At 37.5% G+C, this 72,089-nt stretch overlaps 2 pseudogenes; one reads left to right on the top strand and one right to left on the bottom strand.

Moving 5' to 3' along the window:
- Positions 1 to 46,955: 46,955 nt before the first annotated feature.
- LOC118974868 (40S ribosomal protein S11-like) lies at positions 46,956 to 54,867 on the top strand (annotated as a pseudogene).
- An 8,175-nt stretch (positions 54,868 to 63,042) lies between these two features.
- LOC118974884 (rRNA-processing protein FCF1 homolog) lies at positions 63,043 to 63,710 on the bottom strand (annotated as a pseudogene).
- Between the last annotated feature and the right edge of the window lie 8,379 nt (positions 63,711 to 72,089).

The following is a 72,089-nucleotide window of genomic DNA, read 5'->3' as shown; positions in this document are numbered from 1 at the left end:
AATTTTTTCATGAAATTCAAACTTCAGTGTCCACAAATAAAGCTTTCTTGGAACACACAAAAAAATATCATTCAATTTAGAATAGCGCATATTCCATTCAAGTACTGAAAAAAAGATTAAAAGTAGAAGGATATGGATAACTTTACTTTTTAAAAATTAGTGTTACTCAGTGGAGCCTTTTTCTCTAAGTGGAGTTTCCTGTAGAGTTTTGCCCCATATGGGAAGCCACTCAGCATCAACTGACACCAGGACACCAGATTCAGCACGCATGGAGCAGAAATCCATGTCTTTAACTTGATAGCTCCATGTCAGGAAATAGTTTTGCCTTTTATATTTTTGTTTTTATTCCACTGAAGGCCCATTTAAAAGAATTACAATACCAGTCCTAGCATAGGAATAGGACCAGACAGCCAGTCTTGAACATTCATGAGTGTGTGACATAAGAGTATTTTAAAACACACCATCACTTTTTTGACAAAGTTTTATGCTTTCCTTAAGGAGTTTTATAAAATATTTTTAGCCCTGGCTGGTGTGGCACACTTGATTGGAGCATTTTCCATAACCAAAAGATTGCATGTTCAGTTTCTGGTCAGGGCACATACCTAGTTGTGGGTTCGATCCCTGGTCTGGGTGTCATGTCTATGGGAGGCAACCGATTGATGCTTCTCTCTCACATTCTCTCTTTTCCCTCTCTTCTTTTCTCTCTAAAAGCAGGGAAAAAGTGTCCTCAGGTAAGAAGAAAAGTTTTTTTCTATATTTTTTAGTACTTTATCCCTAGGACAAAGTAGCTCTTTATTCACAGGATCATCCAAATATTTATTTGTCCATGGAAAAGTATTAAGCACAGTTTGAAAGCAAATGAAATTTAAGAACGCAAGCATTGAACATTCATTCTAGAAAATATTTTTAATAAAAGAAAAATGCCTAGAATAATTAGCAACATATAAATAATGCCAACTAATTGCCATATATCTATATAAGTAATTGTAAAATATTAATGTATTTATTTAATAAATATTTTGTTTTTCATCACTATTTGATTTAATAAATATATTGCTACACTTAATGATAGATATAGAAAAGGCATTAGTACAATTCAGCTTACAAATCATCAGTTATATGAAGGTTTATGTAAAATATTTGAACTAAAAATTTTAAACAATTTACATTTAATAGTTCGCTCCCATTGTCCCCAATCCAACCATTCATATAATTAAATAATAAATACAAAATATGTATTATTACACATTATTATACCCTACTTCTCCCACTTATACTGTATCAATTGTCATCTTAAGCAAATTATTTATCCTAATGCCTTACTTTCATCAACTGTGTAGTGAGATGCTAACAGTTATCTAATGGCATTGTGACGAGGTTAAGATGAGTTAGTAATACATATAATGCACTTGAAAAAATCCCAGCATGTTGTAATCACACAAAATATTGGTGCTTGTATTATCATTGTAATTATTAGTAATAGTAATCATAAAGGATATTGCTTTTTAAGGAATCATATCTATATTGATCAAAAATATATGAGATTGAATTTATTCTCATAGTCTAGTTCTGTTGGTGAGATTACAGAAATCTAGAGCCAATGATCATGCAAAGGCAAAAAAGTGGTTTGGGTTCACTTAGTTTAATTAGGTTATGCATTTCCAGAAGAGGTGTTTATAAACCAAATCACATATTATCTATTCTAAATTCATGTCACTGGTACCCTCTTTGCTTTACCTGTTTGCCTTTTCTTTGATAGCTCAGAAAACTAGTCTTTTTATTCATCTCTTAACTATGTACTCTAAAGCACACATCCTACACACTTAACTCACCAAGCATCACCGAGAAGGATGCTCTGGGAATTCTATGAGGCCTGCATCTTCCCTAGATCATTTATTTATTCATTCAAAGAATGGACACATGCAGATTAAGTCACGCTTGCTGTAATTTAATTTGTTAGTATATTTAATACATCTTATTAGAAAGATATATTTTGTTACAGAGTATGTTTGTAATAAACCATGTAACTGGTGCATTTGTTTTGCTTTGCTTTTGGTCTTAAATATAAATACTAGTATTATATTTTAGTAAAAATAATTACTACAATTAAGTGCTACTTTGCAAAAATTCCTGAATTCTATATATTTTGTAATATCATACCCATCTTACAAATGAGAAAATGTGATTTAGAAAAGCATGTGTTTCACCAAAATCCACCTGAAAATAAAAGAGAGAGCAAGGAATTTAAGTCATGTCAGAATGTATCTAAGTCCCCAAAACTGTCCTCACTAAGTAAAGAATAAAATATTTTTGGAAGGAAATAGATATATATTCTATGAAAGAAAAAATGACAAAAAACATATTTAAATATACTCTATAGTGACAAATGCTACATTTAAAATCTATTTTTAGACATAAAATGTTCCTGTATGGAAATATAATATTTAAAGTATTTTTATTGCAAATTTACTTTTAGGCTTCTTAAAAATTTAATCTTTATTGTATTTTTCCATCAACATTTGATCCCCTTACACCCACCTCTCTCCAGAAATCCCCACACTGTTGTCTATATCCATGAGTTTTTTTTTTCCTTTTTGCTCAATCCCTCCACCCTCTAACCTCTCCCTAACCCACTAGATGTCCTTGTTCTCCATCTATGAGCCTGTCCCCACTTACCTGGCTAGTTCAGTTTGTTCATTAGATTCTACATGAGTGAGATCTTATGGTGTTTTTCTGAGAAAAATAAGTACATATGAAGTTATGATATATGTCTGTATAATTTCTTTTAAGATGGAAATTTCAGAGATTTTCAAAGACTCCAAATATTATTTTTAACTATATGTAACATTAAAACTATTCAGCATCTGGAAAAAAAGGAAAATGAAAAAAGAAAGAAAGAAAAAGAAAGAAAGAAAAAGAAAGAAAGAAAGAAGGAAGGAAGGAAGGAAGGAAGGAAGGAAGGAAGGAAGGAAGGAAGGAAGGAAGGAAGGAAGGAAGGAAAGAAGGAAGGAAAGAAGGAAAGAGAGAGAGAAAGACGAAAAGAAAAAGGAAGAGAAAGAGAAAGAGAGAGAGAGAAATAAATAAATAGATAAATTAGTACATAAATGGTAAGTACATCTGTCATTGAGTTGTTTTTCAAGGTTTTTTTTTTAAAAAGCTGAATCACAACTGGAGAAAAACTTATAAAACATTAGCATTAATATTAAACTTCCTTCTTTAACTATTTTTGATATATTAGTCTATATGTTAAAATAAATTGTTACAGTGAAAAAAATTATGGAAAAATACTGGTAAATAGTTAGATATATTTGGGTCAAGTAGAGGGATGATTTTTATGCCTTATTTATCCAGTGGTATCCCCATAACTTTACTTTGGTTCTCCAATAGCAAATAATTGTGAATGGACTTAATACAGTTCCAGAATTTTAGTTGGTCACATCTAAACATTGGATCTACCTAATAAATAAATAAATGTTTTTGGAAAACATCACAAAAAAAGTATCTAATATGTGTTTGAAAGATGGAAAAAATTTAGTCTATCCCAATATTGTATCTCCATTATGTTTCTCCCTAGTATTTTATTGCTGCTGAAACAAATTGTCACATACTTTGTGATTGAAAATTACGAAAACTTATTAAATTACAGCTCTGTAGGTAGGAAATTCAACACAGTAGTCACTGGGCTGAAACCAAGGTGTTGACAGAGCTGCATTCCATTCCACATAAGCCTCTGGGAAGAGAATCTGTTTCCTTGCATTTTCCAACTTCCAGAGGCTGAACACATTCCTTGGCTAGAGCCACTTTCCCTCACCTTCGGCAACTCTGCACCTCTAGCAACACTCTTCCATAGATGCATTACTGTCTGATTCTCTTCTGCTGCCTCCCTCTTCCACTGATAAGGACCCCTGTGATTATTGTGGGTCTGCTAGGATAATCCACAGTAGTCTCTCTATTTTATGGTCGAAAGATTAACAATCTTAAATCCATCTACAATCTTTATTCTTCTTTGCCATGTAACCTCACATTGTCCACAGTTTCAAGGTTTTGGGTCATGGTCATCTTTGGAGGCAGCTATGGACCTGACTACCAAACAGCCCCTCCCATTGTTTTTACCATACTCCTTTTAAAATCACTGGCTACACTATTTTAGCAATATATTCACATCTTCAGTAAACTGTTGTGAAGAGGACACGATTCACTGACTTGCCAAATAAAGATTCTCAAATCACAATCATCTCGTAGGCTCCATTGTGAAGACTGACATGATTAAAACTTGCTTTCTGAGCCAGAATCCTGGGTAGGAGTAGCTACGTGACATAGTTCCAGTTAATGAGTCTGCTGTGGGCGTCTAAAAATGTTTCCCTTTGCTTTTAAAAGGGTGAGACCTAGCTGTTCTCATGCATTACTGTTCTTTCTACCCTGGTTGCAGATATGATTCCTAGAAATGAAACAGGCACGTGCCGTATATGAGGAAAAGGCAAAGAGAATCACAGATACAGCAACTCTGAGTGGATGACCCACCAAACTAAGGCCTAAAGCTGCTCACCTCAAGATTTTTTCTCATGTGAGAAAAATCAGCATGTATTTGTGTGTCTGTTAACAATGTGTTATTCTGTTATTAGCAGCCAAGTCGAGTATTGTGCAATTATTAAACAAAAGTACTCATAATAAGTTTATTCTGAATCTGAAAGCAACATTTCAAGACTTTTTCTGAAAAAATAACAACCCAAATGTTATTAATTACATCTGATTGTTTTTGTTGTTTACAAGAAAATCATTTTTGGACCACATTCTACTGTCTGTAGAATTTCATGAAAGTAAACAGAGAAAGAATAAAAAAAGACATTAACAATTTGTTCTCTTTTAAATATTCAAGGTATGTTTTAGTTATCAACTGAAATGCCTGTCACGTGAAATTCGCCCTTCCTTCTTTGCCTTGTAAAATTGATCAGACACTTCAAGTATATTCTTGCTCTATCAGTTGGCAGGAAGCTTTGTCAATAGCTGGTGCCGCAGAGGCTTTGCAGGAGAAACGCTTGTCCTCCCCGGTTCAGGTGAGCTCACTTGGCAGGCTCATGCAACACAGTTGGCTCCAGCACCAAGTAACCGCAGTGTGGACGGAGTCTCAGTTTCTGGTATCCAGCTCTTGGAGCACGCACAGCTTCTCCATCACCAGACTCCTGCAGTGCATGCACGGCATCTAGCAATTTCAGCAGCCAGCAGCTTCCCCCAGAGGCCCTTCTAGGCAATTCCATAGCAGAATGTTTCCATGAGATACCTTCCTGTGAACAGCTTTCTTTTGCACCCTAGATAATGGATTTCCAACAAGTTCCAGAGGGAGAATCACCTGCAAGTTCCACCAGTGCTTCATCTCAGCGACTTCTCTGCCATTCTGTGAGAAGTGCATCTTCTCTCCAACAAGGTATAGCTTTTAGCCCTGAATCAGAGGATGGTGAGGGCTTTCCAGGGATTCTCTCTCTTAATCCAGAAGTCCTGGCTGACCTTTATATCTGTTATTCTTATCATCTTTAGAGTTTGTTTGCATTTTCCAAAGCCTATCCGTCATCAATCTAACCCCTACTATAGTTGATAACTCTGTTATTGGACTTCCTCTACTCAAATTACTATGTGGTTCTCACTCCTGTTCAGACCCTGGCTGACTCATGTTCTTTGAAGTATAGTTTGTAAAGTTAAATGACATTTAAGAAGTAATTGCATAATTTTTCTTAAAACAGCTCCTTTTAAAAATGGTTCTCAGAATCTGTCACGAGATGTACTTCAAGAAAATGGGTTCCATAGTCTCATAGCTTAAGGAATTCTCTTTCGATTAGAGAGTCATCGGGCTTGTGAGCATGTTAAATTATCCCAAAGATTCTGTGGTAAATTTAATCTATTTAATTTTATTTACCCTACCATTTCTTGAATTTACCTGAGCTTAAAACTGTTTATTTAAACAAAAACAACTGTAGCAACTTGTTTGGGGTGAGAAACAAATCATGCAAAATGTTTTCTTAAAATATCCGTGTAATATGCTACACTATTCTGTCAACAATGGCATCAACAACCAGGCTTTGAAGAGCAGGGAGGATGTATCTTGCTGGATTTTTGTGCCATTTCTTGGACTCTTCTTTTGCAAATATAAAAATTGAACTCTAGGAAGGGGTTCTCAGTTTTTCATAAAGCATTTTACGCTTATGCTGCATAAAACCTGGCATAATTTTAAAATACATCCTTAAATTGTGAATAGCTAGGGGAAAAGAGAGTTTTCAGTTCATGTTGTATCATTCTAATTTTCACTATGTGTGATATTGGTCACTTTATTTGATATGAAACTTACTTTTGATCAAAAATAAATTTCTAACTGAGGTCTGGCTAACCTATTTCTCATCCAAAGGGGATTTAAATAGAAAAGTTTCTCTCTAATAATCTCTGTGGGTAGCCACTTTTGAGTGAGCCCAGCTGAAAAAAAATCAACAATAACTGATGTAGTGAGGGAAAGTGATATGTGTAATGGCGATATGATCATGATTTGCTTAGACTAAAACTGCAAAGATTGTCATTCTCTTCCAAAGCTATAACAAGATGTTTTTATTGAGAAAATGGATATTACATTGATTTTTTCTGTGTCTTCGCGTGTAATAGCAATTATTATAAGACTCCTATTGATATTTTTACATGGCATTTAAAAATATTATTAACATTTTATAAAGTTCATAAGAGCAACATTAGACCTTACATTTCTTTTGTAACTGTACATCAGCATATTAGTAACATATAGTGATTTTCCAATAAATGATTAAGTTAGATTAGCATAATAAATATTAAACATTTACAATCATATGTTTGAAATTTAATAAACTTTTCCTTATGGTGAAGTTCTTTGTGTGAATCATTCCACTCTAGTAGCTTGTGGACACGCATGTCTTCTTAACCGTGCTGTAGGTATACGCCGGAAGGTTTTCCTGCCTCACGCAGCTTCCCTTTAGCAGCTCATCACCCAGCCATCCTCTAGCTGCCACGAGCACCGAAGCTAATGGCTTATAACTAAGACTTTCTCAGCAGAATTCCCCCTGGCCAAAGGAAACCCACTTTCCTGGAGACACCTGGGCATGTATGCCACCCACTCCCCATTTACCGACTTATGAAAAGATGGAAAATCATGTCCCTTACCCTCCAAATAGTATAACTCTATGGTGTGATTTATTCTTCAGGAATATTCCCATTCCCTCTGTGTATCAGCCCACTAGTGTACATCCTCACTCTGATTTTTCCCATCCTCTGCCCTGCTTTCTTCATTTGCTTACAGGATTTTCCTGAAGGGCACCCACTCAATAAGTCACATACATCTGAATGTCTGCCTCGATAACTACTTCTATGGAAGTGATCTAAGGAGAAAGGCAACTCCAGGATGGGATTCTGGAGTCGAACATACAGTGACCAGCTGAAACTAAGTCCCCATCTTGGATACCAAGTAGAAAATTGATAGTCCCTCTGGCATTCTGTGAAAGTATAATTTTTAAGGCTTTCATTTGGAAAGGACTGCACTGGAATTAAATATTTGGCATATTCTCTCTGCTCCTTAATAAATATGGCTATTATAGTCATGATTTTCATTGAGAAATTAGATAGCTATTGGTGAGAAACACTGGTACTTGGAAAAGAGAAAATGAAAGACTCTGGGTGATCAAACATCAATTTCAATAATTCAAATAAAAATGAGAAAGTAGAGGCTTCCTTAGCAACATTTGGGAAAAAACAATAATTTTTCATAATGGGAAAGCTGATCATGTTGAAAATTAGGCATAGGAGTTTATTTAAAGAATAGAAAAATATAGGAGAAAGTCAATTACTTATCATGGCAAATCTGCTGCATGAAGCTAGGGGCCGAATTATGAAAGATATGGGATCCTTAAACATTAAGTAGATGAACTGGAAAAATTTGAGAGCCCAGATGCCCCCAAAATGTTTAGACCTAAAAAGTAACACATAGCTTGTTTTAAAGGATGACATACTCCTCTTTTTCTAAGACTAAGTGAAACCCTCAAATGTGGCAGGTGCTGCTATGCAATGTTGGTCTTCTTCAAGGTCTGCTCCTACAATGCCTTCTGCTCAACAGATCGGGTTATAACATAACCAGCTGGAGTGCTAGGAGTGCTAAGAGAGAAAAGTTTATGCAACAATAGAGCTGCCGTACCTGCCTTGCATGTAGCAGTAGGAACTGGGAGAATACAATTGGGAGTAAATCCTGAAGGAGCTGAATCAAGGGAGGCAGAATATCAAGGTGAGAAAGAGTGAGGTTGTCAATATAGCTAAATTCTCTCATGACACAAAATGTAAAGCTTGATTTAGGCCCCAGCAGCCAATTCTTATATGTTGCTGAGATGGCATTTGGATGCTTAGAAACAAGTTGCCCGCATTAAGTAAAGAAGATGCCAGAACTGTCATAGTAGGTTGTGGACAAAGGTGGTCATGCCTGGAGTGGGCATGCTAGAATGGGACTATTATGAAAGATCGCAAACTGAACCAGCTCTCTGTTGCTCAGTCGGCCTATCACTTGTCACTTAAAGATAAAAAGAAACACATTGAAAGCAGGCAACAGCACTGATAAAATGTTTAGTCACGAGTCTCCTTTTGGACTAGGATTGGTGTTACAAGATGCTATTATTGAACTGAATCTCTGAATAGCAGAGGTCAAGTGCGAGGAAGGTAGATATGAGTGCCACGACAGGATAGCAAGTTCAGAATTGTAGCCTGTGCTACATGACTTTGCCTGACTATATATGAACATCCATGTGAAGATGACTAAAAGAATAGAGTGGTTTAGGAGCAAGAGACATAAGCAGCAAACTATACACACACACACACACACACACATATAAAATACTGTACATATACACATATATATTTTATATATTCCACATATAATATATATTCATTTGATATATAATATATATTCTCATTCTAAAGATATATGTATTCCATATATAATATTCCATATATAATAAATAGTCATTACATGTGTTATATATGTGTGTGTATATATTCATTCTGTAGAAAGTCAAGATATTTATGATAGCTTTAAAAACCAATAACAACAATAAAATGTAAATCAAGACAGATATATTAGATCTAAAAAACAGTAACAACAGCCCTGGCTGATGTGGCTCAGTAGATTGAGTGCAGGCCTGCAAACCAAAGGTCACAAGTTCAATTTCCAGTCAGGGCACATGCCTGGGTTGCGGACCAGGTCCCCAGTGGATGGTGCACAAGAAGCAAACACACATTGATGTTTCTCTTCCTCCCTTTCTCCCTTCCTTCCCCTCTCTCTAAAAAATAAATAAAGTCTTTAAAAAGTATATAAAACAGTAACAATAAAATTGTTTACAGTCTCTATTAGTAACAACTTAAAAAATGATAAAGTTTGAAAACCAAGAAATAATTGGTATATCAATAAGCAAGTGCAAAAGCTATTATTATGTCAGCTAAAGTTGAATTTAATTATAATCAGAAATAATTCAAAATATGCAATTTCCTAATAAAGTATATAATAGATATTTATTTGTATGTATCAAATAATATAGAAACCAATAAATCAAATAAAAATTACTAAAAACTTTCACAACCATACAATTTTACTGAGGCAATTCTAAATTGGAAAATTTAGAGAAAATTGAATAAAATTATATGACAATTGAATAATATAATAAAATTATTGAATATATCTATCTAGCATGTTATTAAGTAAATAAATAATGTGTATTATTTTTCATATAAACATGAAATAATTATAATTGATTATTTATAACATAATAATTTACATATTTAAAACAATTGTTAGGCAGTTCTATGCTATCTGATAATGAGCCAATAAAATTAAAAATACATCATAAAAAGTGTTTAACAACTGAGGAATGATGAAATTCATACCTATATAATCCTTGTGTTGGAAAACAATATTTTGAGTCTCAGAAATACTGAATCCAAAAGTAAGTGTATGGACTTAATGACTTTGATAATAGAAAATTAATGGAAGAAAAGAAAGAAAGGAAATTTTTACTCAGCCTACCAACAATTTGGGAAGTGAGTATAAAATAAAGGAAAGAATATGATCAAAATGAAAATTAAGAAATAGAGAATAAAAGGAATAAAATATAGAAAAATTAAAGTGTCTAAAGAAGTTCTTTCTAAATAGCAACAAGGCCAGTTCTGTCCAACAGAACTTTATATGATGACAGAAACATTACGTATTTCTGCTGTCTACCAGAGTCGTCCCGACTAGCATGTGACACCTGAACTGTGGTCAGTGGAACTTAGGAGCAGAAATTTCCAAATTTATTTTATTTTAATTAATATAAATGGATATAAATTTGTGACCGGCTGATACATTATTAGACAGCAAAAATATAGTTGGCTAATTTTTTATAAGGGTAATTCAAGAAAAATAAGGTAAAATTGTAAACATTTATATATATAATTTTTACAAACAAAATTAATGTACAAATCATAGATTTGGGGAGAAAATATATTTGATGTAAAGACAGAATATAGTACAGAGTATATCTGTACTATACAAGGAAGTTTAAAAATTGGTCATAAATGGATAAAAAAACCATAGCGTAGAAAAAAAACATGTGAAGAAACAATTTTCAAAGAATAAATACATATGGCCAGTTGTGGTTGGCAAATGTCTAAGATGGCCCCCATAATTCCATGATATTCATCCCTCCCCTTGGGTCTTGGTAGAATTGTGACTTTTTTCTATATGGTAGAATATGGCTAAGTTATAGAAAATTTTCATCTGTAAGTAAGGTTCTTAAATAGCTGACTTTGAGTTCATGAAATGAAAGATTATCTTGGCCAGACCTGGCCTAATCATATAACCTAAAAAAGTGTAGGCCTTTCCTGAAGTTAGAGACTTGAAGCTATAGAGTCTGACTCTCTCCATTTCTGGTTTTGGGAAAAGAAAGGGGAAAAAAGCCACCGTGAATTATATAGTCATGAAATGAATTCTACCAACGACCAGGGGATATTTAAAACAGATCCTTCATTAGGCCTGAAGAAGAGATGGCAGCCCAGCCAGAACCTCGATTTCAGCCTTATGAGACCCTAAGTAGAGAATTCTTCTAAACCATGCCTGAACTTCTGACCTACAGAATCTATAAGATGGGTATTGTTTTCAGCTGCAAAGTTAGTGGTAATTCCTTATGCTACAGTAGAAAACTAATACATGAACAGACAAAAAGACACTCAAGTAGTGAGGAAACTAGAAATTGAAAAATGTGGGTTCTTCCTATTGTGATGATTTTAGAACATGACTAAAAATTATTTGAAATTTCTCCCAACCAAAGGTGAAGTCCAATTCTCCATGGATGTAAACTGGCCTTAGTGACTGACTTCTAACGAATATAATGAGGTGGAAGTGATGCTAAATGACTCTCTTGGAGTGCTGAGTTTTCTCTCCTGGAATGTTTGCCCTTGGAACTCAGCCACCATACTCTGAGGAAGCCAAACAGCCCTTGGAAAAGCTACATATATGTATTCTGGCCCCTGCCCCAGTTGCAATCTCAGCCAACAACCACCAACAACTTGACAGCTTGTAAGTGAGCATGGTTTTGGATGACTCCAGCCCATGGCTTTTGAACAAGCCCAGATGAAGCAGAATGAGGCAAAGATGAGCAATCCTTATCATGTCCTACCCACACTATGTATTTCCCAGAAAACTGTCATTACTTTAAGCTTCTAACTTTTGTGGTGGAAAGATAACAGAATATCTCTGTATTCATTTGACAGGCAATTTTTTCAAAGAACAGTAACGTCTACTAGTGGCTGAGTTGTGGAGAAAAGCAAACAGTGAAGCAATAAGCGGAACTGTTTGTAAATGAATCTGGGGGCTCACTCTGATTAATGGTAAGACAATGGCTTCATCCAAACTCTGCTTCCCACAGAACTAATAGCTACCTCCAACCACTGGCAAAAGAAATTTCAAATAGTTTCAAGTTCTCCAGATGCTGGGCAGCTGGTTTTCCCAAACAAGTGTAAACATCTCATAAAAAAATCTCTCTTGCCTATCAAGAACTAGAACATTTATTCCTCCACTGACCAAGCTATAACAGTGAATTGAATCCTGCTCTTGGAACAATTAGATAGCTGTTCTATCCCTGGCAGGAGTCTCTGGCAATGACAATAAGGATCAAGGATCTGTGCTTTCTCTTCTGTTTTAAAAGTTTTCCAAAATGGTTTCCAATATTACAGAAAATGTCCTGAAGTCTATAGCGAGACTGGGTGCAGACACAAAGGGGCCTACCTTGTATGGGGATAGGTAATAACAATAAAAGGTCACATCTTGCACAATATTTACTCAAATATTGCTCATGATTGTTCAGTGTGGCGTGTTCAATAGTCGATAGAACAAAAACAAACACAATGAAAAAATTAAAAGAGATTAAAATAATTTGAATATCTACTAGTGGAGAAATAGTTAAATACATCATTGCGTACTAACAGCATGGAAAATAAGATCTTCTGTATATATATCTGTGTGCATAAATTATATATATGTGGATATATATGATTTTGATAAAAGTGCAAACTATGAAGGGTTCCATATTAGGTTATTCATATGGACAAGGTAGGTGCAGAGAAAAAGAATATGAAAGCTGATTATTTCTTGAAAACTAAAAAGACATGGGAGTCAGTGCATACCAACCTAAGAAGGTATCGGGTCCTGTAGTGTGGCCAGGGTTTATTTTCTCAAAGATATACGTCAAATCATGGGATATTTCATTCTTTCCTTAGCTACTTTACTATTGAACAGATCATAATAAAAATATTCACATTTCCCTATTCTACCTTTTTCATTCCTGACAAATACTTTCCAATTTTGGTGCTCAAAACAATCAGTATGCCAAAAGACTGAGAAAGGGCATATTTTCTTCAAAGTCTGAGAGTCTGCGTTATTCCATACCTGACACTACCCCAAAAAGACAGTATGTCAAACAGGTGTCCAATTACCTCACAGTTTCAAGCCCAGTGGAAAGCTCCTGGAAAGACAAAGAAATATATTTTAACAGAATCTTTGCCTCTTCCTTTGCATCCAAAGTTCAAGTAGAGTAAGTAAATCTAGTTTCCATGGCCAATAAGACAAGAGAAAGAATAGGAGAGTAGCTGGGTGGCGGAAGGCAAGGCCCTGAAGCCCGCTGCCGGATCCCCAGCTCTGCTCGACCATTTATTAGCTCTGTAAACTAGGACTTTTTCTGTGGAACAGAGAATAGTACCCATTTCATATAGTACCGTAATGAGTTCTATCTCATTAAAGGTGTTCTTAGCAATGAACCTGGTATGCTGTAAGAGCTCATTAGATGCCAGCTGATATTAATTATCATTCTCATCAATTGAGCTATCTAGTTCTAAAGGCATAGAATAACAAGTTCTTATTTTCTAAATTGCTAAGGTGTTTTACTCCACCAACAATGACACAGTAGCAAACCCTGTAAGTGTCCTACCATATCCCCTGGGCTTTACCACATTCAAGTACTCCAGCATCCCCCTCATGGCTTTTTCCAGAGACTTTAAGAACTCAGAAACTAATAAACCCTCACCTCTTCCTCCTCCCAGCCCAGGGACAGCTCTCAACCAATGACTGGACAAGGGTCAGTGTCTAAATACCCTGCCCCTCTGCAAAGTTATTCTGATATGTGTGTTTTACACTTTTACCAGAGTTTCTCTGCTTTTCTTAAGGTTTAGTCACATGTGGTTTATTGGCAGCCATCTTTTCTCCATCTCATCGGGGATTTATCTAAGAAGATAAAAAATATGAACAGTGAAAGGACAACAAACTCACAACTATCAACAACCAAACCTAAAACAAACAAACTAAGCAAACAACTAGAACAAGAACAGACTCACAGAAATGGAGATCACATGGAGGGTTATCAGCGAGGCATGGGGGAGGGAGAGAATGGGGAAAAGGTACAAGGAATGAATAGCATAAATGGCAAATAGAAAATAGATGGGGCAGGGGTGGTTAAGAATAGTGTAGGAAATGGAGAAGCCAAAGAACTTATATGTACAACCCATGAACATAAACTAAGGGTGGGGGTGGGGTAGATTATGGGTACAAGGGGGTATACAGGGTGGAGGGGAATAAAGGGGGGAGGAATGGGACAACTGTAATAGCATAATCGATAAAACGTATTTTAAAAAAACTGAGCTGATAATGTAAAAGCTAAATTGCCATATTATTTAGTAGGATCTTGACCTACCTATAGCTTTCTCTGCCTCTGTCTCTCAACCTAATGTTGCTAATGCCACCTTGCTTCCTGGAAGACAAATGACTTGTCTGCTGACCTTTCTGCTCCCAGCCCAATCCTGCCTCTAAAGCCTGCTATAGCCACTCATAGCAATAAGTATTTCTCCTCCATCTCTCAACTCAGAATTTCCTTCGTAATCACTCCCCTAGTTTTTAAACCAACAATTGGGCTTGGACAGATTTCCAAATTATTGCTCATTATGTATTCAATGTGCAAAACTATGAATGTTTAAATCCCAAACCTGAAAATCTACCAGGATGTCATCATCATTAACAAAGTTCCTAACAAAATTATTCTCCCCTAAATGAAATTTTCTTTTTTGCTTGAACTGGAGAAGATATCTGATGTTAGTAATGACAGGCTATGTTAACTTAAAATTGGTACTAATTAATAGACCACTATTGCCTGTCCAACCAATGTTCTCTTCTGTAGATGATTCTAAGGAGGTTGGGTAACCTCCGGAAGCCTACTGCTTCTCCGCTACAACCTTTGCAGCTGTTGTATTCATATTCACATTCAAGTCTTAACCCATGCTTCCTCAGTATCAAAGCCATCAGTCTTTACCAGCTTTCCCTCCATTCCAGCTGAGAAAAGCCTTTCTAAATTTTAGTCGTCCAAATTTTTCCAAATTTCTGTCTACTTTGAGTTTGTGCCACAGATTCAAATGTCTAGACTTTTGAAATGTAATTGCCTTCTTGCTTTTCTTCAGAGAGAATAAGCTTCATCTAAAGAAATGAATTCCAAGGGTCTAGATAATGTGTGATTTGGGAGAAATGCCCTGGATCACAGGAAATTGGACAAGGTGGGTGGTGTACATGCATAATTGAAAAGTGATATCCATTAAAGTTATTTGGAGATTGTGAAAAGAGAAATCATTTGTTAGTCTGCTGTGAGCTGCTCAAGGTCAGAAGCCACGTCTCAATCGACTTTAGATATTAAGCCCTAGCATATTGTGTGGTTCCTTAAAGGAGCTCAATATATGTTGTCCCTCTGTTGGTGGCAGAGTAAATTTATGACATGCCAAAATGGGAAGATGTTGAGAAATGCATGTTAGGTGGGTGGTATTTGAAATTTGTTCAAATACCTAAGGTGAACTGTATACCTTTATACTCAGAAGAAATTCCATTTCAGCTGGCTAGCATCAGTGAAGAATAAAATGCAGCTTCAGACCCTACTAGACTATAGCTGTTTTACCCCAAAAGGAAAGATAATGTCCTCTCCTATGCCAATAGACACACACCCAGAAAAAAATCCCAGAGAATAAACTTTGATTTAAAAGAAGAGAAAAATAAGGCATTAATCAAAACAGGTTATAATAAGGCAGTTTGTTAAGGGCTTAATTACCCACAGTCCCAGAGTACAGTATGATGTTATGGTGAAAAAGAAATCATACAACTTAGCAGCAGGGGTTCATCTTTTCAGGTATTAAGTAGGTAATTAATCTTAACTGTAGGAGACAATTAAGGCCCACTCAGTAAGGTGCAGAATTTTAGGCTCATAGTTAGGGCAAAATGTCACACTAAAGTAGAAATGGAAAAGTCAGGAGAGGAAAATAAATATCAGCTATGAGTACATTTCTTATAAAAAATGCACTAATCTTCATATCATGTCTGTATTAATCTATATTGTTTTGGAGAAATCTGGGTTGGGCTGAAGATAAAATTTTATTTTTATTAATTAAAAATACTCTGGGATTTCTGCCTACTTTGTGGATTTTTGTTTTTCAGCAGCCACTGTAGATGACAAAAATGTTCCTTCAACACTCTACATGTTAGAGAAACGTAACCTTACAACAAATCTATAGAACTAAAGAGTGGGCAAGTATGCTTAGCAGGATACTTTCTATGTACTTATAAAAGGACATAGGTTCATACAAAAAAGTTTTTATAAAACAAAAGAGCAGTAATTTTGTCCCATATAAAATATTAAACAAAGCAAAATTAAAAGTATTTTACTGATTTGTTATTTTAGGCGTAAAAAAGGATAACATACACTGTACTAGTTTGCTGGGGCTGCCAAAATAGTGAATGAGGAAAAAAGTGGTAGGAATATTCCAGGTAGAGGAAGTACCATGTGATAAAAGCTCTAAGGTGAGATTTAATTTAGTTAATTCAAGAAACTGATTAAAAAACAGGAAAGTGACTAAGGTCTACTCTACACATTTGAGAGAATCGTGAGAAGACATCAAAAGCCTGGGAGCAGCCAGATTCTTTGGCACCTAACTTGTGCTAAGGAGCTTAGCTTTCATCGTAAGTGTAGTAGGAAACCATTGAAGAATTCAGGTCTAGTAAGACATATCTGAACTACATTTCCATAAGACAACTACAACTGCTTTTTTGAGGATTGATTGGGAGAGTATAATCATGGAAACCAGTTAGAGGGCAATAATGATAGTCCCTGTGAGAGGTGATGGTTGCCTTCAGGGAGGGTGGTAGCAAGGGAGATACACAGATATGGGTAGATTCACACAACACGTGTGTCAGAAACTTGACTCTCTCATACATTCAATGGAAAGGCATTTCAAAGCAAGAAATCAAAGGTCACTTTCTAGTTCCTGGCTCTGAGAAACTAGTTGGATGAGGCAAAAGAATGGGAGGGAGGGGGGGGAGGACTGGGGGTAGGATGGGATGGGAGTAATAGACAGAAAACGGTACCTGAAAAATAATTAAATTAAAGAAATTGGGGGGGAAAAGAAACTGTGTTTTCCACTCAGTATTTTAAAACACTTAAAACCACTCTAAATATAAATTCTACCATGTCCTGTAAGTCCTACTCTCATAAAACATATTCTAGTGGAGAGTGGGGAAGTGAAGTGTGTGGAAACCAGTGAACTTTTAAACAAAATAATGTAAAAAATATAATTTAGTGGAAAGTTCAGAGAAGTGTTATGGAGAAAAATAGGAAATAAAAAGATAAACGGATTAACTGGCTCGAAAGGAGCAATGTTATGTTAAGTAGAGTGGTGAAGAAAGGGTTCACTTTGAGAATCATATTTGAATAATTAAACTTTAGAATATTATGGAAAAAATAAATTTTGGCAAGCTGGAAGAAGAGCAAATAGATCATTATGTCTGGAGTGAAATAAACTAGAGGGAGTTAAAGGTCAAAGAAGGAAAAAGGGAAGCGTGAAGCAAGATTTGCGAAGTTTTGTAACTGTTACAATAACTATAGTTTTACTCAAAGTTAAATGGGTGCTCACAAAGTTTCCAGGGAAAGGTGGTATGTTCTGACTTTTTTTTCACTATGTGTAGTTATTACATTTATTCTGATTTTATATATTATATTTTTTAATTTTTATTTTTATTTAATTCTTGTTCAAGTACAGTTTTCTGTCTTACATCAGAATAATTCTGCTGCTATGTTAAGAATTGATAGTATCGGGGCAAGTGTAGAGGCAGGGATCTCAGGAGGCATTACAATAATCCAGGCAAGAAGTGATAAAGGCTTTGACTAGTTTGTAGCAATAAAGTGAAGAGAAGTGCTCCTATATACTGGAATAAGCATTCCAGAGCTGCAGTACAGATGACCTGCAAAAGGGCAGTCCAGCTCAAGCAAAAGAGCCTCTGAATGAACTCAAACTCTCCCCTAAGAGTCACTTGTCCCATATATCCAAGAAACTATGAAAGAAGCATGGGCCATGGAGTCAGACAGCTATGGACCAGGTTCTGGTTCCTCTGTTAACAAGCTTGGTGGTGATGAGGAACTTCTTTCAAATTTTTGTTTTCCTTATCTAATGTAATGGTATCTGTCTATATCATAAAAAGTATAGTAGGATTAAATAAATAATATTTAGTAGATAGTAAAAAAAAGAATACATGAGAAACAATTTTAGAAGGTAACATCAAGACCTGTATCATGTATCATAGCAGATACTGTTAGATTTTTCTAACATCAGTTCTTTGCTTCTCTCTTCCTAATAGAATTAGTTGGGATTTAGCTGAATGTGGAGTTGCCTGAAACACAGACTACATTTTCTTACTCCGAGGAAAGCAGAGTAAGTTCTAAATGATGGAACATAGAAGAAGAGGTGCATGTAACACCCAGAAGTATGCTTAAAGGAAAGAACATTTCTTTCCCATAGGTCTCAGTCCTTCTGAGCAAAATGTGGGGGTTATTGTAGGAAATGGAGTAACCATTTATTGAGGATGGTGAGGATGGTACAAAAAAATTCTTGGTTACCAAGAATTCATCTTCAATATGGATGAGAGAGAAACAAATATCTTTTTTAAACCACTGGTATACACTTAGATATATAAGTCTGGAACTCAGAGAAATTGTCAGGAAAAGATGTGGATTCAGAAATCATTTTTAAGTAAATGATTTCTAAATCCACAAGAAAAAATGATTTCTAGAGCATAAAATGGACTAGAATCACATAGGAAGAAAATACAGCAGTGATCCACAAAGTCAGCACTAGGGCCCTGGAGAAAGGAAAGAGTGAGAGGCCTTATCAAAAGTAGGCTTAAGAAGTAGTCTTAGTGAGAGTGTGTTGTCTTAGAAACTCAGAGGACAAGACTTCAAAGAAAGCACGAATGGTTACATAATAGGTCAATTAATAAGGATGAGGAAATAAACAATCTGTCTTCAGTCTTAATGTTAGTGGCCTTGACAGGGGGAATTTCAATAGTTTGGTAGGAACAGAGGCCCAATTTTAGTGGGTTGATGAGAGAATAAGAAGAGAAAAAATTAAGACAATGTTGACCACAGGATGTACATTTGAGTTTTTGAGTTTTTTTCTCCACTATCAGAGGGCAGTAAAAAGATAGAAAAGCAAGAAGGTGAGAGGAAGACAATCAAATTTGTTGATTCTAATCTGTTTAGTCTCATGCCTGGACCTAATGGAATAATAGACTAGGATCTAAAAGAATAGAATTTAATTGGATGGAGTCTAATAGAATAAATAATAGATCTATTCATTCTTTAGAGCACCCCCACACCTGGTCTTTCTTATCAGCTTTTTCATACGTGTTCTATTCCTGGAATAAGCAATTTTTATTCATACTTTTCTCCTGGCTTCTCCTTTATCCTATTAGTTCTTATGTATAATACTTATTTTCTATTGTCTTTCAATCACCCTTCATTGGCATTCTATATTTCCTAACTTCTCAACTGTAAACCAGGTGAGGGCAGGCCCTGGAACTACCTTATTTTTTCCTGCATCTCCATTTCCTACCAAGTGCCTATTGTGTGTAGGGAGCCAATAGAATGGGAACGGCAATAATTTCTAGTAAAAGATGTTGTGGAAACTAGAGAAGGTGAAACACAAAAAGAATGCGGGACATTGTAGGTGCTGAGCACATTTGCACTCATCAGTGTTTTTACTTAACTTGAAGTCTTCTAGGGCAGTTTAAAAAAAAAGTCTTACCAAGCACATCATGAGTTTTGCCTTCTATAATGTGAGATTATACTACTTTTTTCATGAATGGGATCTCTACCACCTAACACAAAATTCATGTATGACAATCAGCTATGTTGTCTCAATTTAAATATTTCATCCAATTTCAGTTTCTTTTGAAATGCTCTATGAGAGTCATTTAAATTTCTATTATTTACTTGTACAGTTAACTGCCATTGGTAGCATTTTTATATTTTTGATATTTCTTCTGAGTTTATCCAAAATTTCTGAAAAATTCTTTTTAAAAAACATCTCTGTGTGATATATCTTATCAAGATAAAACTATAAACCACACCAAATTTAGCTATTACCGTATTTTTAAGACCATAAGATGCACCTAGGTTTTAGAGGAGAAATTAGAAAAAAAATTTGAAGGAAAAATGTGGTAAAATATTTAATAACATAAATAACATAAGCCACCACACCCGCCACCCACAGTAGCCAGGTAAGCACATTCAGACTATAAGACACACCCTTTTTTCCTCCCAAATTTGGGGGGGGGGTCATAATCTGAAAATACAGTATTTTTCCTACATATTCTTTTCTCTATATTATTTAAATATATACTTATATGGTTAGCAGAATACCAATGACCCTGCCACAAATATTGGCCAGCAGCAGGTTGAAATAAATTGTAGTCATTAATACACAAACTTTGTATAGATGACTGAATTATCACAATTTTCTCAATTTTAAGACTTGGCCAGTGAAACATTTCTACTCACTTCTCTGAATTCCATTCCCCCTAAATTGGCACTTGAATTGTATACAACACAATAGTTTTCCATTAAAGTATATTGGTTAGAGACGATTTATTTATAAAACTTATTTTTGCTAGCATAAAAACTGCAGTGGTAAAAAAATATTGGTTAATAAGCAGTGTGAGTCATGACACACTTCTCAACTTAAGTCAAACTAGCTTAATATTTCATTATATAATATATTCTAGTAAAAAAAAAGGCCAAAAGCAAACAAAAACATTATCTCTCTAGTTTCTAGCAGGAGAAGGAAATACCAAGAACTGTGTTAACCTAACTATGTCTAAAATTTATCTAGCTTTTTTTTTATTGTAAATAGACTACATCTTCAAAGGAATTCAGCCCTTTAGGAACTAATAAGCATTTGCCTTTCTAGCAGAGAGGAATTTACAGGTCATCACTAGTAAGATGTTCAGCTAGCAGATGATATCCATCAGTCACTAAGCTGATTTCTCTGGAGTGAATATTCCTGCTATCAGTGCGGTATGAAGTGATATGTTTATTTTAGGTTTCAAGGGTGAAATGAAGCATTCAGAGACAAAATCACACCATGCTAAGACAGTATTCTTTCAGGAGGGGTCTTATCTCACCTGCCCAAGAGAACATCAAGATTTTCATTGAAATACTCAGTGGGGACACCTCAGACCAAATATCAGGCTATGGTATTTTCTGTGATTTATAGAACTGTATGGAAAGAATAAACATACTTAATCATGGTCTACCCAACCATGAAGCATCGTTCAGCAAGAAATCTCAAGCACGACACTTTGCAAATCACTTTGCAAATGATTAAACTCCTGTTATATGATGAAAACAATATGTAGATTACTAAACTGTTCACTCATAAGCATACACATTAGGGAATTCCATCAGAAAAACTCTTATCTCTTATTTTCAGTCAGCTTCCTCACTAAGCAAAATAGCAATATTCAGCCTGAGAGTAAAAAAATCTCTTCTTACAGAGAGGCAGATTTTTGCAGAAAAGAAAAAGAAGAATCATCTGAGAATGAAATGGACATTCTAAATACAAGCTGTTTAATATTGAAGTAGTGGCTAAACCATTCTGTCTTAATTTTCTCATTATCAAAAAGTTTTATAGATACAGGGGTAGGCAAAAGTAGGTTTACAGTTGTGAGGACACAAAACAAGGAGTTTATTCTCATCATAATTTATTAATTATTGCACTATTTTCCATGCAAACTGTAAACCTGCTTTTGTCAACCCCTGTATACCAGTTATTGAAAATCTGCTATAAAACCTCAATGACATAGCATGCAAATAGCTTTCCATAAAGCCTGTCATATATTTGTATTGCCTAACAGTTTAGTTTAACATGTTTCTTTAAAATATTACAAAAGAAATCTGGAAGGTGCCATCTGCTGTATGGTATATTTCTATGCACATGGTCACACAGGTCTTTTCACATTGTGTCTAGGGTAGCATCTCTGGGTTGGCCAAAATGGCCATGTGTTTATTTCCATAAAATAAAAGACACATTTTTTTCATTTGCACCAATGACTTTATTGATCTGGATATTTTAAGCATGCCAGCTATCTCCCATGTGGCATAACATTAATTATTCTCAATTAATGCCTCAATTTGATCGCTATCAACTTCAACCGGTCCACCCAACCATGAAGCATCATCCGGCAAGAAATCTCAAGCACAGAACTTCACAAATCACATTTGACACATTCAATCCATCACAGCACCTTCTCCAAACATTGCACAAACTTTTTTTGTGTGTCTCACTTGCATTTTTACTTTTACTATAAAACATAATATGCCAAAATGTTGCTTATTTTCTCCATCTTCAATATTAAACTGGCTACACAAAAATATACCAATTTTGGTTAGTTTTTTTTTAAATGCACGCTGCTATGACAGCTGTCACAATCCAATCTAACACAAGCATTTCAAATGAAGTTGAAGACAACTAAGCACTACAAGAGCCATCTTACAGAAAAAAAAACAAATAAATTTTTTGGCCTATCCAATATTACATAATTTGGAAACTACCTGTTTTTGTCACATATGAACTCATTAGACTATAAATGCTTCATGATAAAAGCTATGTTTTTACTCAAGCATATACCCCTAAGAACATTCAATAAATGACTGCTCTGTCTTAGATGTGTCTAAGACACATTTGTATGTGTCTATAATTCAGCTGTTTCTCCGCTCTGTCAAGGTCTGCTGCAATGTATGGTAAAATTTAAGTTCTATTTTTTTTGCTGGGAAATGTAACCACTAGATTGAGGCCATAGTCTATTGTTTGAGTCTAAGGTCTATTGTTTGTTTCCCATATGCAAGTGTTAATGAAGCTGGATATTCTTCCTACTGCTTATTGCTCTATTTGTAGTACTTTGAACAAGGCTCAGCAAAGATTACATCTTCAATAGATATTATTGATGTGAAAGAAGACACACACACATCATTTCTTTAACACTATTAAACATCTAATATTTGACCCTAACCATATCAGAAACAGAGTCTTATGGAGCAATCAATTGCCAAAAGTATGTATACCAGAATCTCTAACTTAAAACAAAATAAAACGAAAAACCCCAAGGAACTAAAAAGTATTTCAGGGTGAAAAATATGGGAAAACTGACTTCTGCACATGCAAGGCTGTTACTTGATGATAAAATGTTCTGTTTCCAAGTTTCTCACGACCCGATGCCTACCATACATGTTTTCTTGACTTCAGCAGCAAACCTTTCGCCTGGTGCCTTTGCCATGGTGAGAGTACAGTAAAATGACAGGCGGATTCTGAAGGAAAAGGGGGTTTGTTAGAGGTCCACATCCAACTCTCACAAACTATGATTAATCTTCCTGTTCTCCAAAACTGACACTTCTTTCTCCACATCCCGCTCCAGAGAGGTAATAAAAATCATAAAGTTAAAACTGTTGACTAGGCCTCTCCTTTGGGTGTCCTGTAGGTATTCACCACTTTCTCCATCAAAACACACTACATCTTGAACAAATTCAACAATATTGACCAAATGCAGTTCCATAAATGTCTTTTGGGGGAATTTATGGTCACTACACCTGAGAAAGTGCTGTAGAGGAGCCAACCCCATGGAGCAAATCTCACTCAGCTGGGTTCTGGGGCCTGAGGAGTTCGAAATTTTAGTGTGTCACTTTAGAGGTGGTTGGTTGGGTGGTGTGTCAATACGGTCTGAAGCTGACCACTGGGTGAGCTGGCTCTGGGACCTGTGAGGAGGTGTAGGCCAAGGTCAGCCACTACCTGTGCCCCTCTCAGGGCCACCAGCATGAGCTACAAAGTGATCTGCTGATGGCTGCTACTTGTGCTGGACCCAGAGGTGCCCAGGACTGTCCAAGCTGCCAGCATGGACCAGCTGCCACTAGTGCTGGGCATGGGGCCACTTAGCAAGAGGTGCAAGTTACAGAGGCCAAATTCACTTGTTTGGGTTTTGTTAATCTTTTAGACTATTAGGAAAGCCTGAAGCATGAACCAATACAGGCTACTTGTATGGAAAAGCCACTGGAAATATCTAGGGTGGATCCCCAGGCTGGGTGAGGCAGGGTCTCAGGGAATCACCAGGGTGGGGCAAACAGTGATAGGCAGGTGGATATGCTATCCACATGCTGGCTCTGTGGGGGAGGGCTCATCAAAAGAACAATGGCCTCTACCAGTATTTCTGAGAGAGCTGCCCCTCACAACATTTGGATATTGCCAGGCAATTTATTTTCTCCCCATAGGTTCCTGGCACCTTTCGAGATGCTGTCCCAATGCTGGAACTCAGAGCAGGTCTGAGTAAGTGCAGCCCCTTTAAGGGGACCACCGGGGATTTCAGAGCCCTCTGTCTCCCTCAGCCACAATCTCTGCTGGTTTACACAGCCAGACTTCTCTTTCTGGCATGGAACTCTCAGCAAGGTGGCTTGGTCTGGGGCTGAGATCCCAGTTTTTCATGGGGCCGCTTCCACAGTGAAGATATCATTCCCAGTGTTTAACCACTTGGGTGTGGAACCAGCACATTCTGCCTCTCTGCCCCTCCTACCAGTCTCTCAATGTGGCTTTTTCTTTGTATGTTTAGTTATAAGACTTCTTTCTACTCAGCTAGATTTCAGGTGGTCCTGAATGAGGGTTGTTTTGTACTATAGCTGTAATTTTGGATGTGGTTGTGAGAGGATATGAGTAACGTATACACCTACTTGACTGAAAGCCCTGTGTTCATTTTTAATGTTTCTTTATTTTGCACTGATACAGAATATCAGGCTATCAGATACTCCTTCTGGATATTGCTTTCTCAACTGATAATAAACCTTAACATATTTCTGACAAGTGGGTCATCCACTACTTTATGAGCGTAGACAGAGAAAGCTCTACAGTTGTAAAGTCACCATTGTGTTTCTTTTTGACAAGGTAACATCCTTCTGTTTTTTATACCCAAGATGATTGCTAGGGCAATCATACTAGTTGCTCTCAGACATAAAAACTAACCAGGGTGTGTGTATGTATATATATATATATATATATATATATATATATATACACACACACATATACACACACACACACATGTATATATATACATGTATATATACATGTATATACATATATGGCACATTACATATTATGAGATATAAGTACTATGTCACATATCATGCTTTCCAATTCTCCCACTTGAAAATTCTATAAATTGTCTCTTAGGAATGTAATAGCCCAGTTCAAGTGGTCCCATTCTCTCCATTTAAAGTTTATTTAGTCCATGTCTTCCTTTAAGGAGGAAGCACGCATCATATTACAAATGGCCAGTGTCTTGAATGCCCAGAGTGGAAAGACAAGGGTCCTCTGGTATATACCTTTTTGATTTTGCACATACTACTTTCTGCCCCTAGAATGGCTTGCCTCTTCCTGCTCCCTTTCTTCATTTGTTTATCTCCTCATAGTGGGTAAGTGCCTTACTTAATATTTATATAATTTTTTATATCTCTACATATAAATACAATGGACTACACTCACACAAGCCTTGTTAGGAAAGAAATCAGTCTTAGTACAGGGTTTGTCACGTGGTGTATACGGAAACATTTGACTCAGTGGGTAAATGATGGTATTTTACTTTACCATTTGGCAGGCACATTGCAAAATATAATGTGACCAATGATGGGGAGAAAGATTGAACTAATTAATGACAGCACTGTTCAGAAAATGGCACATAGTGATAGAATTTGGGGTAAAAAAGTTACTGCTTGTGTACCAATAGATACAGCTTCACCCCTCTTTCAGCAGCCAAGGAGACTTCAAATTCACTGGAAGAGACAATAACTCGAGGTGAAGGTTAAAAATAGACAAAAGAAGTTTCCCCTTCTTCTGGCTCGTACAGCCCATTACAAATAGAGTGCTAAGCTGAGCTATAAAGATATTACAGAGTCCCATTTTTACTCATATAATCAGTTCATTTTCTTCATAAAGGGAATTGCAGTAGGGACATGATCTCCCAAGATTATAATGAAAGTTTTATTCTAGTCAGCCTGACACAGGCCTAATTTTTTTTTAATGAACAGGTTTCTTCTAAAGGGAAGGCTTATAAAAATAAGTTGAAAATAGATGTACTCACATAAAATCCCACATCTCTGAATTTTCTATTATGGACTTTCAATCAAAGCAACCAAATTGAACAAAGAAACTTACTTGGTGTCACTGCTGAAAGTATCAATGGTCAAAGTGTGGTTGAATTGTTCTAAAGACAAAAATATAGTTATTACAAAAAAGTAACTTGCAAGAATTTTAATATTAATTCTTTTATAAGCATGAAGCCATACCTCTTTTTATATTAATTACATAGCATATTTCTTGCATGGATAAATTAATAAATAAATTAGCATACTTTTATATATCTTTAACACCCCAAAAGCAACTGATTACTTTTATGTGCCTTGAGGATTTTAATTATAAGAACAAATTAACACTAAAATATGAAAATATAAAAGTTTCTATCAATATCAGGAAAATATTTTTCCTGATTTCAGACTTTCTTAAATGTCCTGACATTTAAAATGATGTTACATAAAACAACGTACTGTATTCACTAATCTTTCAGTGAAGGACCCACAAGGCTAGTGTAAATTTTCATTAGTCTTTTTTTGTCTCCAAGCTTTTCCTTTTACTAAAACATTAGCTATGCAGTATGTCATTATCCACCCTATTAGGTAGATAGAAAGCTAGAAATGGTGTTGGGAACCGCTCTCTCTGGTTTCAGGGATTGTAACTACCCCCATGGCTAAGGATGAGTGAATGACCTCCAGAATGAGAGCCACAGGAGACTAGGCTTGTCTCTGGTAGCAAATGCTGCCTCACTTTCCTCCCCTGCCCCCAAAGCATGGTCGGCTAGTCAGAGACGGGTAAGACTCCACAGAGGAGGCGCAACCTAAGCCAGATACGATCACTTGGGAGGCCATCATGGAATGACTCGGGTAGCTGCAACAAAGAGAAAGTGATGGACCCTCGCCCACTGGTTATTCTGACATAGCCTGAGTCCCCATGTCCTCTGGGAGAAGCGTTTCCTGGCTCTAATCCACTCGAGCCTGAAAACCGGTGATGGGGGAGGTGGTGCAACCTCTTGCTGGCTGATATCACCCCTGATCCGGGGTGATCGGGCATAAGAAAGAATTCCTAAAAGTTTTGTGAAGCCTGCTTTGCTAAGAGTGCTTTCATTCATATGGTAAGGGTCCGAGCAGGAAATGAGTATGTCTCCCAGAGTTTCTGCAACCCCCCTTCCTCACAGACACTAATTCAGATTAAGCCCTCAGATTTCTTTGAAATGTTATCTACTGTTTGATCTTTGCCATTCTGTATTCCTGTATATTACATCCTAATAAAAGTCCCTAGAGGAAGGGGCTCCTGGCCTTTCTCCTCTGAGAGATTGGCCACCTCTCCTCCCTAGGCAGACCATGTCTTGATAGTGTTACTTTCATCCATGGTGGACAGGGGGACTTGTGGGCAAAGTCACGCCTCCAAAATGGTAAACTTTCTTTGATGTCACTTGAAAAAAATACCACTTACTTATACTAAATTCACTAAATATTAAATTTATTAAATGTGCAAGAAAAATTGAATCTCCACAATGACAGTTCTTAGATTTTCCAAAATTCTTTTTAAATAAATATTCTTAATAATAAATTAAGTAATGATAGAATTAGAATATCACCATTCACAACTTCTGATTAAATAATTATTGTGGCATACGCATATATTAGTGTCTGCTAACAAAAAAGTCAACATTACACTACATAATACCACTTGTGAACTATTCTTGGCAAAAATAGCAAACTTGTATCTCATGAAGCTTCTGCATCTGACATTCAATTTGTTGGAAGTTGAAAACAGAAGTACACATGAGACAGCATCACAAATGTACAATTAGCCAAGCCCGTTATGTGGTGAACTGTAAGGGAAAATGACCTTGTTTTCAACAAATGGAAAGGGAAAATAGAAAGATTGAAAACCATAAAGCTTGGGACATATAACCAATGTTACTGTTAACAGATGAAATTGGGAAAATGTGACCAACTAGAGATTCAATAACTTTAAGGATTTATTGTTCAGTTTGGGAGCATAATAATGGTATGGTTGTAAATTTTAGAAAAGGCCATTGTATTTTAGAACTGCAATATTTATTAATAAATTAAATTATATGATGACTGGGATTTGATTTTAAAAGTTTCAGGAGGAGTGTGGAAAGGAAAGTGTGCATTTTTGTAGAGGAAACAAGATGAGCCCGTGATTGATTATTGCTGAAGCTGGGTGATAGGCATAGGGAGTTCATTCAGCTATCCTCTGTATTTGCATATGTTTGAGATTTTCCATAGTACATATGTTATTTTTTAAGTTTTTAAGATTAAAACTCTGCCCACTTCACCAATAGGAACCTTTTTCTTTTTTAAAGATTTTATTTATTTATCTTTCGAGAGAAAGGGAAGGAGAGAAGGAGAGAAATATCAATGTATGGTTGCCTCTCGTGCATCCCCTGCTGGGAACTGCCCTGCAACCCAGGCATGTGCCCTGACTGGGAATCGATCCTCGATCGTGTGGTTCATAGGCCTGTGCTCAATCCACTGAGCTACGCCAGCCAGGGCTATTTCCTTCACTCTTAAAGAAGAAGTTTTGTTCTCCATCTCTTATAGCTAAGTGCAGTCCTGCCTTTGAGAATCAACAGACTGACTAATGTGTCCTATTAAACTATGGGCTACCTATACCAGGTGCTAACCCTGAGTATCCCATACTGGCAAAGCCTTCAAAATATCAGACCTATAATCTCCTCTGACAGCCAAGCTCTATGACAACCAGACTCTATGAATAAAAATAATTTTATTTTTTCCACTGATATGAATTATGTAATAACCACCTTTTTCATCTCTTTAAAAGACAGGATTAGATAATAGGCTGTTTTACATTACTTTGGAAGTGGGGCTCCTCTATATGATTGTTATTTCTTATATAAGATATGTATATTGCTCATACCATTTCAGAATAAAATTGGAAGCAAGACAATCCTCTCAGAAGTTAGATTGAGAACAAGTACCATGTGGAGTAATGCTTTAAATAATTCTGTGACTTTCTAGTGAGGCCATTTGCATTTTAATTATGTGCTTTACATCTCAATTTGGAAGAAAGAAAGATGTATCATCCATTAAAAACGTCTTTTGTAGTCATTAATGGAAACTTTTCTAAATTAGAATTGCATATTTTAATTCCATTTCTGACTTGAAGTTTGTATATCATCCACTTACATATAACTTTGGCAGAAAATCATTCTCCTCTATCTTCTTTTAGTGGCAGACCATTCAGCTTATAAGTATTAAGTGTAGAATTTAGGATAGAGAGCAAGTGTTAGTAAAAATGCTCTGTAAAATGATAGCTTTGCATTTTAGTTTATATACAATAAAAAGGAAGGTGTAAGTGGGTTACATGAAATCCATTGGTGATGTATTAGACAGGTGAGAGAAAGCAAGGGTGGGGGAGAACCTCTGGGATCTGTTAAAAAGTAAGATTATAGATACATACTTCTTTTACATAGGTGAGTACAGGATACTTAACAGTCAACAACTAACATGATAGCAATAACAATGAGAGGATTTGCTCTGCTCCGGCATGGTATGTGCCCAGAGAGATCTGGAAAAATGGAAGCTGGCTTGACATTCCAAAGCTATGTTGTTTTAGATGCAAAAAGAAAATAGACAGGCTCAAGTAAGGAACAGATTGACTCTTCTCATGAAAGATGTTGACCTGGGACATGACTGCTCACTATTACCTGCTTTCAGTTTGAAAGTTTTAATTTCAGACCATTCTACATGGTAACCTAGATCTCTGAGCTTGTCAAGCTCAGTATGTGGACTCATTGCATCCATGCACAGAAAAAAAAATTGTCTAGTTTTAGGGGAATAAATAAAATCTATTAATTGAGGGAATTATAGGATTTGAAAAGGAAGCAACTCCCCTCCCTTTATAAAGAGTTAGCAAGGTGTATGTGTGAGAGAGAGATAGAGATATTTGGGGGTAAATTTGTTTTAAAATGAATAAGTTATATTCAGTGGGAACCGGAAGTCACATTGTTTCACACACTAAAACATGTCTTTATTTTATACTGAATCTCTAGGACCCCTCCTTCTCTTTTCAAAGCACATCATTTGGGAGGGAAAAATCAATGATGCTATTGGTGCTTTCTGAAATTATATGTTTTAGACACATAGATTCTTTTGGTCGTTGCTCTTCTTACTAATGGAAAAATATAATGAAAAGGTGCACAATGGAAAAAACCCAATGAGAGCAGGTTAAACTGATACAGAATTTTAAACTTGCAATGTGAGCTCTGGTGTAAGTTTCTAATTTAAATCTGTTACCAAACGGAAATGGGGTCCTGCTGCCTGTTGCCCACAAGGAAGTTCCAGAGGCAGAGGTTTAGTGAAAAAGGAAAGGAGTTTTTTTATTTAAAAGCTACATAATTTTGGAAGAATGGCAGTCAACTGCTTCAGAGCCCATGCCTTCTGGAACACTCAGAGAAAAACTCTCCCCTCTGCCAGACCAGTTCAAGCGGGCTCCTGGAGATCCTTCTCCCATCTAAAAACCCCATCCTTCCAGAAAGGCAGGTAACCACTGTATAATCATCCAAGTGGATCCTCAAGGAAGAGAAAGAGGGCCACATCTCTGCCTTCCCTCCGTTTAAATTCCCCAGCCCATAATTCCATGCAATCTGGAACCATCCAGCTTCCCAGCCAATCCCACCCTTTCTCAGGCTAGACTGGCAGGTCTGCCCCTCCTCCTGCAGTGTCTCTGCCTGGAGGTAGGGCACCCACCCCACTTCTGTCCCCCCACCCATGCTTCTTTACTGTGGCCTCAGGCAACCTCCTTCTATGGCCCCTTCCCTCTTCCCTGACCCCACCTGGCACAATGCCAGTATTAAGTTGTCATCTCTGTAGAAATATGAATTTCTTTATAAAGAATACAACTGGATTTTTAAAAACTACCTGAGTTTAGAATCTTTCTCTGCATCAAAAGACTTCTTTCAATTTTAAGTAAAGTTGGCATCCCCAATGACTGTAAAACTGGGACAGAAATTAAAAGAACCTATTGTATTGGATAGGGAAATAGTCCCATAAAATAAAACAGTCAGGATATATTTTTAAGGATTATTTGCATGCTGAGAGGAACCAATTTTGACGTCCCTAAAATACCCCTTTTGGGATATTGATTTTAAGCTGGTTATTAAGAAACAAAAGATACAGAAAGAACTTTTGAACTCCCCCCTTTCCTACCTGAGGTAATTCAGATTAAAAGGCCTGCTTCAGGAAACAAATCTGAGCATAATCACCTCAAGAGTTTTAACCTTAGCTTAACTTGGATGGCGTGTGGTAGACAGGGAGGATTCCAGCAGGGGCCGGTCAATTAGATTCCTCAGGGTGTGCTATTGTTGCTGGACTGTCTAGCAGGAGTTTGTTTGCCCCTTACTTTATGTTCCTCTCTTTCTCAGCCACCTGTAAACTGCTCATTTCCCCTTGAAAATCCCAGGCCTTGGCCCTCTTTTCTCCTTTGTCCATAATAATATATCAATCTCACTATCTAATGCCTTATTGTTCTCATTATGTGACACCCTCCAATGTCTATTCATAATAATGAATCATGGATATTTCTCCTGTTAATCTATCTGTTATTCTGATTATTTGCTTGGCTAGAAGAACTTACAAGGTAGGAAAAATATTATTTTTTAACCTCCACAATGCATAAATCCCCAAAAGAAGCTGAACAATGAATAAGAGTATCAGTCGTTACCAGTTAGACTCTGTAGACATGAAAGCAACATAAGGATTGAATATCAAATTGTTAAGCAGCAGTAACTCAGGACAACTGAACTCCAGGGCATGTTCAATAACCAAATAAAGGAAGCTCATGATATCCCTGACACATTGAAATCCCCTGTATTTGAAGCCCCAAATAGGAATTTCTTCTGTCTCCCCTCTCATCACCCCCTCAAAAAAACTTAATTTATTAGTCACATTTATATTTTGCTTTATATGTAAAAACATATAAAGCAAAAAGTGAATCGGGCTGAACTTAGAGCAATTAACAGATGATACAACACTCTGGTGATATACACAGAGTTAAAGGAGTATGAATACAGAGAAAAATCTTTCCAACGCAGTAAGAACGTTAAAAGGGACATTTTTCCGTTTTAACTACAAAGACTGAGAACTTCCCACAAATTCTAAAATACGCTATGTAAGTAAAAACGCAAACTCCTATAGGCAGCAGTTGGAAATGAGCAGTGGGAGGAAGGAAGGGGGCCACTGCCTTTGTTGACCAAGGCAAATGGTTGAAATGGTTTCAGTTAACCACCCTTGTTAGCAAAATTTCCATTGTGGTTTTAGCCTCACCACCACTGCCCCCACCCCCATGTGGGTAGTCAAGGAGAATTATGGGAAAGGGCATGTCCAGAAGAGACTAAAGTTATGTGACCAACTTGTCTGTCAATCACTTTAGAACCTCCCTTACGCTAATAAAATAATCACACGCGCATTTAAGGGAGCAGTTTCAGGAGACTCCGACATTTCACACCACGTTCAGGAGGCCCATTCTCTCCCTTGAGGACATAACTAATAAAACTCTTGCTTCTTACCCACTTTTGTGTTGCTCATCTGTAACTCTTTATTGCATCAGTGAGAAGAACCGGGCCCCGGTGACATCTTTTGGTGCTGCAACTCAGGTCCCTGGACAGGGTAAGTTTCCTCCACTGCAATTTTTTTTCGACTGTATTACCATGGATCCTTGATTTTTTCACTCTTTTACATTGCCTGGGCTGTCTTCATGGTTTATCCTTGGTGATAGCAGTTTTCAAACCAGCTCTCTACAGTTACTGGTTTTGCTGAGGGTATCCTGTTCTCTCCAACTCAAAAACTGCCCCACTCCGTGCATGGGTCAAGCATTTAAAACCCACTATGGTGCTTGCTGCTAGAAGTCTCCCATGAAAGGTTAAGCTGGTCACGGACTAGGGAAGAGACACTAGATCCTCCGTCAGCTGCAAGCAAATATCCATGTAACAAGGAACATTGTAAAATCAATCACACTCCCACCCATGTGCACTTCCCCTACTTAGTTCCCCAGAGGAGGAGACAAGATTTTAACCTTCAGCAGAAAACTCCAGCCTTTCTAGGCTCCTTTTTCTAACCATGCCTTCTCGTTCAATCAGCCTTTCTCCTCAGTCCTCACCTTTCTTTTTAGATCTAGGTTCTCCTGCTGCCTTTTGGCCACTCTATTTACACCTCAACCCTTTCTGCCTATGCTGCAAACAGGGCAGGTGTTGTGTCTGCTCTCTTAATGAACAATGGCCACACTCATCCAGGCTGTGTGTCTTCACTAAACCATACCCGACCCTGGTGACAGAGACCCTATCCTTCCCCTCTCTTGCTGCTGTGAACACTGCTTATACCACCATTGGCTGGAGGCTATCAATAGACAACTCTTGGTACTCTGTGGCCAGTTATGGCCCCACCTAACAGTAGTTTACCACATTGAGTCTAAGGTTCTTAGACTCTTTGCTATCTGTTCCAAACCCTGCATTATACTCCCTTTTCAAATTGAGCTCGGCCTCTTTGTGCCCACCTCAAGTGGAAACAAGGAACCTTTTGCACACATCTCCTCGGAGGCCTCCTGCACACTTTTTTGAATTGGGACAGCTTCCTAAATTACCTCGAATGGGCAGACAAGTTGGCATGAACCTGTCCTTTGTGTGCCTTTGAGAAGCAGAGGGGATGAGTCTGGGTTTGCAACCTGCATCTCTGGTTCTTTCCCAAAACAGGGATCCCCCTCATCCTCAAACATAACATTTGTTTAAAGCCCAGAGACCCACAAAATCGGGCCCATGCAGATTACTGGTCCTGGAGAGTATTTCCCCATTCAGAGAGTCATTGTTACTGGATTAGTCAATTCATTTTAGGCCTTCAATCTAGGCTTAAAACATGTGGTTATGATTCACTAGGTCCTAGCATTACAGATTTTAGCAGGAATCCAGCTCATAAAATCCCTCCAACAAGCAGGTGCTGAATTCAATCGCACCAAACTTTTTGCCTCCGCTTTGCTTGTACCTAGGCTCTGCACGACTCCACTCACCCTATTTTCCCGTTAGCCTCATAAAGCTTCCTCCTCAAGTCCTGGTTGAGCCTCTTTGGCTCCCCTGCCTGGTTGAGCCTTTCCTGCTTCCAGAAGAATGAGGAAAATGCCAAGACTTTTCCTATGCATGGTAAGCAACCTCTCAGGAAGGGAAAAGGCTGATTTGCCTCTACCTCCACTCTATCCATGACAAAGATCTCTGTTTTAGATATAGGGTCTCAGGATGCTGAGGCCCAGTTCCCTGGGTTTCAGTGCGCTGAAACTCTCAGGTTTAGGCCCCAAGATGCTGGTCTCTCTAATCATTCAGTATCTGTTCCTTCTAGATGGGAAGCCAAGAATCCATTTCTGCTGTCACCCCTCTAGATGTATCCTTTCCAGTTGGCCTCAGTTTGATCCTTAAACCCTAAAGACAAGTTGACATATTTTTCTGCAATACCGCTTGGCCTCAGTATTGTCTTTTGGATGGGGAGGTTTGGCCACTAAGGGAGACCTTAAATTACAATATAATTTTACAGCTTGATCTTTTTTGCAAACTTCTTGGTAAATGCTCCCAAAATACATATGTACAGGTGTTCTTTTATCTAAGGGGTCATGGAGATTTATGTCATAAGTGTAAGCTTTCTCTCATCACTTGAACTGGTGACTTTTCCTCTAATTCTCAGACCACTTCAAAGCCTACTTTTCCTGTAGAAACTCAGGGCAAAACTCTCCTGCTATCTTCTTTACTAGCCCCATACCCAGGACCCCCAGCCCAAGCAATGACCCCTGCTTTCTCTACCCTTTAAGACTTCCCCACTTACAAAGCTGTAACAGAAAGCACAGGACAGTTTGACCCTCGGTTGATTCACCAACCCTTTTCTCTTGTCTCAATTTAAAATCAACTTAGGAAACTATTCTGACAACTTAGATAAATATACAGATGCTTTTCAACACTTCGCCTTAGCGTAGGAGTTAACTTGGAAGGATGTCATGGCTGTCTTGGGGCAGACCCTATCAGATCTTGAGTAGGAGAAAGTAATAAAAAAAGGCCAGGAAATCTAACAATTTACATTCTTCAGACAACAAATGTCTCATAGGAGAAACAGCAGTTCCACCAATGGCTCCTGAATGGGACTAGCTCTTCCCCGAAGTGGGAAAGGAATCATTTCCTTCCTCTGCATTAGAGCAGGACTTAGGGTCAGCCATCAGAAAGCCATAAACTATTCCAAGGTCTCTCCCATTAATCTGGATGCAGATGAAAATCCCACCACATCTCTCGAGAGACTGAGGGAGGTACTCATCAAGCACATCAATGTAGCTCTAGAATCATCTGAGGGCTAAACTCACTTGGCCTCTGGTAGTAGAATCTACAAAGGTTCCTTCAGAAGCCCAGAGTTTTCTCGGAAGAAATAGTAACTATGGCCAAGGCAGTCTTTTACAACTGAGACCAGGAGAGGGATGCCAGGGCTCAGGAGATTGAGGAAGGGAAGGAGACTAGGCATGTTCAATTCTACTTGCTTTTGCAAGACGATCACATTCCACAGGCCCTTCCAGGTCCACCCCAAAGGACACTAAGTGTCATGTTGCTGGAAGGAGGGACTGGTCTCAGGAGTATCCAAATCATAACAAGCTACCCCAGATACCATGCTATAAGAGCAGGAAGGCAGGCTACTGAGCAGCCTTCTGTCCCTCAAGTTGAAGAGCCCTTGGGCCTGAGTCCACAGCTGCCTTGCAGGTGGTGGCACAAGACAGAAGCTGCCCACCCCAGCTGGCCCCACCTCAAGAGGTCACCACTCCTGGACTGGAATACACAGCCTACGGTATACATGGATGTGGCAGGTAGGACAGTAACTTTATTATTAAGTACTGGGGCCACCTATTCTACCCTTACTTCCTTCTCCAAACCCCCATTCTCCACAGTCCTGCACCATCCTAGGAGTAACCAGAAAGCATACAACCCAAAACTCGACCCTTTCTTTGGGATGTGTCTGGAATGGGTATTACTTCACTCACCCTTTTCTCATAATCCCAGAGTGTCTGATCCCTCTACTCAGAACAGACCATCTTCAATGATCAGGAAGTAGAATAATTATAGGGGGCAGCCCTACATTAATGCCCCCACTTTAAATGATAGTTATACAGGCTAGAGATCACACGGATGCCCTTACTCCTTAGTGGAAACGCCAAATGATCAGGAAGTAGGAAATAATGGGGTTTCTGGCCAAACCCTTGGTCACAGAGATTCCCTAACCCCTGGGACCCAGACCAGTGCCAGTCCATGGCCTGTTAGGAACTGGGCCACACAGCAGGAGGTGAGCGACCGGCAGGCAAGCAAGTGAAGCTTTACTTGCCTTAGGGCTTGAGCTCCAAGGTCCTGCCTCCAGCTCCTCTCCATCCAGAAGTTCATTGAAAAATTATTTCCCGTGAACCTGGCCCCTGGTGCAAAAATGTTTGGGGACTGCTTCTTTACAAACAGCTGAGTGGTGACCTAAGTGCTCAGGCAGTTAACAATAACTGTTTTTGTTTTAAAAACAAAGTTTTTCTTTATAGGGCCAGAGGCGTGGCTCTGGAACATCACAGCCCACCAAACCCTTTTACCTTTCCCAAACCTCTTCTCTTCATCTAGGATCTATCATTATTTTTTAGTTGAAATTCTGCCAACTCACTAAATGTAGTCATTAAATGTAGAATTTAACATTATATAGTACTGCCCATTTCCCTCAAATGCCATTTAATGAAATGTATTCCTTTAATTAGGAAAACAATTACAGCTATACTGGTTAACTTAGAGTAATAGGTATTAATGCTTAACAAAAGTTAAATAAATAGAATTTAACAATTATGGTCAAATTTTTATTCTGCTAAGAGTAATAAACCTCTGCTAAGAGGTTTAAATTCTCTTTCATAACTGTTTGTCTACATTTACTTTAATATTTTAGTGTTAAATTGATTTACACCTAACTTTTAATCCAAAATTAAAGTTTATAACTATAAAAGCACACAAAATCAAGAGATCTTGCATTTTAAATTTATGAAAAGCTTGATAGCTTCCCAGATAAGTGGCAGAGATGGCACTCTTAAAAAGAACTTACAAAAATAAACTTATTTTTAAATTACCATGTAAAATTCAATTGGATATTAAAAACCCTAAAGTTCCTTAAATTTGAAAGCAATACTCTAAGTCACACTTTTACCCTAGAAATCATGATAAAATCAGACAAGAGTTCATTTCATAAAATATTGTGTTTACCACAGAAACAAGATTTTATATTGGGAGCATAAAGCAATCATTTTTTGCATGCCAGGAAAGTGAAATTCAGCTCTGTAACAGTCAACTGACATCTAGGTATTATCTTCTATTCCATTTACCTGGTTTCTTATCTATTCAGTTGTGTCAAGCACTTTTTGAGAACTTCTTATTTGTGTAACTCAGTATTGACCCTTAAATCATCTACCATTGAACACTTTACTCAAGTGTGGACATGACTTAGTGTGAATGATTATTCTTCACATATGTTTGGCATAAAATGGCCTTTTAAAGTTTTTGTATTGGAATTATGATAATTGAGGGCATTTGTCACAAATACAGGAAAAAAATTTAAGTACTTTAAGAAAATATATATAATAAAACTGACCAAATCTAGTCAAATTCATTATTTCAAAGTAAGTAGAAACAATAAGCCTTGGCTGATGTAGCTCAGTGGATTGAGTGAGGGCCTTCGAACTGAAGGATCAAGGTTCGATTCCCAGTCAGGGCACATGCCTGGGTTGCAGGCCAGTTCCCACCAGGGGACACACGAGAGGCAACTATACATTGATATTTCTCTCCCTCTCTCCTTCCCTTCCCCTCTAAAGATAAATAAATAAAATTTTTATAAATAAATAAATAAATAACTGTAAAAACATCACCACTTTATATTTTCTGGTGGACTATCCTATTTCTGAATTCTACAGAAGTTTCCAAAGTGTGCTATACAGACTATTAAAGCAGAAATGTAACTGGTAATAGTAAAACAGAAAAACCAGGAGCAATTGTGGAATTCCTGTGGCCAAATAATTTGGGAAAAGTTATAAACTTTCAACTGTTTTTTTTGTTCTGTAGTTTCATACGTATTATATGTATATGTATGTGTGTGTGTGTGTGTGTGGTAAATTCTGAGGATATCGATATCAATTTTCTACTGATGTATATGAGGTCTGTGTGGAAAAACTGCAGCCATTATTAATGTAATGAAAATGGGGCCTGGCTGGTGTAGCTCACTGGATTGAGCGCGGGCCTGCGAACCACATGATCGCGGTTCGATTCCCAGTCAGGCCACATGCCTGGGTGGCAGGTCGGTTCCCTACAGGCCAACTCCCAGCAGGGGATGCATGAAAGGCAACCATACATTGATGTTTCTCTTCCTCTCTCCTTCCTCTCTAAAGATAAATAAATAAATAAAATCTTTTAAAAAAAGAAAGAAAATGGTTTGCATGACATTGATGTAACCTGACAACCAAGGAGAGTGGACCGGAATGTGCATGCATGAACAATGATGACTCCACTGTACTAGTCAGTGGGGGCGGTAGATGCCATTTACTGAGCATGTGTACTATGTGCCTGTCTTATTCAAAATGAATGAACCAGTAGAGCAATGAATCTGCATCAAATTTTGTGTTAAGCTTGAACATTCCTCCACAAAAACCATCCTGATGATTCAGAAGGCTATAGCTATGGGCAACCTGTGATTGGCAGCTTCATCACGACTACACACTTGATCATGCATCAGGTCTTATGCAAAGATTTTTGGTGAAACATCAAATCACACAGGTGACTCAGCCCCCCTACATCCCATATTTGGTGCCCTGTGACTTCTGGCTTTTCCTCAAATTAAAATTACCTTTGAAAGGAAAGCAACATCAGACTGTTGATAAGATCCAGAAAAATATGACAGGGCAGCTGATGGCAACTGGGAGACCTGTGTGATATCCCAAGGTGCCCACTTCAAAGGGGCCTGAGGTCTCATTGCCTATGTACAATGTCTCTCATGTCTTCTTCAATAAATGTCTCTATTTTTCATGTTACATGGCTGGGTACCTTCAGAACAAACCTCTTATAATAAAGCACCCCCAAAGTTTGAATATATGGGTTTCTGCACAGTTCTGCTCATTTGAGTAAGACTAAATGGATCTCTATGCTCACTCATGCTTCTCACCTAAGGAAGGGATGGTCCAGCATCCTCAGCTGGGATAACTTGACATAGTCTTTAATCCTCCAGCATGCTAGCTTGAGCTCATTGTCCTAGCAGAGGCAGATTACATAGAGAGAGAAGTAAGCAATGCTAATCCTTCTGGACCTACAACTAAAAATGGGAAAACATCACTTTCACTATTTTCTATTGGACATAACTAGTTACAAGTGCAGCACAGATTTAAGGAGTGGAGAAAAAGATTCTACCTCTTGATGAAAACACCTCTTAATAAGAATTAAATTTCAAGAGATGTAGATAGGAAGATGAATGGAGTGTACGGAACAATATTTTAACCAATCTGCCATAGAATGTAGTGTGGAGCCCTTTTTTCACATGTCTTCCAAGATTGAATTTGCAGCTCACATTTGGGAAATGCTAATGTAAAATGGGTTTATTTATTCAACTTAATAAATATTAATTGAGCATTATTTGAGTCCAGTTAATAACTGATCTTTTGGTAAGCAAGGTAAATTGAGAACATGTTCTCTACCTTTAAGATAAGTAGGTCTTTCCAACGATAACAAAAACTAGAATTTGAAAGCACAATTCAGTGCAGCTTTTGATGGCTGCCCAGACAGTTGAAGTAAACTGTTACATGGGTGTTTTCCAATAAACCACACTCAGTGTTATTTCACAGTGACTCTGAGCTTGCCCAAATGGTTTTCATACCAATGGGACCTTAGTAAGTATACCAGAGCAGAGGCATAGATTGATTTAAGCATTACAATGACAACTATGAAGCAGACACTATTATCAATCTAACTTTAGGAATGCAAAACAAGGCTTCAGGTTAAACGATCTTCTCAAGACACAGCCCTAGTAAATGATGAAGTTGGATGCAAGGTTGATATTGAAGCTCTAGAACTTGTAGTCTTGTTACATTACGTGGCCTCTAAACCACTGTGGGTTATCAAACTTCCAAGGTATTTTTTTTGTCAAACTTGTATCCTATGGAAATCATTGCATCTGACATTCTATGTTTTCAACATTGTTATCTTTGCATAGAAGAGAGATAAAGAAAGTGACTGAGCAAAAAACCATCAAAAGAAAAGCTTGCGTTGGACTGGTGAGAGAAGGAAGAGAAAGGAACAAAGGGATACACAAACCACTGCAATGAGTATATGCACTGGTTTGGGAACTGTGAATACAGGAGTGAAAAAGATGGATGCTAAGAAGTTCCCTGCCTGTGTGGAGTTCGCACTGATTCCAGAGGAGTCACACAGTGAAAGGATGGCAAAATTAAAAGATCAAGATTGGTTAAGTGGATAATAAGAAGTAGACAAACAAGGTGAAAGAATTCAAAATATGCCACTTTGGCATATGGATTATTTTGCGCTGAAGGCAACTGAGAAATAGTAGGTGAAGAAAAATGCTTTGTGTCTCCCCCAACTATTTCTCTGAAAGCAGGACCTGCAGCCCCCAGGAGAAAGGGACCTTCCTTCCCGCAACCAAGAGAAGAGAGCACAGTCACCAGAGACAAAGAGTGGATGCCAGGATGAGTCTACATAAACAGACGTTACCAAAATAACCATTTTCTTCCATTAGCTTTCTCTGCGGATTTTTACTTACTTTCCCATAATTCATTAGGCCAACCAGCCTAGACCCCCTTTCCTTTGTCTAGTCACTTCTCTACAATTTATCACCCTCTGTTAAAATGGTGCATAGGCCTCAAATCTAAGGGCTTTGTGAAGCCCTTGTGAACATAATTTTAAAATCACAATAAAGCTGAATTTTATTCTGTTAACTTGTCTTTTCTCAGTGTAATTTGTAGGTGTGTTATAGTTAGAAAAAGCAGAAATCTCCATGGCCTGAGTGAAAGGAATGGTGGTCTGGTTAAGCCCCAATGGCAGCAAGAAGACCTGTGTGGACAATGCACAGTGAATAGGTGGGGAGTGATGAAAGAGATGTGGTCCCAGAAGAAGACAGAAACCAGGTCATGAAAGAATGTGTGTACCAGGCTAAGGAATTTGGAGTGTATTCTAACTGAAATAGAAAGCAACTGAATAGCTTTAAGCAAGAAATTGATTGCATTTGAATGTGTATTTAAAAAATAAAAAATAGTTTCACCCTGGCCCCAGGGTGATTCAGTTGGTTGGAGCATCATCCCACATACTGAAAGGCTGCAGGTTAGGTTCCCGGTCAGGGCACATGCCTAGATTACCAGTCCATCCCTAGTTAGGGGTGTAACCGATTAATGTTTCTCTCACATCAGTGTCTGTCTGTCTGTCCGTCTGTCCGTCTTTCTCTCTCTCTTTTCCTTCCTCTCTCTCTGGAATCAATGGATATATCCTCCAATGAGCATTAAAATTTTTTAAATAAAAAATAATCATTTCAATCATTCATTCATGAAGGTCTCATGTATTTTCCTCTGTGACAGAAATGCAAGTCAATGTGTAGAATTTTATTTGTTAGCTATTCTGTTGGGTGGGGAAAAGAAGCTTCCCATTAAAATAGATCCATGTGTTCACCCAGATAATCCAGAACACAGCTTCTACAGTTTGCTAGATCTTCAATTTCAGTTGAAACTTAATGTCAGTAAAACCTGAACTTATTCTCATATTGTTTTTTTCTTTTTGTTTAAAACTATGCCTGAAGCCTTATATAGCCTTATTGATTTTAAAATATAACAAAAAGTGTAAAACATGTAAAGTATATTCATGACATTTTAATTAGCGAATGTCAGTATTTATATCATTATAAAACTGTAATTGTTTCATTTTTTTAAAGATCTGGTTCTTAAGGTTGAATTCACAACAGATTGAAGCAATTAGAATAAAGTTCAAAAACCATAATTTCTTAAATATTTCATTAAATCTCTATAGCTTTATAAGTATATTTTACTTTTGTTTTGCTTGCTGATTAGCATGCAATAGGAACACGAAACGAAGGACTGTTCTCAGGACACTATGTTAAGAGGAAAACTGCACCACAACGTTAGCAGCAATTGGACCTCGGTTTAGCAAACTTGATACTTCAGTTCTGGCTAAGGAAGAATTTAGAGCCAAGTCTCAAATACAAGTTTATTTAGAAAGTCACAGAGGTAGGAGAAGTGAGCTATGGGAGAAGTGAACATTCTGGGTTGTGTGGGCTCGGGAAACACGTTACAGAGGCAAAAGAAAAGCCTTTGGAATTTAAGGGAATGAATGCAAGGATATAAGGGGGAAGAAGAGGGGGAAAGGCTGTGCGTGCTTCAGAAACAATGTTTGCTGGGAAAAGAACAGGTTGGAAAAAGATGTGGGCGGGCGAGAGAGAGAGAGAGAGAAAGAGAGAGAGAGAGAGAGAGAGAATTGAACCTCACTGGGTCCTTTGTCTTGAGGGTTTTTAAGTAGAGGTCCCAGAGGAGATCTCAATGGAATATTCATCAGTTTTGCAGGGGTGTCTCTCAAGGTTATGGCTCCACTGATTGATTGACACTGATGAAGAGAGGCATTCGTCATTGCAGCTGGTCCTGATATCAGCCATGGCATCACCCTGCCTGGCCTTGCTGCTCTTCTGGGCCTGGAGCTGAAACATAACTGAGGCCTAGATGTTATTTCTAGTTTGACCAAAACTCTGTCTCTGTGGCCAACAGACCTTAAGCATTATCTCCAAGATTACTTGATGGGGGCCAACACCTCATTGTTCTGAGGGCTTAATGCTTAAGGGAGTGCTCATGCAGGGCTTGTACAGGAGTCCCATGAGGCTACTCCCAGGTACCCTTTTTCCCTCCTCTAAGGGGGCCTAGCACGTGATTAGTGACTTTCCAGGAGAGGAAAGGTTGGGGGAAGGTCTGGAACAGCATGACCATTGATATGAAATGTCAGAGCATCTAAACCACATGACCACTATATGCTAGGACAGGAAAGGTCACCCTGGGGACAAAGTCTCAAAATTGTTGTTGCCAGGCACACAGGGCTTTCCAGCTGGGTAACCTCCCCTGCCTGGCTTATCATTCCCACTCTGCTCAGATGTGTCCAACTGCAGACTTCAGCTCTAGTCCCTTCAATTATTTAATATTTCAGGAGCAAACCAAACTTGCTTTCAGATTATTTTCTTGTAATTTTCTTGCCAAGGACACTAGTTAGAATTGTGCCACAATGGTTTATTTAAGTAAATGGATTTGTCCAAGGTCATTAATTGCCACTACCAGAAATGAGAAAAAAACTAGAACTCTCACATAGTTTTATAATAATTGAGAAAAAATCTAGTATTTTACACCATTTACTGACTAAACAATTTCTATCATTTGGCCGCAAAGCTGTAAAAAGTACGACAAAACTTCTTGATGGGTAACTGAATTGTTTACTTTTTATGTGATGTTTCTCATGCAAATTTTGGCATGCTAACCAATGTAATGTACTGGAACCAACACAAGAGGTTGGGACAAGTTATCAGAAGACATGTTGTAATCTCAGCTACAACACTTAGTAGCTCTTCTAGTTGCTATTGCTATAAAATAGATTATCCCATCATTTAGCGACTTAAAACAACAAAAATCAATGTATTATTATCACTCCCAGTTCTGAGGGTTGATTGGGCTCTCATTTGGAATATCTCATATAGTTGATGTTAGATGGTAGTTGAGGATGAAATTATCTCAAATGTTCTTCCTTCACACGTCTGTCAATTGATGCTAGCTGCTTTTTTTTGGGGGGGGGGGTTGAAAGATTTTATTTATTTATTTTCAGGGAGAGGAGAAGGGAGGGAGAAAAAAAAGGAGAGAAACAGCAATGTGTGGTTGCCTCTCACATGCCCCCAAGTGTAAACCTGGCTCATAACTCAGGCATGTGCCCTGACTGGGAATTGAACCAGTGGCCTTTTGGTTTGCAGGGTGTCATTCAACCCACTGAGCCACACCAACCGGGGTGCTAGCTGTTGACTACCCTTATAGAAGGGCTTGTGACAAGATTTGAGGTTCCTCACAGCATGGTAGCTGAGTTCCAAGCTTCAGTAAGAAGGGATATTACTTTTTATTATCTAACTTCAGAAGTTGTGTAACTCCAGTTTCATTATATCCAAACACCTTCCTAGAATCAGGGAGAGAAAACATAGGTCTCTGAAACTCTTAATGAGAAGAACATCACTATCACTGTGCAAGAAGAGCATGTGGACCTTGTTACAGTCATCTCAGAAAATACAATCCATATACTAACTGTACTCTTTTTATCAAGTTTCTGCATCCCTTATTTTATTAAAAAATAAACAATTAATTTTTAATTTTTATTAATTTTTTCCATTACCATTTAGTCCCATTATAACTTTCTCCCTATAATCATCACACTGTTGTCCATGTTCATGGGTCCTTTTCCATTTTTGCTCAATTCCTCCACCCCAACTAGCTGTCATCCTGCTCTCTATGAGTCTGTCCCCATTTTCCTTATTAGTTTAGTTTGTTCAATAGATTCCACATATGAATGAAATCAAATGGCATTTGTCTTTCTCTGACTGGCTTATATCACTTAGCATAATGTTTTCTAGGTCCATCCATACTGTCACAAAGGGTGAAATTTTATTTTTATGGCTGAGTAGTATTCCACTGTAAATGTCCCATAGTTGTTTTATCCACTCATCTACTGATGGACACTTGGGCTGCTTCCATGTCTTGGTGATTGTAAACAATACTGCAATGAGCGTACGGGTGCTTATGTTTTTTGAATTCATTTTTTTGGTTCTTTTGAATATATTCCCAGAAGTTGGAGCACTGAGTCAAAAGACGGATCCATTCTTACCTTTTTAAAGTATCTCTATACTGCTTTCCACAGTGACTGCACCAATCTGCACTCCCACCAATGATGAAAAAGTCTCTCCCTTTCTCCACATCCTCACCAGCACCTGTTGTTTGTTGATTTATTTATGACAGCCATTCTGACAGATGTGAGATGATATTTTATTGTGGTTTTAATTTACATTTATTTGATGATTACTGACAGTGAGCCTCTTTTTCTATGTTGATTGGCCTTGGCCAGCTGTATGTCCTCTGTGGAGAAGTGTCCATTCAGGTCCTTTGCCCATTTTTAAATTGGGATGTTGGGTTTTTTTGGTGTTGAGTTTTTTTGTAAGTTCCTTAAGAATTTTGGATTTTAACCCTTTATTAAATGTATTGGAGAATATGTTTTCCCATTCTCTGAGTGTCTTTTTATTTGTTGATGTGTTCCTTTGCTATGCAAAATCTTTTAGCTTGATGTAGTCCTATTTGTTTATTTTTTTCTTTTGTTTCCCTTGGCTGGAGAGATGTAGCTGATAAAATATTGCTATGAGCACTGTCTGAGATTTTGCTGCTTGCTTTTTTCTAGGATTTTTATCATTTTAGTTCTAACATTTAAGTCTTTAATCCATTTTGAATTTATTCTTGTGTGTGTTGTAAGAAGGTGGTCTAGTTTCATTTTTCTGCACATACCTGTCCCGTTTTCCCAACACCATTTATTGAATAAAGTATCTTTAGCCCATTGTATGTGCTTGTTTTCTTTGTTGAGTATTTTTTAGAAAGAGTTTGTTTATTTATCTTTAGAGGGGAAGGGAAGGAGAGAGGGAGAGAAATACCAATGTGTGGTTGCTTCTTGTGCGTCCCCTGCTGGGAACTGGCCTGCAACCCAGGCATGTGCCCTGACTGGGAATTGAACCGCAGTTGTTCGGTTTGCAGGCCTGCGTTCAATCCACTGAGCTACACCAGCCAGGGCCTGTTAAATACTAATTGACTATTAAAGCTTGTGTTTATTTCTGGGATCTGTATTCTGTACCATTGATTTATGTGCCTGTTTTTATTCCAGTACCAAGCTATGTTGATTATTATGGCCTTATAGTATAGTTTGATGTTAGGGAGCATGATTCTGCCAACTTTGTTTTTTCTCAGGATCACTGTAGCTATGCAGGGCCTTTTGTAGTTCCAGATAAATTTTTGAAACATTTGTTCTAGTTTGGTGAAATACATCATTAGAATCTTGATAGGAATTTCAGTAATCTGTAGATTGCTTTGGGCAGTATTGGACATTTCAGTGATGTTAATTCTTCCTATCCATGAACACAGTATGTGCTTCCACTTATTTGTATCTTCTTCAATTTTTCTTAAGTGTCTTATAATTTTTCTGAGTACAGGTCTTTTACATCCTTGGTTAGGTTTATTCTTAGACATTTTATTCTTTTTGAAGCAATTGTTAATGGGATTGTTTCCTTAATTTTCCTTTCTGTTAGTTTACTATTGGCATATAAAAGTGCAACTCATTTGTGGATATTAAAATGACACTGTTTTATGACCCAGTGATTCCACTTCTGGGCATTTATCTGAAGGATCCCCAAACACTAATTAAAAAATACAAGTACCCCTATGTTCATCGCAGCATTATTTACAATCACCAAGATGTGGAAGCAGCCCAAGCGTTCACCAATAGACGGATGATAGAACAACTACGGGGCATTCACACAGTGGAATTCTACTTGGCCATAAAAAAGAAAATTTTCACCTTTGCAACGGCATGGATGGATCTGGAGAACATCATGCTAAGTGAAATAAGCCAGTCAGAGAAGGACAAATACCATACAGTTTCACTCATATGTGGAATCGAATGAACAAACTGAACAAGCAAGATAGAGCCAGACTCAGAGAGAGAGTGAGCTGACAGCTGTGTGACAGGGGAGCCAGGGATGCAGGGATGGAGCAAAAGGGAAAAAGGACTCGTGGACATGGGCAACAGCATTGTGATTGCAGCCAGTGGGGGCGGACATAAGGGGCATAAAAGGTAATGGAAAAATACAATTAAAAATAAAAATAATAATTGACTTTTTAAAAGTTTCCCAATCCCTCTGTGCTTTCATTCTTCCATCTATATAACAGACATATGAACTGCTTGACTTATGTGATATTGGGATTATGAAATTCAGATATTAGGATATGTAAAAAAGATGTAAGACATTTTCAAACACAATAAATGTTGTTATTAGAACATAAATAATCTCTATAACTTACGTGACAAGGAAAAAAGTGGCTTGATTCAGATCTTAGAGTCCAAGTATTTGTCTAGAGTTTCTACTTTCTAGCTTGGCAATGAATTGCCTATATGGGATAAGCTACAGAATTAACTCAATATTAAAACAAAAGGAAGCCTTATAAAGCTGACTTTCAAAATTCCTTATTCTTTACAAATTTGAAAATAGTCATAAGAATGAAAGTATTTATGATAATGAATCACTATACTGTGTAATTATCAATATGTGGGTAGTTTTAAATGTCAGGAAAATTTAAATAGTCATATTTTGCCACAAATGTTGTACTAAACAATCAATTAGATTACATTTAAAACAATACCAACATGAAGAGTAAATGTAGTCTGATATAGAAATAAAGTTGGAAATTAATTCTGAATTAGATCTGATCGAGCCACATAAAAAGCATGAAATAATGACCAGTTTGCCCCCAGGATATCTCACTTGTTTATCAGGGGTCTTATATTTATTTGACTTTTCTTGTGCATTTGAATTTTGATAATAGTCCTATTTAATCATGCCTTTCACTAAAAATCATTTTTTAATGATTCAAATGCAGAAAAAATGTGATGTATCCTATTTACCTAAGAAACTCAGAGGATAGGGCCATGGATCTGTGTGGTTATTACTGCTTAAGAACAATGAGCTGAGGAGTACATATTTTAGTAGTGTGTTGCTATTATTTTAGTGAATAGTGATATAAATATAATTTAAAATATTCAAAATAAAGAATCAATTATCATTTAAAAATAGTTCTGAGGTATAAAACAATTCTTTTTTTAGTTATGCCTAAATTAGTAAACACAATGCATCCTAAGATAAGGAGATTGACTACATATTCTGTCACATTGCCAACTGAAATTTACACAAGCAATGCTAACTTTAGAGATTTTAAGGAATGTAAATAGAAGGGTAGAGTGTGAAGACAGCAATTTTCATAGTCATCTCTATCACCTCTCACCACCAATGATTAATGTAAGAAATATTTACTGGGAACAACAGTTCTATGTGCTTGGCATTTTCTTAGATCTAAGAAAACAAGCCAGAGGAATGTAGCTGGTTACTGAAATAGTCCAGGAGAAGCCTAAAAAGCTGAATTTGTGGCATGATGGTAGAGGAGAGAAACCAGATCAAAGAAATGCAGTCCACAGTGTTCTGTAATCAACAGACTGTGAGAAATTAAACAGAAGAAAGTCCACTGGGCCTCAGGTTTATAGCTTCTGACTTGGGCAAATGACAGATAGTGTAATCAGTCATTCACTGAAAGTGAATTTGAAAAGGAACAATTCTTTGGGTGAATGGAGTTAAAAATAAGATCATTTAGGATAAGGTACATTTTTAATATTTTAGGGTATCCAGGTGGAGACACAAATTTCAAACAAATTAAGATGAAGGATACATTCTTCCCAAGAGTTGAGGAGTTTGAAAGTTTGTTGAGTATGAAATAGGAAGGACAGAATAAATACATTGTGAAATATAAACATGGGAGTCATCAGCAGCATATGAGCCAGTGACAAAACAAAAGTAAAAAAAATCTTAAATTCAGAACATTGGCAGTACTGAGAGCTGGAAAGACTTATCAGGATTCATGAAAAAAATTTAAGACAAAAATAAGTTACAGACTCCACGGATTGGGGTGCAATGACATCCCTTGAAGTTCACTCCTTGGTGCAACTAAGAGAGTCAGAAAGCGATGCCCTTTTACTGTCAGAAACTAACCTCAATAAAGTTAAACTTAAGTTTAATGTAACTTGAAAAATGAATACGATTTGGAAGTAGATCATGTGTTTGATTTCTGGAATCAACAGCAGGTAGTGGACAGATTTTGAATGAATAAGGAAAAACACAGTGAGTTGTCTTGTTTCATTTTGTTTTATTTTCACATAAACCAGGGATTCGCTATTCAAACCCATAAGAGCATAAGAACAGGTTGTGTCAGTAACAAAGCACCCTGTTTTCAAGCATAGGCCCATAATTAGATATGAGAGTATATACTGTTGCATACAAACTAACTCACCAGACCACAGCTTTTCCATGTGTAAAACAGAATAACCCTCTCGGTGAAAGAAGCACTGTTGTGACACTTTCACTTTAGTATTCCTCTCCTTCCTCATCATGTCCTACAGCAGAATCCACACCAACCTCCTCAGAATCATTCTTAAGGGCAACCATGTCTTCACGGGCCTCAGAAAACTCTCCTTCCTCCATGTCCTCACCCACATATCAGTGAACAAAGGAACGCTTGGTATACATCAGGTCAATCTTGTGGTCTGGGTGAGCCCAGGCCTCAGCCAAAGGCTGTAGTGTTGCTCAACAAGTACACAGCTCACTGTACTTTGGCCAGGTCTCTACCAAGTACCACAGTGGGAGGGTGGTCATTCATGTCAACTTTGAAGCCAGTGGGGCACCAGTCCACAAACTGGATGTACACTAGGTCTTGATCATGCCAATAGCAACATTGACATCCATGGGAACAACATCACCACAGTACAACAGGTAGCAAGCCATCTATTTATCATATAGAATCCGATCAAGAGGGAGGTGAATGCAGGAATAGGGTACCAGGTTGGTCTGGAATTTGGTCAGGTGAACATTCAGGGCTCCATCAAATCTAAAGGAAATAGTGACTGAGGGCACAATTTGACTTATCAACCTACTCAGGTAAGTATAGTTTGGACACCTAAAATTGAGGTTACCACAACTTGTCAGTCGTGAAGGCATTATCACAGTGCTCCAGGGTGATGTGGGTGGTGAGGGTGGTGGTGTAGGGCTCAACCATAGCTGTAGAAACTAGGGAGACTCATTAAATGGAAAACTCCAGCTTGGGCTTCCTGACAAAACGGACAGAGAGGTGTCCCATCAGCAGGAAGGTAAACCCAGAAACAGTCCTCCCACTAAAGTTGTGGAAAATCAAGATGCCCTAAAGACCTGTGCACTGCTCGGCCTGTTTCTGGATTCCATCCAAAACAAAGTCAGTGATTTCCTTGCCAAGGTGTAGTGTCCACAGGCATAGCTGTTGGCAGCACCTTCTTGCCCATGATGAGCACTTTAGGGTGAAAAAGCTGGCAGTGTACACCAGGAGGAATTTCATGAGTGATCCTTGGTTTCAGGTCTACCAACACTGCCCTAAGCACATGCTTGCCAGCACCTCTCACTGAAGGAAGTTCTTGAAGGAGCCATCTCTCCACCCGCCAAGTGTTTTTTCACTTGGCATCTGGCCATCAGACTGGATGCCGTGTTCCAGGCAGTAGAGTTCCTAGTCGGCATTGCTGACCCGGCCAGCATGGATGGAGATGCAGTCGTGCCTGTGGCTGCTTTGTGGCTGCCAGGTGGGTGGCGGAGAGGGGAGGGAAGGCTGCTGCTTCTCAGACACAGCTCTCAGGCAGCTGATGTGATGGAGCCTTCTATTATGGAAAAAACATAGTACATTTGGAATATGCTATCTTTATTATTTCCAAAATAACGTCTATTATTTTGGAAAAAAACATAGTATATTTGATTCACTGGAATTTTAAGGGCAGTTGGCAATAAAGTAACTGAGCCACAGAAAGGTCACTGGTGATCAACATAAAATTTATTTTCTGTGCGTAAAGATATAGCAGGTGTTGGTGTGTGTGACCATGAGTGAAGTCGTCATTGAACATACAGTACTTGCTTTACTTTTGTTAAACTTGTTAAGCAATAATAGTTGCACTCATTTCAGACTTTTTTAAATGATTCATTTTTGCCCTGAAATTAAAAGAAAATGGTTTCTAAAATTTCCTGAAATACAGAATCATCTCAGGGAGATTATAAAAAATTGAGCTCTCTGTAAAATTTTGTCTCCTGTCACTCACTAGAGCTATTATACTCTTCTAATTCAATAGTTTTCCATTGTTAATAAACAATCAACTCCTTGAGATTAAGAATTGCATGTGAATCCGTAAGATTCTCAAACATTACATCTTAGGAGAATACAATATTTATTGGCTCCTACGGAGTTGCATGTAACGTGTCTGAAGTTCCTGACTAGAAATGGTGAGAATACTTCAGAGTCTCCATCATTATGACAGCTCAAGTCAATAGACAAGTGTCTTTACTTTTCTTTTGTTTAAACAATTATCCATCATTTTTTACTTAAGTGGAAATTTTAAAAGCTGAGCAAATACAAAGTATATGCACTGGAAACCTATCATTTTTTTCTTGGCATTACAGTGCAATACTCTATAAGGTGTTATTAATTTTGGAATGGCTTACATATCATGAGCTTTGGGAAATATTTTGATGTCATCTATTAAGAAACAATTTACTAGTATAGTAGCTAATTTATTTTTATGAGGGTAAATAACACTGTCCTAAGACATCAAATAAAATGAAAAGGCAACAAGACTATGTTCAGAAACAAGGTTCCACACACGAGTAGACAGGTTTCAAATTAATTTCTACCACCTGTTAGTGTGTGACTATGGTCACGCTATGAAAGTCCTAAAGCCTGAGGTTTTTTTTAATATTTAAAAATGGTAAAAATAATTGCCCTGGATGGTGTAGCTCAGTGGATTGAGTGCAGGCCTGCGAACCACACGATCATGGTTCGATTCCCAGTCAGGGCACATGCCTGGGTTGCAGGCCAGTTCCCAGCAGGGGATGCATGATAGGCAACCATACATTGACATTTCTCTCCCTCTCTCTTTCCCTTCCCCTCTAAAGATAAATAAATAAAATCTTTAAAAAATAAAAATAAATGGTAAAAATATTATCTGGCACACCCTAATTACGTGGGGGATTCATTAAATAATGCTTATAAAGGACATATTGCTTTTTAACAAATCATTTCAGCTTTTCTTGGAACATGAATACAGTGAGGCAGTGGTAAGGAGTAGGGGCACAATTAAATTGTGGAGAGGACTAGCAAAATTATTTCCTTCCTCCTAAACAATATGGTCTAGTTGATAACATTACACTAGAAGCTGACTCATGACCGGAGAATTTTGTTATTCACTGTAAAGTTAATTTCAAATTGCCCCGGTGAGGAATACTCTTTTCTAGATATTTTACTTTTTTACACATTTTCCCCATAGAGGAAGGAAACTCTCCCTTTCTTCTTTTAGTTTCTTTTGGCTAGTCTAGTAATTAAATTTACCTAGTAGAGTAACAGGAGAAAAGCAAATTTAGTTTTGTACTTACAGGAACTCATAGAAATATGAAACCTAAAGAAGTGACCAAAGCAGGCAGCCTTTATATCTTTTAGACAAAAAAAAAAGAAAAAAGAAATTTTTGAAGAATTAACTAAAAACGAAGTTTGAGCTTTAGGTGGCTAATAAGCGAAGCAGGAACAAGGTTTGTTTATACAGCTTTCTCGGCCCTGGATTTTCTACCTCTGGCGACAGGGATGTCTTCGATTCTCCTGGTGGAGGGAAAGTCCCTTCAAGTGGAGATTCCTGTTTTCATGGGGGCAAAGGCGGGTCAGAGCGCCCTACCTGCACCTGCTTTTTCTTAAGTAACTTTTGTTCATTATAATTAATATGCCACAATATATTCTGGGGTGGCATAGTCAGCTCTCCTTCACCCCTTATTTGCAGATAATAAGCATTATACTTTCTTTGTGTGTAACTAATGGAATTGCCAAAAAATAGATTTGACACCAGAACATTAAGATATGTCCCATCAAAAAATGAGTGTCACTTTGACAACAATTCCACTATTGGCTGATCACTTATTCCTGGTGACACTAGAAATGCAATGCCACCAACGGCCACCGGTTAAGCAAAAAGTTAGGAGAGTACGTGCTCAACAGTAGATTTACTCTGGAAAGGTACAACTGAGTTACCATTTGATTTTATACTCTATCTATAAATTGTAGCTTTATTCATTTAAAAACCTACATTAATTTAAAAAACAGCTAAACACAATTTCTCCCATGTACATACTAGCAGTGAAAAAAATTCTGTTTGAACCATAAGGTGTGGATAAGGCTTTAATATGGATGTGTCCAGGTTAAATGTGAGGGTACAGAGCCAGCTGGGACAGAAAGTTGGATCAGTCATCAAATGTTAGATGTCAGAGGAAAGTCATATTACAACAGTGACTATTCATTGTCCACCTTTTTTGATTTCTAAAACTAGCTATAGAGAATATAGTGAGAAAACCCCAAAGGGAATGAGGTGTGAAATGGGCCATAACAAACGAAGAAAAGGACAGAGTGCTGCAGGCTGAATTGTGTTGTCCTCCACGGCCAAACCCACATCTTTAAGTCCTAATCCCCAGTATCTCAGAACATAACTGTATTTTGAGACAAGGTCTTCTAAGAGGTAACTAAGTGAAATAAACCTTGAGAGGCTTCATGGGATTCATACTGAATCCTAATTCAGTGTGACCACTGTCCTTATAAGAAGAAGAAATTGCTTTTTGTCAGGCAGCTGTGAAGATGGCCAGAAATTCAGACTGNGTTCAACAATAGATTTACTCTGGAAAGGTACAACTGAGTTACCATTTGATTTTATACTCTCTCTTTAAATTGTAGCTTTATTCATTTAAAAACCTACATTAATTTAAAAAATAGCTAAACACAATTTCTCCCATTTACATACTAGCAGTGAAAAAAATTCTGTTTAAACCATAAAATGATCTTAAGTTTATATAGACGCAAGGTGTGGATAAGGCTTTTAATATGGATGTGTCCAGGTTAAATGTGAGGGTACAGAGCCAGCTGGGAGAAAGTTGGATCAGTCATCAAATGTTAGACGTCAGAGGAAAGTCATATTACAACAGTGACTATTCATTGTCCAGCTTTTTTGATTTCTAAAACTAGCTATAGAGAATATAGTGGGAAAACCCCAAAGGGAATGAGGTGTGAAATTGGCCATAACAAACGAAGAAAAGGACAGAGTGCTGCAGGCTGAATTGTGTTGTCCTCCACGGCCAAACCCACATCTTTAAGTCCTAATCCCCAGTATCTCAGAACATAACTGTATTTTGAGACAAGGTCTTCTAAGAGGTAACTAAGTGAAATAAACCTTGAGAGGCTTCATGGGATTCATACTGAATCCTAATTCAGTGTGACCACTGTCCTTATAAGAAGAAGAAATTGCTTTTTGTCAGGCAGCTGTGAAGATGGCCAGAAATTCAGACTGAACATGCCTACCAAAAGCAGCCTACTGTCTTTAAAAATAAGAAGGAGGTCCTGCTTGGAGAAACTGGCAAAGAGAAGCTACCAGGACGCCACAAGAACATCAGTCTGGATTTTAAGATGCCCAAGGAGACCATCGAGGGCACCTACACTGACAAGAAGTGCTCCCTTACTAGTAATGTCTCCATTGGTGGACACATATTGTCTGGTGTGGTGACCAAGATGAAGAGGCAGAGGACCACTGTCATCCGTCAAGACTGCCTCCACTGCATCTGAAAGTACAATCACTTTGAGAAGCACCACAAGAACCTGTCAGTGCCCCTGTCCCCTTCTTCAGAGATGTCCAGATCAGTGACATTGTCATAGCAGGCTGAGTGCTGTCCCCTGAGCAAGACTATACTTTTGAACATGTTCAAGGTCACCAAGGCTGCCGGCACCAAGAAGCAATCCCTGAAGTTCTGAGAATAGACACCCACTCACTCCCCAGACAAAATGAAGTTACTTTCTCAGCCAAAAAAAGAAGAAGAAATTATGTACAGACATGCATATCTACAGATGAAAGACCATGCAAAACAAAACAGAGAAAGATGTCCATCTGATAGTTAAGGAGAGATAATTTTTAAAAAATCAACCCTGTACATACAAAACACCTTAACCTCAGACTTCTAGCCTCCAGATCTGTGAGAAAATAAATGTTTAAAGCACCCAGTTTGTGAGACATTGTTATGACAACCTCATCACACTAATATGGAGACAAAAAGAAAGAAGAAGGGTGGGGAAGACTGATGCCCTCCTTCCTTCTAGGCCATTCTGTGCGGTCATCACCTCCTTCCCACCAAGATCCTCATCTAGTTTCTAAGAAGTTAAATCTTCAAGAAGATGCTTGCGAATCTGTTCTAATCTCCTTGGGGTCCTTATTTTTTTTAATTTTCTCTCCATTATGGTAGAAATGATTATTAACTGTTCTACTAACATTGAAAGTTTTCTTGGAAATTTTTCTGTAACAATCTCAGTCAAAGGTAGAAACATATACCCAGTTGAGTATTGGCACAAGAAATATGGGGGCTGACTCATAGGTTGTACTCAGATCAATGCATAGGTTGATTTTTTCAACCAAAATGAAATTAGTAATGAACACTAGTATTTAATTCTCGATGCCAGTAAAAAATTTTCAGTTGTAAATTAATTCACTGGCATCCAAGAACATTAATGAATTATGCTACTGTATCAAAATATAGTCTGTTTGTTTTTCTTTCTTCACTTTTCTTCCACCCTTACTGCCTTCCACGAAACTAGGTAGTGAGGCTTTAAAAGTCCAGGTATTTTTGGTGAAGTGGAAAGCTTCGAATTTAAATGATATGACAGATAATTTTTTTGTCTTTTGATTTAAAAAAAAAATTAGCCCTGACTGCTGTGGCTCAGTGGATTGAGAGCTGACCTGTGAAACAGAAGGTCCTTGGCTTGATTCCTGGGCAGGCACATGCCTGGGTTGCAGGCCAGGTCCCCAATAGGGAACTCGCAAGAGGCAACCACACATTGATGTTTCTCTCCCTTTCTTTCTCCCTCCCTTCCCCTTTGTTTAAAAATAAATAAGTAAGATATATTTTTTTAAATTAACCAAGGGCTGAAATAGGCCTCCAAGTGTTGACATAGTTAAAAATGTGAAGTTCATGACAAACTTCACCATTTCATAATCTATTCAGTTTGAGCCCAGGGAACAAGTCCGTTTAAATTCCCTGGATGCTAAGCAAATAAAAAATATTATGTTAGATCATATGGACACAGTATAGAAGAAAGAATATAAGGTCTGTCCAGGAGGTATCCAACATTGTAATATGAAAAACAGAGACATTTATTGAAGAAGATACAAGAAACATTGTACATAGGATGATGATAACTCAGTCCCCTTCAATGTAGGTACCTTGGGACCTCACACAGTTCTTCCAATCACCTCAGCTACCTTGTTGTATTTTCCTGAATCTCATTGATGGTCTGAAATCTCTTCCCTTTCAAAGGTCACTTTAGTTTTGGGAAAAGCCAGAAGTCACCGGGTGCCAAATCTTGGCTGTGGCAAGACTGAGTCACCTGGGTGATTTGATGTCTCCCAAAAAAAACACTGCACAAGACGTGATGCATGAGTGGGTGTATTGTCATGATGAAGCAGCCAATCACCAGTTGCCCATAGCTGTGGCCTTCTCAATTATGCAGATAGTTTATACAGAAGAATGCTCAAGCTTAACATAAAATTGGATAAAGATTTATCCAATTTGCTTTACTTGCTCTGTCATTTTCAATGCAATGGCCACACGGTAGACATGCTTACTCAATGGCATCTACCTCCCTCACTGACTAGTACAGTGAAGTCATCATTGTTCACACATGTCATGTGCATTCCGGTCCACACTCCTTAGCTGCTAGGTTACAGTGATGTCGCACAAATCTTTCTTGTTATATTAACAATAGTTGGACTTTTTCCAAACAGGCCTGGTTTCTTTCAGAATCAGGGAGGCAGAGAAAATGGATCATGAATTGGGAGATAGGATTCTTAGTTCCATTGGCAATGGAAATCTAAGCATTGTTGGAGCAGAGGGAGACAGCTCCACATTTGTAGATATAGTTGTCTGATATATCTAGGGTGGTGCTATACCTGTTACAAAAAAATGAAAAAGACATACTAAAGTTGAACAGAAAGGCAATCTGTTGGCTTAAATTACTGAAAAGTTAAAGAGTTGTTTGAGCCCTGGCTGGTGTAGCTCAGTGGATTGAGCACAGGCCTGTGAACCAGAGGATCACAGTTCAATTCCCAGTCAGGGCACATGCCTGGGTTGCAGGCCGGTTCCCTGCAGGCCAGTTCCCAGGAAGGGACGCACAAAAGGCAACCATACATTGATGTTTCTCTCCCTCTCTCCTTCACCTCTAAAGATAAATAAATAAATAAACAATAATAAAAAAGAAATAAAGGTACTTTAAAAAAAAAAGAGTTGTTTGACCAGCATTGAAAAATGTCCCAGGTTTTGGTTTCTGATTCCTAGTTTTTTAATTCTACTGAAATAATACCAATGTTATTCTTCAGAAACCTCTCTTCTCTTGGTTTTAAGACAGCTTAAGCAGCTCCAAAGTATGCATGCTCTGAGCTTCATATTATAAAGGAAATAGTAATATTCTGCTATTCAGGTCAACCCTCCCCCCATTTCTTTCATTTCATCCTCCCTAAATATGTCACATGTTTATCTACGAACCAATTACTATAACCAAAGAAATGTGCTGTGTCGATTGGCTAGACCAAGGTTTTATGCCTACTTCTTGGTCTTGAGAGTAAAACCAGCTTTAACTAAACCACATAGAGTGAATGAGATTGAAGGAACTGACAGTTTTCAAAAGAAGCTTGGTTTCTAAAAACAGAATAAGTAGATCCTGGGTCCCACATCCAGCATGAAAGCACAGAACTACTGGACATCAAGGGAACACTGCAGACTTAAGGGGGAAACAGCAGTAAAGAGCAGACAGAGATTGCAAGTTATTGTCTCATTTGGGAGGGAGCTAGTCTCTAGAATCTTGATTTCCGTGTGAAACTGGGAGAGGAAGGCACCCCTATAGTGACTGAGGTGGGACTCCATTCAGCACAGAAGAACTACGACTCTGATCATCTAAGCTGACTTAGTGGCCCATAGAAAGTAATGTTTCTTTGATACTTGGACTTGTGGAGCAAGATTAATACCCTCTCATAAGTATTTTAGACTTGCTTAGTAAATGCTGACCCAGCAAGTTTTCTGAACTTGTAAGGGTAAATGATGTCCCTGGAATCTTTGAAAGTTATTAGAGAAATGCCAAACTATAATGTCTATGTAGGAGTTGGGATATTTCTCATTATGAGATATTCATGAATTTTAAGTATACAAAACTATAACCACCTAAAAATGTAACCACTTACTAAAATCTATTTTTAAACCTATATATTTGATGCTACAGGGTCAGCTCATGAAATTAAGAAAAATAGAGTGAATGGAGGGGGATATTTACTTAAGGACAAACTCTCTTTAAAGGGAAAAAATATCAGAGAAGAAAACAAAATCCTAAATAATGTATCATATGTACTCTTAATGCCCTCTGCTTAACTTCTTTTTCTGAAATATTAAAAATATATGTCTGCACTTCAGGGAGAAGATACCTGTTTGTTACCAGTATTGAAGTTGTATTTTAAATGTAAGAACAATGAAAATTATAAATATGGTTCCAACAGTAAAAATATATGAAATATTTCAAATCCTAAAAACCTACATTTTTGCTCACACATTTCAGCAGAGTAAGTATTGAAGCCAGGTGACCTCCAGTGGTGACAGACAGGCTCGGCTTCTGGCAATGAGCCTTACATTCGCTCTAAGCTAGAACATCTTTAAATTTAAGGAGAAATAAAATGAGAATTTTCTTACACAATATGAAATAAGACAGTCATATAAATTGAGCATGAACCTAGGGCATTAATTTGTGATAACTTCAGCTTCATGTAATTATGCAAACATATTTTCTAAGTTGGTAAAGCAGAAGCAATTTTACTATAAATTAGTTCAGTTTCTCAGGATGGTGCAGAGATGATGGTTAATTAGTTTGTTCTTTTAGTTCGTGAAAATATTTAAAAATTAATTCATTTTATTTCCCTTGGTAACTTGATTAATTAAATGGTATGTTTCCCTAGGAGATATCTTTCATGCCAAAGTCAGTACTTTCAAAAATCTGAAAAACTGTCTTCATCTGATTGCCTTTATGTCTGTGGCTTAGAAACCAGATTCTCCCTACAGAAAGTTTATTTCCTTAATCATTAGGTTATAGAGTTGTTTTTCCTCCTGGTACCCAAAGCATTTATTTAAGCAATAGATTTTCTTTTTATTATTTACAATGTTCTTAGTCAATAAATAAGGAAAAGTCCAAAGAAAATACAAGTTAGAGATTTTATGTAGCTTTTATTATACCTCAATATACTGGGAGAGGCCAATTGCCAAACATTTATGTATTTACTTAAATGGCAAAATACCCAATTCTTCCAAGTTATTGTAATTAACTAGAAATTTTTTCATTTTAGTTTAAAATTGAACCAATGGGGGTGGGGCAAATGTACATATATTTTAGAATATATCACAGAATGATTTATCAATGTAACTTTCCTGTGGGAACACTCTGCTACGTGTTCTAGACACGTGTTCTAGTGCTTTTCATCAGCTCATCTGTACCCAATTACTAAATACATAACAACTTTGAATCTTGTTTCTTTTTTATTAGTTTTGTTGTTGAAATCAATATCTTGGGTGCATGAATAAATCAAGTAGCTAGAAAAAAGAGAAGACTTTCTTTTTACATTATTTGAGCAAATAGACCTGTGCAACAATGTTTTAAGTATGATTAATTAAAATTTTAGGACAAATTAACCAATTAGTTTTCTTAATTTTCTTCTAATTTGTGAGCCTTCATTTGTTCAGGGGAAGTCGTATTCAATGGTGGATAAGAATACAGGTTATTCCCAGTCAGGGCACATGCCTGGGTTGCAGGCCAGTTCCCAGCAGGGGACACACAAGATGCAACCATACATTGATATTTCTCTCCCTCTCTCTTGCCCTTCCCCTCTAAAGATAAATAAACAAAATCTTTTTTAAAAAAGAATACAGGTTATTCAGTAAAGTTACCTGAATTCTCATGTTAATCTGCTTCCTATATTACTGATGTAGTTAGAATTCATTTGACACAAATGGCAAAACCCAACTTATACTGTCTTACAGAGAAAGAGAGAGAATTAATTGACTGCTGTATCTGTAAAGGACAAAATATAGATTCAGATATCACTGTATTCAGGGACACGAACAAAATTACCAGAATTCTGTCTTGCTGCATCCTCCAGCTTTGCTTCTTCCTGCAATGGCTATTTCAGACAGTGTCTCTCTTATGTTACCAAAAACGCCAACCTAATTGCTCCAGGCCACTATTTCTACAACTAAGGGAAAAATTATTTCTTGGGAGTGACTTTGGCTTGAAACTTTAACATGTTCTTTCCTGAAGTGAATCACTGTAGTAAATGAAAGGGAATAATGTGTGACATAGACCCAAATACCAGACTGAAAATCCCAGTAGGTTCAGGAGCAATTCCCAGAAGGACTGTAGGCAAATAAAAAGACATAGATAACTTACATGATAACCTTGAGCATGCTAAGCACTGTAAGAGTTGACTCCATCTTCTAAATATAATATATAAAGACAAAAACTCCTATAATAATAATAAAACACAGAAATCATGAGCAGCTAAGAGATTTTTGGTTTTGATTCTAAGGAGTCAGAAGAAAGAAAAACCTTATTGATGATGTAGTGGAGTGAATGAAGTCACTCAGAAACATCATATGGGAGGAACCTTTAGAAAAAACAAAAGTGAACCTGTCACCCTTAAAGAACTCTGAGCTTGAAGTCATTCGGAAAATTAGAAGAAATAAAACACTTAAAGGGTAAGTTGAGAGCATTTTAAAATACAATAAATTGATTTCACTCCACTGGGCAAACTTTATTTATATGTCTTTGGACATGACCTATTGGCTTTTCTATATATTTTCTACAATTTGGACGTGTAAAGAAGCTTCAAAACAATAAAAGTCATAGATATAACCCTGTAGGGTGAGTTAGGGCTTTCAGGAACCCTTTTAGATTTTTCAAAGTGTTTCACAATTTTTTCTGACACTAGAATGAATGTGAAGTTGGTGATATTAGTTGCCTGATGAAAATAACATGCTATTTCTTCCAGATTAAAAAAAGGAATAAAGAAAGAGAGAAAGGAGGTGAAGCAGATTAAAGGGATGAAGGGGAGGAGAAAGAAAAGGGAAGGGAAGAGAGGGAAAGAAAAAGAAAGGCAGGTTAGGGAAATAGAAACTTCACAAAGAAAAAAATGTCAAAAATAATAGTTTAAATATGAAAGAAAAATGGCATAACTAAAATGACTGTGGGTTGTAAAAAATAAAAATCTGTTTTACTTTGACTCTAAAAACATTCTCTTTTGAAGAGCAATTCTAAACCTATTAGATGATATGTGCAGTGACAGAAACTCACATAGTCATAATAATGAAAACACAAGTTATTTGTTTTAATATTTTTGAATATACTTATTAAAAGTAGAAGATTAATTTATAGTCACATGAGAATACATAAATATAAAGACATCCCTGAAAACTTTTGGAAATAAAGATACACCTGCAAAAATTTGGGGTGTTGTAAAGAAAAGAGGTAGAAAGAAGCACAAATATCAGAATTATCTCTTCATATCTTTCCAAGATAATATGGAAATTAAATAGGACAAGAAATAGAGTTTTTAAGTCTTTAAAGTTACACAAGCAACAGAATCAGTCATACGCTGGACTTGTAGTCCACTTTACTTATTTTTTGACTGTCTTCTTTGCCTTATGTAACAGGTGCAGGGAATAAATTTCCAGAATTTCCTTTCCTGTGTGGTTCTGGGTTAGAGGTCAGCACCACTTGAGAGAAGGGAAGCCTTTGTTCTCTGGAAGCAGCCATGGCTTGATGCACTTGGACGTGTGAGGCTGACTCCATGGTTTCCTGGTAAAAACAGGAAAACTACTCGGTTTACTGTTGGATACTAATACAGTAAATAAAAACTTCTCAGAGACTCCTGAGAATAGCATGATCTTCCTGGAAAGTTCTTGAAAATTATCCAGTTTGCTCGAGGCCGAACTTTAGAGTGCCATCTTCTCTGAACCTGATGGTTAGGGGTGAGGTTCTTAAGCTTGACCCCAAACCTGGCAGTGTTGTACATGCCTCTAATACTACCCTGTACATTTTATCTTGAAATGTATGGATTATCATCTGCCTTCCAGACCAAATACTGATTGATATAAGCTATAAAAAATTGGAAGAAATCGAAGTAAAATTAAGTGTGAGTGCTTTATAGCAGGGAATAAGTCAATAACATTTCGGGCTAGTAAAACAAGAAATATATATATGAGTGGCCTGGGAGTGAAGAAACTGTAACTTGGTCCAGAAAAATTACAAATCAATACATAATTGTTGAGTATTTTCATTTATGCTTTTCATAACTTTTCTTCTGTATTACCTCAGTTTTTTTACATATTAGTTTCTCACTGCCATTATAAAAAATTACCACAAACATTTATTATTTTATAGTTCTAGAGATGAGAAGTCTAAAATAGGTCTCACTGAGCTAGAATTAAGGTTTTAGCGAGGCTGTGTTACTTCTGGAAGCTCCAGTGGGCCATCAGCTTCCTGGGTTTTTTGAGATTACCGAGGCTACCTGCATTCCTGCCACTTCGTACAACATCTAAACCAGCAGAGTAGCCTCTTCAAACCTCCCTCTCATTCTGAGGTCCACTTCTGCCCCCTTTTTGTATTTTAAAAATCCTTTATGACTACAGTAGGCTCACCTCAAAATGTGAAACAATCCCCTTCCTTTAAGGTTAGCTAATGACCAAACAGTTCCTTTAGTAACCTTAAACTTCCTCCTTGATGTGTATCATGGCATATTCGTAGGTGATGAGGTTTATGACATGGACATTGTGTGGTGGTCACTATGCTGCCTACCATAACAGTTTTCTGTTAGAGTTTTCTTTATTGGTTGCATGTGATTTGGGGCAAGTCTCTTTAACCTCTCTGTGTCTTGTTTTCTTTTCTTATTCATTCTGTAGCATGTTTAATAAACTGGCAACAGAGAAAATTAGTTGAAGGAAAGCAGAGGAACTTCATCTTTTAAGCATTAGAACCGAGGGGCTCCGTAATCATCTGGCAGCTACTCAATGTTGTACCTATGCTTAGAAATGTACATGATGGGAACTCCAGGGATCTTCCTGATTCTTCTTCATTTAAGGTCCCGGTCAACTGTGGCCACAGTGTAACACTTGTGCTGAGTTACTCTCTGTACTAAACAGTCCTCTGCCTAGGTCCCTTGGGGGAGCATCGTAATCGTTCAAATCTTGGATCCTTGGCAATCCCTAGGGCCACTCAATACTTCTGCCCCAATTTCTCAGTTTCAGCCATCACACAGTCGCTTATACAAGGTGTCCACTTGGCATAGAGACAGTCCATCATTGACTGCACTAAGCCCAATTTAGTCTTAATGGAAAAGTTGATAAAGTTGGTATCAACCAGGATGTGGTAAGACAGGCCCAGTTGTGTGTCATGTTGGGAGAATACGCAGGAAGATCATTGGGGGACTTCTTTTCCCTTGAGTGCACTGGGATCTTTTTTTCTTTCTTTTTAGGTTTCAATCTGTCCTTTTTTTTAAGCCTCTGATCCCTAAGACTAAGCATTCACTTCATGGTCGCATATTTCCTTGATTTCTTTTGCCTCCCCATGATAACGCCACACTCTTGTTTCTTCCAACCTCTCTGTGCCATTTTCTTACCTATAAAATAAAATAAAATATTACTGACCTCATATTTCCACTTACACAGCCAAGGAATTTGGTTCATTGAGTCCAAGCTTTTAACATCTGAATCTCTGGACGATGAAAATAGGAAGCACGTGTCATTCAACATCATTTATACCTTTAATGTTGGATGCATATTAATTGTTCAATTATCTTTTTCCTATCTAAATAGATGTGAACTGAGCATTGTTCAAAAAACCTAGAATGATACATTCTTGCGTTTTCACATATCAGTTTCACATATTGGCAAAAGAAATTACTTTTTTATAAGGCATATTTTGTTTTATTTTTTAAAGACTTGATTTAGTTATTTTTAGAGAGAAGGAAAGAGAGGAATAAAGAGAGAGAGAGAGAGACATCAATATGTGGTTGCCTCTCACACATCCCTTACTGGGGACCTGGCCTGCAGCCCTGGCCTGTGCCTTGATTGAGAATGGACCCAGTGACCCTTTGGTTCACAGTCTACCACTCAATCCCCTGAGCCACACCAGACTTGCCTCTATGTGGCATATTTTAAGGCCATGAACAAGTCCAACTATCTTAGGATATGCACAAGACTATCTTATATTAAGACTCCTCTATTCTTAAAATTTTTTAGTTGTCACAGGTACACTTAGATGTGGCCAGAAAAAGCATACGTGGATTGGGGAAAAGTATGGTTTTGAAAAGAAATATGCTGCAAGATAGATCAAGTTTGGTCCAATGTTACTGAGAAAGGAAAATTCAAGGAAGATTTAGGTTGGCTTAGGTCTGTGCATGTTAGTGTCTGGGAACGAGGGCACAGAGCTAGTGCTAGGGATGCATCACTTATTTCATCATCTCTATGCACAGTGGTCCCAATCCACATCTGCTATAATAAAAATGTGACTTAAACAAAGAGCAGTATCTTCGTTCATGCATTTATTCCACTTATTTATTCAATGCTTACTGTGTATTACATGACTTGCTAGACATTGGCACTGTAAGAATGAATACATTAGGCACTCTTATATTAGTCTTGGAAAATGCAATATTATATGTGATAAAATACAATATAGAACTATAAATTTAAAGGAGCCTTCTTTTTCTTAGTATTCATCATTTTCACAATTTTATCTTTTTGCCTAAGAATGGAGACTTGCCATTAAAACGGTGAGCAAAATTTGCATAGGTGGGTATAAATAGAGATTTTGTAGTTCTTATCAAAACTTAGAATGTCACAGAAATGGAACATTTCATTGTGCTTTATGAAAGAAAAGTGAAATTTTGATCTTGAAAAGTATTCCTGGCTAGTACATATGAGTTGGTAAAATAAATTTTATAATCCTATCCTTGTTTGATAACCTTTTTCTCTAACAGAGATTTGCTTTATAATTGTTTTCTTCTACAGTAAACATTCATGTGTTCGGTCTGTGCTATAAATATTGTTATTACTTTCATTAACTCTATTGGTAGCCAGGGCATAAGTTTTCCTATATTTTATCTATTTAAATAGTACATTCCAAGAGATTATCTCTAAGAAGACAATCTATGCTACTGNTGCTTTATGAAAGAAAAGTGAAATTTTGATCTTGAAAAGTATTCCTGGCTAGTACATATGAGTTGGTAAAATAAATTTTATAATCCTATCCTTGTTTGATAACCTTTTTCTCTAACAGAGATTTGTTTTATAATTGTTTTCTTCTACAGTAAACATTCATGTGTTCAGTCTGTGCTATTAATATTGTTATTACTTTCATTAACTCTATTGGTAGCCAGGGCATAAGTTTTCCTATATTTTATCTATTTAAACAGTACATTCCAAGAGATTATCTCTAAGAAGACAATCTATGCTACTGTGTGTGTTATACATTCCTATATCAGGTTCCTTTTAACTAATACAGTAAGTTAGCCACCTTTTAAACTATTTTTTTGATTGGTAAAGTTGATTTGTAAAGGAAAATAATTCAGAACATTTTAATTTAACATCTTTTGGACACCTCTGTGTGATGCACTCTGATAGTTTCCAGGGAAAAACCAGTAAAAGCTACTCCATTCCTTCTCTCAAACAGATCAGAGTCTAGTGTACAGAGGTGGTATGCAGGCACCACGCTCAGACAGTGTAGTTCACACTTTTTTCCATCTCTCTTTACTCAGCCGAGTTTCATGCATTTTCTGTTTCCAATCCAATTCACCTTGCAGGCTGCCACCCCAGTAATCTTTTTCTAAATCCTGTCAGCTTTCAACTCACAGGTGTAAAAAAATCTTATGTCAAGTGATATTTTAAATTAACTGAAGTAACATAATGTAAATAATTTTAATGATGCCTCCCTATGGCTTCTTTCTACTTGAAAATAAATCAACTTGGTTATACATTTTTGAGTTATATAGTAGAAGAATGGGAGATGTGCACTTTAAATTCAGGAATTTATTATTCCCCTTACATCATTTGCTAGGAGTTTGTTAAATAAAAGACTTTCTTTTTATTGAGGATGATTTTTAAAAATTAATGTTATATCAGTGAACATCCTCCATGTCAAATAAAATACAGATTTTCAACATTACTTTTAAGTGTTAAAAATCATCCCATCACAGAATTATAAAACAAATTTTTCAGCCAGACCTCAATTGTTGGACGTGTATATTGTTTCCAACTTTTAAAAAGAAAACTAACATTGCAAAAACATTACTATAAATAAATTTTAGCGAGACTTCCGCCAAGATGGAGGCATAGGTGGAAACACTGTGCCTTCTCCCACAACCAAGTTTGAATACAACAAAGGTTTGGAGAAACAAAGACACAACCAAAGGACAGAAAATTGAATTATACGGAAGTCCGACTACATCTAACCATTCAACGGGATGGTAAGAGGGGCGGAGCCAGCAGCGAGCAGGGTCGGGCAGGACAGGGCCCCCGACCCAGGCGCGCAGGCAGCCCGGAACCAGTTGGGGTGCGGGGCAGACCGCGGGCGCATATTCGCGCACAGTGAGACAGACCACACAGGCCCTAGGGGGCGAGGGCTGACGGTGGTGGCACACTCGTATGCAGTGGGACGAAACGGTGGGCCCGGTGACGGCAGCAACTGCGGCACCAGTGAGGGCTGTGGCGGCAGGCGGCAGACAGGACGCCATAGTCCCTCTCTGACCCCGCCCCCACATAAAGCATCACAACCCAGGGACTTAGTTGCCCTGCAATACCAGTGAGAGCCACTGTCCCTCTTTGACCCCGCCCCCACCTACAACATCACAACCCAGGGACTTAGTTGCCCTGCAATACCAGTGAGAGCCACTGTCCCTCTTTGACCCCGCCCCCACATACAGCGTCACAACCCAGCGACTTAGTTGCCCTGCAATACCAGTGAGAGCCATTGTCCCGCTTTGACCCCGCCCCCACATACAACGTTGCAACCCAGCGACTTAGTTGCCCTGTTCTACTGAACACTTTAGGGCTCTGATCCTGCTATGGAACAGGCACAAACAACCCGAAAGATGGCGCAAGAAGAAGAACTCAAAGTCCCAGAGCCAATAACTCTAAGCGACCGAGAAATTGCCAGCATCTCAGAAGCACAATCCAAGACACTATTTATCAGGATGCTCACAGAACTGGTAGATTATAGTCACAAATTAGAGGAACAGAGTCACAAATTAGAGGAACATATGAAGGCTAAACTAATTGAAATGAAGGGAGATGCACAGGAAACCAATAGTGATGGAAAGGAAACGAGGACTCAAATCAATGGAATGGACCAGAAGGAAGAACCAAACATCTGACCAGAAAGGAATGAAGAAATGAGAATTCAAAAAAATGAGGAGAGGCTTAGGAACCTCCAGGACATCTTTAAACGTTCCAACATCCAGATTATAGGGGTACCAAAAGGGGGAAAGAAACAGCCACGAGTGGAAAACATATTTGAACAAATAATAAAGGAGAACTTCCCCAGTCTGGCAAAGGAAATAGACTTCCAGGAAATCCAGGAAGCTCAGAGAGTGCCAAAGAAGTTGGACCCAAGAAGGAACACACCAAGGCACATCATAATTACATTAGCCAAGACTAAAATGAAGGAGAGAATCCTAGAAGCAGCAAGGGATAAGGGGACAGTCACCTACAAAGGAGTACCCATCAGACTGTCAGCGGATTTCTCAAAAGAGACCTTACAGGCAAGAAGGGGCTGGAAAGAAGTATTCCAAGTCATGAAATCCAAAGACCTACAGCCAAGATTGCTTTATCCAGCAAAACTTTCATTTAGAATGGAAGGACAGATAAAGTGCTTCTCAGATAAGGTCAAGTTCAAGGAGTTCATCATCACCAAGCCCTTATTATATGAAATGCTAAAGGGACTTATATAAGAAAAAGAAGATGAAAAATATGAACAGTGAAAGGACAGCAAACTCACAGTTATTAACAACCACACCTAAAACAAAAGCAAACCAAGAGGACAGCTAGATCAGGAGTGGAACCATAGAAATGAAGAACACATGGAGGGTTAGCAACAGGGGGGTGGGAGGAGGAGAAGGGGGGAGAAGGCACAGAAAATAGCATAGATGGTAGGTAGAAAATAGATAGGGGGGAGGGCGAGAAGAGTGGGGGAAATATAGAATCCAAAGAACTTGAGACACGTGGTTATAAACTAAGGGGGGCAGAATGGTAGGGGAGGGAGTGTGCGGGTGGAGGGGAATGAAGGGGGGGAATAGAACAACTGTAATGGTATAATCAATAAAATAAATTTAAAAAAATAAAAAATAAAAAAATAAAAATTAAAAAAAAGTAAATTTTAGCACCTATTTTTCAAGTTTTTAAAAAATATTTTTAAATTACAGTTTACATTTGATACTATTTGTATTAGTTTCAGGTAAAGAGCATAGTAGTTAGATAATCATATACTTTACAAAGTAATCCTCCAAATATAGCTAAATAACAATCTGAATGCTTTTCTTCTTTTTTGTTTGTTTTTTTCTCTTTTTTTAATTGTTGTTCAAGTACAGTTGTCTCCATTTTCCTCCCGCCACTCCCCACTACGCCAGCCATCCCCACTTCCCACCCTTGATCCTACCCCTCTTTGGTTTTGTCCATGAGTTCTTTGTACATGTTCCTTGACAAACATTTCCCCCAATCTGAATGTTTTAATGCATTATATAAAAGTTGGTTTGGATACATTTTGGCAGTAATTCTATCAAGCAGTCAGTTTTGCAGGCATTATATGAAGAAACGTTATTTTAAAAAACACTTAAGAATGGTAGACACAGCCCTTGCTGGTGTAGCTCAGTGGATGGAGTGCAGGCCTGAGAACCAGAGGATCACTGTTTGATTCCCAGTCAGGACACATGCCTGGTTTGCAGGTCAGTTCCCAGCAGAGGATACACGAGAGGCAACCATACATTGATATTTCTCTCCTTCTCTACTTCCCTTCCCCTCTAAAGATAAATAAACAAAATCTTTTTAAAAAAGGAATGGTAGACACAGAGAAACAAACAGAGCACAACCATAAGGAAGAAAAAATGGCATTAAAACAATACTGGCATTTAGAAAATAAGAAGCTATGAGATTAAAAAGCTTCAAAGGCAAAAATAATGAAATATAAATAAATAAAACCCAAATCTGAACCAGTTTGACCAGAAAAAAATGAAATACAGTTTGCAAAGGGGGAAAACACTACAGAACATGTATTTAACACACTAAAGGCCCATCACAGAGGACTTAAATGTGAAGTCCAGTTGACAAAAGTGTTTAGTGAACAGATACCTATAACTGAAATTGGAAAAATAGTTATGATTAAATTGGTTAGAATGAAAGTTTGAAATATTATCCATCAAATAAAATCAGAGGTAAATGGTTTATAACAAGTCAAAATCATGCTTGAAATATATCTCTTCTAAAAAATACAAATTAGAATTTGACTGTACAAAGATATGCTCACCCTGAAGAGATGAAAGAATACCATTTGACATATTTCTTTCCAAAGTTATTATAACATTTATTTTCTTAGTTTCATGTATAAAACCTAAATTAAAAAACACACTTAAAAATTTTTTTCTATGGAAACTTGTGCTTCAGATATATTTGGAATGAAGTTATACTACACCATATTTTTTTAAGCCTGTGACATTAAAGAATTCCTCATTCCCAACCCTAAGAGAATTGAATGGAATTTTCTATCTTGAACTTATAAAAGTGAATAAACTTAGTCAAATAATAAAAACAATAAAACAAAAAGTGTTCCATTTTGAAAGACCTTTAGAGAGATTTGGTCCTCACTGGAAAAAAATTTCTTGGCATTTAACATGTGCTCCTAAAATTTCCAAGTAAGTACTGTCTATATTTTATTTATGGACTTACCTTAGAACTCATAACCTAGAGTTGATAAACTATGTAATATATGACTTAGCTTCATTCTTTAGTATAATTTTTAGATAGAAAAATATAGCATAGAACAATGATGGGGTGAAAGTTCAAAGACAAAAATAAAAGTATTATATTTACTCTCTAAATGATCCTTGCCTTTTTAATAACTAAAATAAGTTATTACTATTGTTAAAAATTAGAAAAAGCATATGCATTTAAATTAGTAACTAGCCTAACAGATTTTATTGCATATATAGTTACATATTATATATATTTATATATTTATTTTATATATACTCAGTCTGGAAGAAGTTCAGCCATTTTTAGTATGATAAGAACAGTAGCATGATGATATCGATGTAACCTGTCAGCCAAGGAGAGTGGACTAGAATGCATAGGCATGAACAGTGACAACTTCACTGTGCTATTCAGTGGGGGCAGTAGACACTGTTAAGTGAGCGTCTGTACTATATGGCCATAGCATTCAAAACGACTAAGCAGGTAGAGCAACAAATCTGCATCAAACTTTATGTTCAGTTTGAACATTTCTCCATAGAAACTATTCAGATGATTCAGAAGGTGTTCAAAGATGATGCAATAAGTGCATCACAGACAAGAGTGAGGCACAAATGCTTCAAAGATGGTCATGAATCTGTTGAAAGTGATCCACCTTCTGGAAGGCCTGCAACAGGCAGAACACCTGAGAATGTTGACTGAGTACGGGCTACAGTCAACAAGGACTGGCAACTGACAGTGTGAGAACTAAAAGCTGATCTGGGGATTCCAAAAACTGAGTTCTGTGTCTGATTTTTTGACACAGGATCTTGGCATGAACCGTGTTGTGGCAAAATTCATTCCACAGCTTCTGCTACCAGAGCAGAAGGAACATCGTGCTGCACTTGCTAATGACTTGATTCAAACTGCTACCAGTTAACCAGATGTCCTCCAGAAGGTCATAACCAGGGATGAGTGGTGTGTCTATGACTATGATCTGGAAATGAAGGCCCAGTTGTCCCTATGGAAGTCAACTCGTTCTCCTGAAGAAGGCATGGCAAAGTCAAAGCAAGATCAAGACCATGTTAACTGTGTTTTTTAATTGGGAAGGTGTTGTCTATCAAAAGTACACCCCCCAGGCCAAACAGCTAATAAGGAGGGCTACTTCAGTGTTCTCTGTTGGTTGAGAGATGGTGTAGGACAAAAACAGCCACAGTTATGGGCAACAGGTGATTGGCAGCTTCATCACTACTACACACTCACTCATGCATCACAAAGTCTGTACAGAAGGTATCCAGCTTTGGAATATGAAAAATAGAGACATTTATTGAAGAAGATACAGGATACAAGAAGCATTGTACATAGGGCAATGATGCCTATGTCCCTTTCACAGTAGGCACCTTGAGACCTCACACAGTTCTCTGAATTTCCCTCAGCTGCCCTATCATATTTTCCTGAATCTCATCAATGGTCTGAAATGTCTTCCTTGTCAAAGGTGATTTTAGTTTTGGGAAAAGCTAGATATTGCAGGGCACCAAATCTGGGTTGTAGTGGGGCTCAGTCACCTTGGTGATTTGATGTTTCACCAAAAAACTATGCATGAGATGCATGGATTGGTTCATTGTCTTGATGATGCTGCCAATCACCAGTTGCCCATAGCTTCAGTCTTCTGAGTCATCTGAATAGTTTCTACAGAAAAATGTTCAAGCCCAACATAAAATTGGAAGCAGATTCATTGCTCTACTTGCTCTGTCATTTTCAATGCAATGGCCACACAGTACACATGCTCACTCAATCATATCTACCTCCCTCACTGACTAGTACAGTGAAGTCATCACTGTTCACACATGTCATGTGCATTCCAGTCCACACTTCTTGGCAGCTAGGTTACATTGATGTCACACAAATCCTTCTTGTTATATTAACAACAGTTGGACTTTTTCCAGACAGACCTCATTTCTTTCAGATCAAGGAAACAAAGAAAATGGGTTATGAATTGGGAGATATGATTCT

Source organism: Sturnira hondurensis, unplaced genomic scaffold (genome assembly GCF_014824575.4).
Source record: "Sturnira hondurensis isolate 20B ecotype Veracruz unplaced genomic scaffold, ASM1482457v3 Scaffold0019910, whole genome shotgun sequence".
In the NCBI taxonomy this organism is placed as follows: Eukaryota; Metazoa; Chordata; class Mammalia; order Chiroptera; family Phyllostomidae; genus Sturnira; species Sturnira hondurensis.
The sequence above is the reverse complement of the archived record's forward strand: the minus strand, read 5'-3'. Positions and strand labels throughout refer to the sequence as shown.